This window comes from Magnolia sinica, chromosome 12, assembly GCF_029962835.1.
Source record: "Magnolia sinica isolate HGM2019 chromosome 12, MsV1, whole genome shotgun sequence".
Taxonomy (NCBI): domain Eukaryota; kingdom Viridiplantae; phylum Streptophyta; class Magnoliopsida; order Magnoliales; family Magnoliaceae; genus Magnolia; species Magnolia sinica.
The window spans coordinates 19,291,586-19,363,674 of record NC_080584.1 but is presented as its reverse complement, the minus strand read 5'-3'; the positions used below and the strand labels follow the sequence as shown (position 1 = coordinate 19,363,674).

Here is a 72,089-nt window from a genome sequence, read left to right as displayed (position 1 = left end):
GTTCCTAATCCTGAGATTTTGACATATTTCTCGGTACTGCTTGTTGTCGAACAGTTTTCCGTTGTTGGAGACAATAGTCCGAGGCCTCCCGAACCGACAGACGATGTTTTTTCAAACAACGTATGTGATCTTCTACTTGGTTATCTTGGCCAGGGGCTCGGCTTCGACCCACTTTATGAAATTATCGATGGCGACGATGACGAACTTAGTCTGACCCTTTCCTAAAGGGAATGGTCTGATAATGTCGATTCTCCATTAGGCAAAAGGCCAAGGTCCAGCCATTGGCGTCAGCTCCTTAGGCGGCTGTCGAGGGATGGTGGCAAACCTTTGACATTTATCACAACCCTGGATGAGTTTTTGGGTGTCTTACTGAATGGTCGGCCAATAATACCCTTGCCGAATAACCTTGTGGGCTAGGGATCGGTCGCCCGAGTGATTGCTGCAGATGCCTTCGTGAATCTCATGCAGAACGTAGTCGGCCTCACTCAGTTTCAGGCATCGCAGGAGGGGTGCGTAATATCCTTTCATATACAACACTCCGTTAAGCATGGTGTAACGGGCAGTGTGATTCTTTAGTCGTCGAGCCTCGACATGACCGTCGGGGAGTTTACTGGTCTCAATGTATTTGACAATTGGGTCGACCCAAGATGGTTCGAAATTGATGGAGAGCAGGGCCGAAGGCTCAGTTCCCCCAACACTTGGCTTGACCACGAATTCAATAAGAACAAACCTGGGGATATAATCTTCGTTAGTTAAAGCGAGCTTCGCTAGGAGGTTAGTTTTGGCATTCTTGACCCTCGGGATCTGGGTAATAAAACATTGGTGGAACCCGGCGATCAACTCTCTGGCGTTCGTAAGATAAGCTTTTAGCCCATCCTTCCTAGCCTAATATATATCCGCTATCTGGTTGACGACCAATTAGGAGTCACTATACACGTTTAGATGAGTGACCCCTAAGCTGGCTGCTAGCCGGAGACCTAGGAGCAGGGCTTCATATTCTGCCCTATTATTAGAAGCTTGAAATTCAAGTCTCAAGGCATATTGAATGACCGTGTGATCGAGAGTCTCCAAAACTACCCCTGCCCTACTTGCCTTAGAGTTGGATGAGCCATCCACATAAAGAGACCAAACAGGTTGGGAGGGAGGGGAGTGATCGGATGATGCCTCCGGGTCAGTGGAAGAGATTTCGGTTTGTACTGTGACTTCAACGATAAAGTCTGCCACGGTTTGTCCCTTAATCGCTACCCGGGGCTTTTAATGGATGTTGAATTCGATGAGCTCGATCACCCATTTCGTGAGTCGCCCTGAAGCCTCTGGTTTTTTTAGTATCTGGTGTAAAGGTTGGTCGGTCATGACGATGATTGAGTGAGCTTGGAAGTATGGTCGTAAGCATCGAGATGATATAACCAGTGCCAAGGCCACTTTTCTAAGGTCGGATACCTTGTCTCCACCGAGATGAGAGCTTTGCTGATGTAGTAGACAGGGAGTTGTTTGCCTTCATGTGTTGAGGGTCCAATACTGCATATCAGACCCAGTTGTTGCATAGATTTACACGCATGATACCGCTTAATGGCCTGATTAATCGTGTTTGTAATGCAGAGTGTATGTACGAGCCTGGACCGAAAAGGGTGCTTAAAGCATGGACTTAACGCTCTAATGACATCAAAGCATGGGACGGACTCTAAAGACCCAAGATCGACAGAATTACACATCAGGGACCCGGAAAAATCGAGAAACCGAAACTCAAACGGCCTGAAAGTCAGCCAGAATGCAAGATCATAGGGTTCCCACGATCTGATCTGTTCGAAACTCCATACGTGGCCAGAAGACCATAAATGAACCGTACACGTAAAATTTCATCCATTGGATCGCTGTGGAAGTAGCCCAACGGACAAATCAGCCCATAAATTATCAATCTGGGGCCCGCCTGATATCTTGAAATACTTCAATTTTGGTGTCAACCATTTAAATCATATGGCAACCAGGTTGGACGGAGCTGATCTCTCATATACATCAGCATGGGACCCACATGTGCATCGCACATGTACAGCGTGGGTGCACCAGGCGTGCACGGAAACTCCAGGACGGTCAAACCGTCCTGGACTCGAACTCTCTCTCACAAACAGCCGCAGCGCGTCCCTCTGTTACGCAGACGGTCGGACTGCGGAAGTTGGTGGGCCACCACCGTGCATCAAATGATCAATCCGGACCGTCCATCAGAAGCCCTTGCCCCCTATCATCCTCGCCTAGATGGCAGAATTTCAAGAAAGATCGGAGGCCGGCTGTTGATCGTCAAAACTAAAGGCGGACGGCTGAATGAAATCATCCCTGGACCGCACCGATTTTTATCCAAAAACATTGAGTCCCACCTATTTTTTCGAGCTGATACGAATAGACGGAGTGGATCTTTCAAAAAACCAGTGAAGTGGGCCCCACCACGCGTCAGCGCGTGCCCTGTACGGGCGTTCGTGAAAGCCGGACGCCGTCCGACTTTCGCGGCGGGTTGTACGCCCTTGGGGGCTGTCGGACGGCTGATCTGAACCGTTCATCATGTAGGTGGGCCAAAAATCTCCCAGGGGACGCTGTCCTTTTGGAAAAAAGGCAAAGAATAAGAAGAAGGGAGACGGGGAACTCCGGACTGCGTAAGGTATTCCGCAGCAGAGGACGTGCATTCCTGGTTGCGGAAGGACTGTTTCCGCAAGCTATTGATGGTGGGACTCCACAGCACCAGGGGGGAGCTTGCCATCTTTAAAAAGGAAAAGAAAAGAACAAGAAGGAAAGAGAGAAAAAACCACCAAGAAAATGCTGATTAGGTCATCTAATCTCCCACCCCCAACCTAAAATCTACATTGTCCTCAATGTAAAAGAAATAAGCATGCGATGCACATGGGACAAAATGAGTAAATGAGAAGTGATGGAAAGATAATACCTGGATGAAAGAATCAAGAGGTTTTCCAAAGATATTTACGTAAGAGCGGGTCAGCGCAAGAGAGAAACCAACAGAAGTAAAATAAAATAACAAAAATAAAATCCTACCTATACCACTTTCGTAGGTGCTCTCGATTGCATTTAGCGTATGCAACAAGCCTTTAAACCCCTAGGTTACCCCTAGTGGACGAGTTGTAGTCTCGTGAGGGTTTGCAGTAATGTTACCCACAAACATTAAACTAACTAATGATAAAAACAAAATGAAATGAAGAACTGGGTTGCCTCCCAGGAGCGCTAAGTTTACCGTCTTCAGCCAGACAATTAAAGCAGCTACCCTAGTCCTACGAAAGCGATAAACTTACCTGTACCTCCATCAGACTAGGAGATCAATCTTGGTAAACAGGATCAGTCAGAAGCATGGACATATCCTCTGAATCAAATTTCTCGATAAATGGTTTCAATCGATGTCCATTGACTTTAAACTCCTTGCCATTGTCGGGATCTCTTATCTCAACGGCCCCATGCGAAAAAACAGTGACAACATTGTAAGGGCCGGTCCAACGAGATCGAAGCTTACCCGGAAAGAGATGTAATCGAGAATTGTACAAAAGGACCTTCTGACCAGGCGTGAATGATTTTCGCAAAATGTGTTGGTCATGAAATGCTTTCATCTTGTCCTTGTAAATTCTTGAATTATCGTACGCATCATTCCGGATTTCCTCCAGTTCATTCAATTGAAGTTTGCGTAGCGAGCCAGCGTTGTCCAGGTTGAAATTAAGATTTTTGATCGCCCAGTACGCTTTATGTTCCAGCTCCACAGGCAAGTGACAAGCTTTCCCATAGACAAATCTAAAGGGAGACATTCCAATAGGGGTTTTAAAGGCAGTACGGTATGCCCATAAGGCATCGGTCAATCGGATTGACCAATCCTTACGATCTGGGTTAACCGTTTTCTCCAAAATGTGTTTGATCTCCCTATTGGAAATCTCAGCTTGTCCACTTGTCTGTGGATGGTATGGGGTGCTCACCTTATGAGAGATACCGTATTTCTTCATTAAGCTCTCGAATGGTCTATTACAAATGTGTGAGCCCCCATCACTAATGATGGCTCGAGGCGTTCCGAATCGAGAAAGGATGTTTTCTTTTAGGAATTTAATGACCGTGCGATGGTCATTCTTTCGACACGGAATCGCTTCGACCCATTTAGTGACATAATCCACGGCGAGCAAAATATACAGATTTCCAAACGATTGGGGGAATGGTCCCATGAAATCGATGCCCCAGCAATCAAATGCTTCAATGATAAGGATGTGATTCAAAGGCATCATATTTCGACGGGACAATGCTCCCAATTTCTGACAACACTCACAAGCTTTGCAAAACTCATGAGTGTCCCTAAACATAGTGGGCTAGTAAAAGCCACACTGCAGAATCTTGGCCGTGGTCTTTTTAGCAGAAAAGTGACCACCACAGGCCTGTGAGTGACAGAAGGAGATGACGCTCTGATGCTCATCGTCTGGTACACATCTCCTTAGGATTTGGTCTGGGCAATATTTAAATAAATAAGGATCATCCCAAAAAAAGTTACGCACCTCGGTGAAGAATTTCTTCTTATCTTGCGTAGTCCATTGTGTCGGTATGGCACCTGTAGCAAGATAATTAGCAATATCAGCGAACCAAGGTGAATGGGAGACTCGGAACAGTTGTTCATCAGGGAACATGTCGTTGATATGAGTCGTCTCAAGGGACTCAGAGGTATTAAGGCGAGAAAGGTGATCAGCCACTACGTTCTCTACTCCCTTTTTATCTTTAATTTCCAAATCGAATTCTTGGAGTAGGAGGATCCATCGTATTAGGCGGGGCTTAGAATCATTCTTAAAAAGAAGATACTTAAGTACCGCATGATCTGTGTAGATAATGATCTTGGATCCGATCAAGTAGGACCTAAATTTGTCCAAGGCGAACACTACAACTAAGAGTTCCTTTTCCGTAGTCGAGTAGTTCACCTGGGCAGAATTTAAAGTTCTACTTGCGTAATGAATGACGTAGGGCCTCTTATCTTTTCTCTGGCCTAGGACTGCCCCAAGAGCATAATCAGAAGCGTCGCACATAAGCTCAAAAGGAAGGCTCCAGTCGGGTGGCTGCATGATAGGTGCAGTGGTTAACGTGCCCTTAAGCTTGGTGAAAGCTTCCTGGCATTGCTCAGTCCACTCGTACGGAGCATCCTTTTGAAAAAGAGTGCATAAAGGACGAGAGAGGAGACTAAAGTCCTTTATAAATCGCCTGTAAAATCCTGCGTGTCCTAAGAAGGATCGCACGACTCTGATGTTCTTGGGTGGAGGTAGGTTAGAGATAAGATTGATTTTTGCCTTATTTACCTCGATTCCTTTGGACGAGATGATATGCCCAAGGACAATTCCCTTCTGAACCATGAAATGACACTTCTCCCAATTAAGTACCAAATTCTTTTCTTCACATCGTTTCAGCACACATTTAAGACTTTCCAAGCATTTGCTGAAAGATGGACCATAAACAGAGAAGTCGTCCATGAAGACCTCTAGATATTGTCCCACCATGTCAGAAAAAATACTAAGCATACATCTCTGAAAAGTGGCAGGGGCATTACATAGTCCGAATGGCATCCTTCGATAGGCAAAGGTGTCGTAGGTCTTTTCCTGGTCTTCAGGGGCTATCTCTATCTGGTTGTAGCCCGAATACCCGTCAAGGAAACTATAATAGGAATGACCAGCTAACCTTTCCAGAATCTGATCAATGAATGGTAAAGGAAAGTGGTCTTTCCTCGTGACGGTATTCAACTTCCTGTAGTCAATGCACATTCTCCAACCAGTAGTGACTCTAGTTGGCACGAGTTCATTATTAGCATTGGCTACGATGGTGATTCCGGACTTCTTAGGGATCACTTGAGTTGGACTCACCCATTGACTATCAGATATAGGGTATATAATACCCACATCCAATAGTTTGAGAACCTCGGCTTTAACCACTTCTTTCATGTTTGGATTTAGTCTACGTTGTGGTTGCCGAGCGGTTTTTGCATTATCCTCAAGATATATGCGGTGAGTAGAAATCGAGGGATCGATTCCCTTAAGGTCCGCTATCGTCCATCCCAGGGTTCCTTTATGCTCAATGAGAGTAGATATGAGCATACTCTCCTGTTCTTTCTCCAGGTGGGCAGAGATCACCACCGGGTATGTCTCATCTTGACCTAAATAGGCATATTTCAAATCAGAGGGCAAAGGTTTTAGGTCAAGCTTCGGCGGCTTGAGGTTAGACGGTAGAGGCACTACATCGGTTTGTGGTAATTCTTCAAATTGTGGCCTCCACCGGTTAACTTCAAGTACCGGTGCAGTATCAAGCAAGGCGCACGTCTCCCTAATCATGTCATCATCAAAATCATGGGAGTGGGTCAGGCACGTCTTCAAATGGTCGGAGGATAAGGTCAGCGATGTCGTATCTTCCACGAAAGAGTCAATCATGTTAATGTCATGGAAATCGTCATCATCCTCTGAGTTGCTGCTGTTATTGAAAAAAATATTTGACTCCAATGTCAAATTTCTAAAAGACATAATCATGACACCATTCCTGCAATTGATAATTGCATTTGACGTGGCAAGGAATGGGCGACCAAGAATGACGGGAATCTGAGTGCTCATGTTATTGATGGGTTCGGTGTCCAGGATGATAAAATCTACAGGGTAGTAAAATCTATCAACTTGGACCAACACATCCTCAATTATCCCTCTTGGTACACGAACAGAGCGATCAGCAAGTTGTAGTGTGGTTAGGGTGGGTTTTAATTCACCCAAACCTAACTGTTTGTATACCGAGTAGGGAATCAGATTGACGCTCGCTCTTAAGTCAAGAAGTGCGTGATCAATTCGATGGTTCCCGATTACACATGATATGGTTGGGCTACCGGGATCCTTGAATTTCTGTGGCACGTCTTGCTTCAGGATGGCACTCACTTTCTCAGTCAAGAAGATTTTCTTTTGAATAATTTTTCGTCTTTTGGTCGTGCATAAGTCTTTCAGGAATTTGGCATATGAAGGTATCTGTTTAACGACATCAAGTAGAGGAATGTTGACTTTCACCTGTTTCAACACCTCTAAGATATCCTGAGAGTTAGAGAGAGGTTTTGGTGAAACCAACCGTTGGGGGAATGGAGCAACTGGCTTCTCTAGAAGTTCCGGTTCTACTTTTTGTGGGGCATCACTTGATCCATCATTGTTGTCCTCTTCTGGTTCTTGAGGCTTTTCGGGCCCAACCGGAAGAGTTTTATCAATGATCTTCCCACTCCTAAGAGTGGTGATGGATTTAACATGCCCCATCTGATTTGAAGAGCTGGGATCATTATTCTCGTACTGTGGTTTAGGATTGGGGAGAGGTTGTGCAGGAAGCATCCCCTTTTTTATAACCGTCATACGAGAATCTATCGTTTGCATAAAATCTGTAATTCCCCGCATTGCCTGGGCCAGCTCTTGTATGGGATTTTGAGCCGGTTCCTCTTGATGTTTCACTTGATTTAAATTTTGATTGAAGAAACCTGGAGAAGTCGCCGTTTGTCCATTCCTCCAACTAAAGTTTGGATGATTTTTCCAGCCAGGATTGTATGTGTTGGAGTTAGGTCCAGTAAAAGGTCATTGATAATTATTTACGGCATTGGCTTGTTCATTCAACACTCCTCGAAAGGCAGGTATTGTAGGACAGTTTTCAGTTGTGTGAATGTTGCAATCACAGATGCCGCAAACAATTTCATTGACCTTATCCTTCTTTCCTTCCATGGCCTCAACTTTCCTTATGAGCGTAGTCACTTTACACTTGAGATCATCCTCTTCTTTCAAGAGATATAATCCACCTTTCTCCTTTAATTGAGTCGGCCTAGACGTGGTGTTCGACTTTAGGTAATAGTCCCAAGATTGTGTTTTTTCAGCCAGACTGTCGAGGTAGTCCCATATCTCGTCGACATCTTTATTAATGAACTCTCCATTACACATTATCTCGACCATTTGGCGCATGGAAGATGTCAGTCCATCGTAGAAAAAATTTGTAATGCGCCACGTTTCAAATCCGTGTTGTGGGCATGAACTGACCAAATCTTTGAACCTTTCCCAACATTAGAAGAATGTTTCATCTTCCTTTTGGGCGAAGTTCATGATCGCTTTTCTGAGGGTAATCGTTTTATGATGTGGGAAGAATTTTTTTATGAATTCCCTCTGCATGTCGTTCCACGTGCCAATGGATCTAGGACGCAGTGAATGTAACCACGTCTTAGCTTTCTCTTTTAAGGAAAAAGGAAAGAGTTTCAGTCTAATTGTATCCTCAGATACATTAGGAAAACATAATGTAGCTATAATCCCATCGAACTCTTTCAAATGTAAATATGGACTCTCTGATTCAAGTCCATGGAATTTGGGAAGGAGTTGGATAACTCCTGGCTTGATGTCCATTTGTCCTGTGTTTTCAGGAAAAATCATGCATGAGCACGTACTCACTCCCGCCGGTTGTAGATAATCTCGTAAAGTACGAGGCGGGGGTGCCTGTTGCACCTCATTTTCATCTTGGGTATCCTCCACCCTGGTTGGAAGTAGAGGAGGTTGGTCTTCAGCCATAACTTCACTTAACTCAGGGGATTTCGAGTGGTGTCTAGTCCTGCGATGGATAGTCAACCCCTCAACCAATCCTCCTTCAGTCAAGAGACATCGAGTGTTGTCACGGGCCCACTTGGGCGTGAAACACTCACAGCCCTCAACTAAATTCAAAGCCTAATCCTAAGAAAGGAAAAGAAAATCTAAAAAGAAAGAGAGGGAGAGTTGGAAAGGAATTACCAAATTGAAGCTCCTAAGTTAAGGACCTGCAAAATAAAACAAAATAAGTTAGATTCTAAAAGAAGAGGAACAATCCTTTAAAATAAAGGTAGTAGTAAACTAATTTCTAAAAGAAAGTGGAAACTTCTAAAATAAATTAGGAAAGTCCTAAACTAGAAAGTAAATTACTAAAAGAGAACTGAAAAATAGAAAGTAGAGAAGGAGTGTACCGAATTAGAGATTTCTATCTTAAAGGCCTACACAATAGGAAAGTTAGTTTCTAAACAAAAATTCTAAAAATAAATTAGGAAACAAATTAGATTTTAAGAGAGTTAGAATTGGAAAGTTACTAAAATAAAACTAGAAAGTTAATTTCTAAAAAGGGAAAGAAATAACCTAATTTCTAAAAATAAACTATTTCCTAAAGAAGGGAGGATACTAGAATTAGAAAATTTCTAAAATTTAAACAAAAATTCTAAAAATAGGAAAAAGTAGAGAGATTAGGAAGGAATTACCAATTGAGAAACTTATGTCAAGATCCTATAAAACAGGAAACAAGTTAGTTTTGAACTCAAATAAAAATAAATAAAAAACTAAGGTTAGTAAAATCCTAATCTTAAACTAATCCTAAAACCAATTAATTTCAGAGAATCGTAACTGTCAGTCCCCGGCAACGGCGCCAAAAACTTGTTCACTCCCCAAGTATAGGGTTGTGATGTAGTAATAAACTCGGTAAGACCGAGGTCGAATCCACAGGGACTGATACCTGTACGTTATCTGAAACCAAGTAGAACTAGAACTAGACTAAGATATGATCTAAACCAAATAGAATTTAAGAAATAATTGTGAAATAATTATCTAAAACTTTAAGGAATTCAGAGGAAGGAAACTAGGGATTCAGAGGATCCACTTGTAGAGATCAGGGAGAAATTATGCCTGCTTCAGAAATCATGGAAATCAAACTGAACCTACTTGATCTAGTCTTCACAAGATGAAAGGTGTATGAATTAGAATGGATTCCATCATCCAACCATGCCCAGGAGACAAAGCAAACAACAGGATTATACTAATTACCAACCAATCAAAAGTACATGAAAGTTAGGAAGGGTACGATCATCCAACCATGCCCAGGAGACGATGGTGAATAACAGGGCCTCCTGACGTCATAAACATCAAAAGAGAAAAAGAGATATTCAAAGCCATTGCAAACCCATTGTAATTTCAGTCACAACAGACCATTAAAGACTGAGAAAATATTCTTTTAATAATCAACTTAAAACCAAGTTCAGTTCAGAAATTCAAATTAAATGCATGAAATAATATCTCCCATCTCGCCACAAGCTTCACCTCTTAGCCCTAGCTAAGAGGATTAGCTACACATGAATGGGCTGATTAAAACAACAAAATAAAAATAAAAAGGAAAAGAAAAGAACAAGAAGGAAAGAGAGAAAAACCCCGCTTCACGTTTCCTCCTTTCTTCCTTCAATCACACGCTGCCAATCCCCCACGGCTGCACTCTCTTCTCGGCTGCACTCGTCCAGCCAAGTCCACCTTTTGCTCACGTCTCCTTCTCCCTTCCTTCCTCTCTCCCTGACGTCCCAGCAGCAACCAAAACCGAGCTTTCTGTACTCTCTGTCTCCTCCCAGCCACTAGCAGCGTCCCTCCTTCAATCTCGTCCAGCAGAAAAACCACCACCTGCACTCCCTTCTTTTCTTCCTTTTTAAAGATGGCAAGCTCCCCCCTAGTGCTGTGGAGTCCCACCATCAATAGCTTGCAGAAACAGTCCTTCCGCAACCAGGAATGCACGTCCTCTGCTGCGGAATACCTTACGCAGTCCGGAGTTCCCCGTCTCCCTTCTTCTTATTCTTTGCCTTTTTTCCAAAAGGACAGCGTCCCCTGGGAGATTTTTGGCCCACCTACATGATGAACGATTCAGATCAGCCGTTCGACCGCCCCCAAGGGCGTACAACCCGCCGCGAAAGTCGGACGGCGTCCGGCTTTCACGAACGCCCGTACAGGGCACGCGCTGACGCGTGGTGGGGCCCACTTCACTGGTTTTTTGAAAGATCCACTCCGTCTATTCGTATCAGCTCGAAAAAATAGGTGGGACTCAATGTTTTTGGATAAAAATCGGTGCGGTCCACGGATGATTTCATTCAGCCGTCCGCCTTTAGTTTTGACGATCAACAGCCGGCCTCCGATCTTTCTTGAAATTCTGCCATCTAGGCGAGGATGATAGGGGGCAAGGGCTTCTGATGGACGGTCCGGATTGATCATTTGATGCACGGTGGTGGCCCACCAACTTCCGCAGTCCGACCGTCTGCGTAACCGAGGGATGCGCTGCGGCTGTTTGTGAGAGAGAGGTCGAGTCCAGGACGGTTTGACCGTCCTGGAGTTTCCGTGCACGCCTGGTGCACCCACGCTGTACATGTGCGATGCACATGTGGGTCTCATGCTGATGTATATGAGAGATCAGCTCCGTCCAACCTGGTTGCTATATGATTTAAATGGTTGACACCAAAATTGAAGTATTTCAAGATATCAGGCGGGCCCCAGATTGATAATTTGTGGGCTGATCTGTCCGTTGGGCCACTTCCACAGCGATCCAATGGATGAAATTTTACGTGTACGGTTCATTTATGGTCCTCAGGCCACGTATGGAGTTTCGAACTGATCAGATGGTGGGAACCCTATGATCTTGCATTCTGGCTGACTTTCAGGCCGTTTGAGTTTCGGTTTCTCGATTTTTCCGGGTCCCTGATGTGTAATTCTGTCGATCTTGGGTCTCTGGAGTCCACCTAATCAGTATTTTCTTGGTCTTGAACAAAAGTTGTGAAAATTTTAAAAAATTTTCTAGAATTTCGTATGAATTCGAAGCGATTTTTGACGGCCATCTTGAATTTAGAATTACAAGATAAGTGATGTTGGAATTGATGACTCTTGAATTCAACTATTTGTTAGATTTCACAGTTAAGTTAGAACTATTAATCCATGATTAGAAGTTTTAAACACTGATTGAATCCTAATTTTACATGTCACATCTCGCTTACACATGAAGGTTTCATTCGATATCAAAGGATTACTTTGGTAATCACTAAACATGAAAGGAACCAACGTGGAAAATTGAATGGATTGGGCGAACAGTCTTTACCATAGGTTTGCTCCCTATAGGTGAAGGTTCAATTTCCCAAAATAGCCAGTCAGAAAGGGATAGGCAATGGTCTTCACCATAGGTTTGCTCCCTGTAAGTGAGGATTTGATTCCCCTTCTTGGCGTCACTTTTAATGGAAAAATCAAAAGCTGGAGGAATGAAAAGATGATTTGTGAGGAAAGTTTTGGTTATCATGAATTATCTTATTGGTGACCAATGATATCCTGAAATTGAGAAGTGAGTTTCATGTTAATAAGCCGAGATTATGCTATACACCCATGGAACTTAATGTTTAGAATTGTTCTGATGGATGGATTAATACTTTGAACTCGATTATGAAATTATCGTATGCTCGAGTTCAGCAGATAGTAATGGCCAACATTCATGAATCATAGAATTCTAGGATCTGGATTGTTTTTCAAAAATCATTCGATTTTATAGAAATTGTTCTGTAATTCTCAACTTATTTTTCGCATACTTTGAGCGGGACTAGCAAAATGCTGGTTGGGGGTTGTGTTGAGGGTCAAATATTGCATATCAGACCCAGTTGTTGCATAGATTTACACGCATGATACCGCTTAATGGCCTGATTAATCGTGTTTGTAATGCAGAGTGTATGTACGAGCCTGGACCGAAAAGGGTGCTTAAAGTATGGACTTAACGCTCTAATGACATCAAAGCATGAGACGGACTCTAGAGACCCAAGATCGACAGAATTACACATCAGGGACCTGAAAAAATCGAGAAACCGAAACTCAAACGGCCTGAAAGTCAGCCAGAATGCAAGATCATAGGGTTCCCACCATCTGATCAGTTCGAAACTCCATACGTGGCCTGAGGACCATAAATGAACCGTACACGTAAAATTTCATCCATTGGATAGCTGTGGAAGTGGCCCAACGGACAGATCAGCCCATAAATTATCAATCTGGGGCTCGCCTAATATCTTGAAATACTTCAATTTTGGTGTCAACCATTTAAATCATATAGCAACCAGGTTGGACGGAGCTGATCTCTCATATACATCAGCATGGGACCCACATGTGCATCGCACATGTACAGCGTGGGTGCACCAGGCGTGCACGGAAACTCCAGGACGGTCAAACCGTCCTGGACTCGACCTCTCCCTCTCAAACAGATGCAGCGCGTCCCGCTGTTACGCAGATGATCGGACCGCGGAAGTTGGTGGGCCACCACCGTGCATTAGATGATCAATCCGGACCGTCCATCAGAAGCCCTGGCCCCCCATCCGCCTCGCCTAGATGGCAGAATTTCAAGAAAGATCGGAGGCCGGCTGTTGATCGTCAAAACTAAAGGCGGACGGTTGAATGAAATCATCCGTGGACCGCACCAATTTTTATCCAAAAACATTGAGTCCCACCTGTTTTTTCGAGCTGATACGAATAGACGGAGTGGATCTTTCAAAAAACCAGTGAAGTGGGCCCCACTGCGTGTCAGTGCGTGCCCTGTTACACGCGTTCGTGAAAGCCGGACGTTGTCCGACTTTCGCGGCGGGTTGTACGCCCTTGGGGGCGGTCGGACGGCTGATCTGAACCGTTCATCATGTAGGTGGGCCAAAAATCTCCCAGGGGACGCTGTCCTTTTGGAAAAAAGGCAAAGAATAAGAAGAAGGGAGACGGGGAACTCCGGACTACGTAAGGTATTCCACAGCAGAGGACGTGCATTCCTGGTTGCGGAAGGACTGTTTCCGCAAGCTATTGATGGTGGGACTCCACAGCACCAGGGGGGAGCTTGCCATCTTTAAAAAGGAAGAAAAGAAGGGAGTGCAGGTGGTGGTTTTTCTGCTGGACGAGATTGAAGGAGGGACGCTGCTAGTGGCTGGGAGGAGACAGAGAGTACAGGAAGCTCGGTTTTGGTTGCTGCTGGGACGTCAGGGAGAGAGGAAGGAAGGGAAAAGGAGACGTGAGCAAAAGGTGGACTTGGCTGGACGAGTGCAGCCGAGAAGAGAGTGCAGCCGTGGGGGATTGGCAGCGTGTGATTGAAGGAAGAAAGGAGGAAACGTGAAGCGGGTTTTTTCTCTCTTTCCTTCTTGTTCTTTTCTTTTCCTTTTTATTTTTATTTTGTTGTTTTAATCAGCCCATTCATGTGTAGCTAATCCTCTTAGCTAGGGCTAAGAGGTGAAGCCTGTAGCGAGATGGGAGACACTGTTTCATGCATTTAATTTGAATTTCTGAACTGAACTTGGTTTTAAGTTGATTATTAAAAGAATATTTTCTCAGTCTTTAATGGTCTGTTGTGACTGAAATTACAATGGGTTTGCAATGGCTTTGAATATCTCTTTTTCTCTTTTGATGTTTATGACGTCAGGAGGCCCTGTTGTTCACCATCGTCTCCTGGGCATGGTTGGATGATCGTACCCTTCCTAACTTTCATGTACTTTTGATTGGTTGGTAATTAGTATAATCCTGTTGTTTGCTTTGTCTCCTGGGCATGGTTGGATGATGGAATTCATTCTAATTCATACACCTTTCATCTTGTGAAGACTAGATCAAGTAGGTTCAGTTTGATTTCCATGATTTCTGAAGCAGGCATAATTTCTCCCTGATCTCTACAAGTGGATCCTCTGAATCCCTAGTTTCCTTCCTCTGAATTCCTTAAAGTTTTAGATAATTATTTCACAATTATTTCTTAAATTCTATTTGGTTTAGATCACATCTTAGTCTAGTTCTAGTTCTACTTGGTTTCAGATAACGTACAGGTATCAGTCCCTGTGGATTCGACCTCGGTCTTACCGAGTTTATTACTACATCACAACCCTATACTTGGGGAGTGAACATCATGCTTCCGGATTAAGGCCGAGCTTACAGCCGTGTCAGATACTACTAGATAAATTAGTAGAGGCTCGCCTAGCTCAGGCTTAGAAAGTAGTGGTGGCAATCCTAAATATTCTTTGAGTTGTTGGAGGGCGCCCTTGCATTCCTCTGTCCAATCGACAATTTGCCGACCCTTCAACTTTTTAAAGAAAAGGAGACATCTATCGGTAGCTCAGGACACGAAGCGATTTAGGGCTGCTATCCTTCCAATCAACCATTGAATATCTTTGATTGTCTTATGGGACTCTATGTTGAGCAAAGCCTTAATTTTTTCGGATTAGCTTCAATTCCCCGTTGGCTGATCAAGAATTCGAGGAATTTGCCCGAGCCCACGCCAAATGCGCATTTGCTCAAATTAAGCTTCACTTTCGTAGGATGAGGAACATTTCCTCTAGATCGTTTATATGGTCGATTTCTTTAATGCTCTTAACGAGCATGTCGTTGATGTAAACCTTCATTGTTCGTCCTATGAGTTGGGTGAACATTTTGTTGACCAATCTTTGATAGGTCGCTCCAGTGTTTTTCAATCCGAACGGCATTACTCGGTAACAATAAAGACCTTTGTCAGTGACAAAGGTGGTTTTTAATTTATCAGAATAATGCATTACAATTTGGTTATAAGCTGAGTAAGCGTCCATAAAGCTAAGTAATTCATGCCCTGTAGTACTGTCAACCAGTTGATCAATCCGAGGAAGGGAAAAACTATCTTTAGGGCAGGCTTTGTTTAAATCGGTATAATCTATACAGACTCGCTACTTCCCATTAGCCTTCTTAACCAACACAACAATGGCTACCCACTCGAGGTAATATATTTCTTCAATGAAGTTGGCTTTTAGGAGTTTCTAACCTATTCATCATTACGGCGTATCTCTCAGGGCCGAGTGCACGGCATTTTTTACGGATCGGCTTGTAAGTTGGGTGGATATTGAGGCGGTGAGTCATGACTGAAGGGTCAATGCCCGACATGTCTTCATGGGTCCACACAAAAACGTCGGCGTATCGGCAGAGAAGGGCTACCAACTTCTCCTTTAATGGCGTTACCAGGGACGAGCCAATTCAGACGGTCTTTGAGAGGTCCAACTCATTCAATGGCACTTGGATGAGGTGTTCCACGGGCTGGCCATGGCTGGGAGATTTGTCGCATGGATCCAGGGTCTCGATCGTCGTAATCTCAGCGGGTAATCGTAGAGCGGTAGCATAACATCGCCAAGCATCGTGCTGGTCTCCTTTTACCACCTCGATGCCACTCTTAGTTGGAAACTTCATGGACAGGTGATAAGTTGAGATGATGGCTTGGAGTTGACAGAGAGAAGGTTGACCGAGGATAACATTATAAATCAAAGACTGATTGATTACTAGAAAGTCGACCATAATAGTAGTTTGATTTGGCGCATCTCTGGCAATGAGCGGGAGCCGAATTGCTCCATCGAGAAGAATTTGTCCGCCTGAGAATCTGATCTACGGAGTCCTTACGGGCCTCAAGGTTGATCGTTCAACGCCTATCTTGTCGAACACTTACGTAAAAAGCACATCCGCAAATGAACATATGTCGACGAGGACTCTGAAGACTCGGCGATTGGCGATAGTGACAGTGATGACTAGATCGTCATCATGCGAGTGATGAATGCCCTTTGCATCTTCCTCGGTGAATGCTACATTGTACTTCTCGAGCTTTCTTTCCTTCGTAGGCCGAGCCATAACCATAATTTTGGACTCAGGTCAACCAACATTTCTCGCATGGTTCTTTCGAGAGTTATTTGAGTCACCTCCACCCAAATGACCACCGATAATAGTTCGGATATCTTCAGTGGGCCGGTTATCGTTTGGGCGTTCTTCCGTGGTTCTGGCTCCTGGGTCAACGTGTTTGCTAAGATGGCCCTCTCGGATGAGCCTCTCAATCTCCTGCTTTAGATTATAATAGTCACTCGTGTTATGTCAATAATCGCGATGGAAATGGTAGTACTTACTCTTATTCCGTCGGTTCGGATTGCTCTGAAGTCTATCTGGCCAGTTGACGAATCCTTCGCCCTTGATTTCCATCAAAACCTTCTCTTGTGGCTTGTTGAGTGGAGTGTACGTCGAGAATTTGTGGTCAGGCTACCTACCCAACTTACGTTCATCGCAGGACCGATCATCCTTACGCTTCTTACCACTGGCCTAGTCAACTTCCCTTTTTGCTGACTCTTTGGCTAGAGTTTTTGTGTTTTGACCGGCCTCTTGCAGGATTTGGGTTTCTTTGGCATCTGCTTATTTATCTGACAGAGCCATGAATTCAGTCAGAGAAGTAGGCGGGTTTTTGTTCAGGGATGCAAGAAATGGCCTGTCTCTAACACCTTGCATGATGGAATTGAGGGTTGTCTCATTCTAATGCTTCTAGACTTGGAGCGACTCAAAATTGAAGTGTTTAATATAATCCTTAAGCAGCTCTCCCTCTTTTTGACTTATATTATTCAAATGTGCAGATGACTTTAATTTTTTCTTCCCACTAATGAAATTGGCGAGGAAAGCGTCGCTAAGCTTGGTAAATGAGATAATGGACTTTGGTTTCAACTGTTTGAACCAAAGCCGAGTTACATCGGCCAAAGTGAGAGAAAAGGCCCAACACATCACGACATCCGAGGCATCATGCAATTTTATACAGGTCCGAAAGGACTCAATGTGCTCGGTCGGATCGAATTTGCCGATGAAGGGCGTGATCTGAGGAAGGCGGAATCGCTCCGATAACTGAGCTTGCATGATCTCGTCTGTAAACAGGGACATCTTCACCTTGAGTCCCATTTGATTGGCATAGCGGTTTTGCTTCATATCTGCGATCTCCTCCCGCATTTCCTTTCGTAGGTCCTACAGCTCAGCCTTACAGGGTTTGTCGCTATCAGCTGTTCCCTCAACTAGGGGCCTGCTGTGTCTCCTCCGATCTATTTCGTGTCATAGATCGGTAGTAGGCAGCGGGGAGGTCACGGAGATATAGGACGGTGTCGGCTCAACCGGACCTTGATGCTGGCTTTGCAGAGGGACAGTTCGTGGTGCAACGGGCTGAGGATCGACGAATTGTCATGGGGCATTCGCCGACCATCGTCCTGTTGGCGATGGATTTGTTCCAGCATTTGCTTTATATAGTTCATATCGGTCCTGAGTTCTTGGACCTCCTTATCCAACCGTCCATTTTCTCGATTCCGTTGAATGTGCCTGGTCGAAATGGAGGTTGCCTGACGGGCCACAGGACCTTGTCAATTATCAGGTTGGTTCTAGGCCCCTTGGGCTCCATTCGTACCGGGCGGGCTTTCTGTCGCCGGTGGTCCAGTGACAGGGACCTCACTGGGCTCGTTCTGGACAGTTCTCCTTGTTCTTGCCATTGGAGATTACTCAGTATTTGGAGAAAATGACTTTTTGTATCGTTTCCCACAGACGACGCCAAACTGTTGATGCTGTTTTTGGCTCGCTCCCGTAATGACCCTTGGACCTGCACAGGAAGAAGGAAAAAGGTGACCGGCCCTGGCTTTGCCAAGGGACCCTCCGATGCTTAAGTCAGAACCTGGGTCTTTAGATAGAGGTTTTTAAGGCGAGAGTTTGTACCTACCATTCGCTATGAAGGCGTTGCTATTTATAATGGTGCCGTGCCCCATGGGACTTCCGTAATTAGAATTGATCTCAATTTCTTAGGATCCGTACTCCTTGATGTTCCTGGATTTTCAGGGATTTTAGTTTATCCTCTGAAAATCTCGAATGGAAATCCAGTGTTTTACTAGGTAACTTCCGGATATAGATCGATATAGCTCGACCGACTCTTTCTCTTTAGCACGGTCGTGCCAAGTTAGGTTTTAGGGCTAATCTCTGCCCACTCTATTGGCCGACCCAATTTATGGGTCGGACTAAAGCTCGGGTAGCTCTAGGGTCGACTAATCTTAAGTCGGTTTGGGCTTTCCTCTGTGAGGCTTTTGATTGAGCCTCGGGGTGCACTTCCTCTCTTAGAGGTTTCACTTTCTAGATCAGGACATTCAAGCTATAGTCAGGCTAGGCGCCTCACGATCCGAGTTACGTCTCTCCATTCAGCGTTTGGGGGTTTTGGGCTTTATTCGGACTCGGCGCCTAACAAGTCCGAGCCATTGCTTCATTGACTCTTCTAACCGTCAAGCCGACTCAAGGACTTGCCATATTTTTCCCCCAACAGTTATTATAATAGGGTAGTTGTAATATTTAAAAATGACATTAATTACCCTTAAAAAGGTTTTTTATTTGAATGATTCATTGAAGAGTTTTTCTTTTTCTTTTTCTTTTTCTATTGAAACATGATTTTACCGAACCAACTTATTTAAAACAAGAGTTAGAACACATAGCTTATTAGAATAACTCCATTTGAAAAGCTCTTATTAGATTAGAGTAGAGATGCCAAACAATCCTTCAGTAAAATCTAGTTGAATTGAGCCAACTCATGCAAGTTTATTCGGAGTTGACTCAATTGACCCGAGTCAAGTGGAGTTTTCAAGCTATGGTTTCTCCATGCAATGGAAAATACACTTCAAATTCCAAGTACAGTTTATTAAGTTACTATCGAAAATTAATCCATACAAATAAGCTAGCACTCATCTCTACCATCCAAAGTGTGTGTGCACCTACAATTCCTATGTCCCCATCATGGTCATCTCTGATTACATCAGGCCTTCTGTTTGTGTTCTGGGCTGTGACTTGATTCGAAATCGACATGTACAAAGGCCCGCTCGACTTCGGGAAGTTGTTCGATCTTCTCTTGGAGGGTCTCGCCGATGTTATGCGCCTCGCTCAGGGGCATGTCGCCATGTAAGACTATGTCCACCTCTACGAAGTACTGCGAACCGAAAGCATACGCTTTAACGGTGTCGATGTGCTTGATCTGTTCATGGTGGTTCCAAATGAGGTATGTCACCTTGGTCAAGAAATCCGGCGGTGCTGATCTCCCGATCAGTGACCATACGTTTTCAACGACGGTCTTGGCCCATGTGCCCATTGTGTATAGAGCTATCTGCATCAGCATTCCATCAGAGCATCCTTAGTTTTACATTTTAGTTGGATGAATCATGGTTAATAAAACCTAGTTCAACTTGGAAGATGTGATATGGATACAAGACTCGGCAACTCAGATAAACTCATCTGGTCTCGAGTCAGATCTGGACTCGGCGGAGTCGACAGTGAGTCGTCCATGTGGTAACAGACCAGATCTGTTCAGACCAAGTCCGAGTAAACTCGGACGAGTTGCATGGGATTTCTTCAAGTCTTAAAACAATATCAGCCCTAGCCCAAATCGTTGATATGTTGATCCCGACCGTTGTTCCCAAAAATAGGCCTGAGAGGCCCACGACAACGATAATGGGCCAAGATAATGGGTTGGGCCAGACTTCATCAGGAAATGTTATGGAACCAAGTCCTTGTACCCATCCCTTTATCTTTTGGGCCTTTGACCCAATCCATCCCACGTGCGTAAGAGGTCCGCGTCGAGCTGTTTGAATATGCTAGGCTCAAAAGGCTAATGGGCCCACTTTGGCGATCAACTGCCATTACCATGGTTTGAACCACAATGCGCTGGACCACATGAACGAAATGGGGTGAACAATGGGTTGGGTCGGGCAAGGTCGGTGCCAGACCGGGCTGGCACTCTGCTAATGAACTAAGAATTTAGGCATGAACCCATGACCTAATGGCCCACTCGACCCACTTAAGAGTAAAAGTCACTGATCCCAACCTGCGGGATCCGTCAATTGTATTCAGGCCAGCTGAACTGACTCCCTGTGGCTCAAACCGAGTAACTCGTTGAGCCGGATAGGGTCAGGTCAGGTATGGTTCAACCACAGCCCAACCTGTTTGACTTAGCCTGAACCTGGTTTAGAAACCGGGTTTAGCCAAGTGACCCTTGGGGCTGAGCCAATCCAAGAGGCAGTCCATGAACTGGACGGTCCATTCTTAGTTGGGCTGTTGAAATGTTCCAACACATGGGTTGTAGATTATATACTAGATATTCCACTTACCAAATTGGCTGTTTTTCTCTTTTATTGAATGGCAAAATCCCTTAATCTGATTAATTCATAAAGGCCCATTAAGTGGACGGTCCACCATGCTTTTGCCCTCATGACCCAAAACTCAGAATGATATTCTCACTATGTGGGCCATACATCTGTGAAATAAATACTCAGTTTCAGTTCACTGCCCGATGGTCGACATTGTGTGTATGACCCACCTGATGTGTGGACCAATTGATTTTTGGGTCAGGAAATGTTCATGGTGGACCCCACACTACAAGAACTATGGATCTTAAGCTTGTGTGAACTACTTACCAGTATGGCCCCAGCAGGATCCATCCACCAATAGTATCTGACTGCAAGGACCGTCGTGGCCAGACCAATTGAATTGGTGACAACGTCGAACATGTGATCCAGAGCGTAGGCTCTTACGATCTCATTTTTGAACTGTCGACAATAAATCATGAGCGCAAACTTCACTATTGTGACGGATACCATGATCCCCATCGTCCATTTTTCCTTCCCAGGATCCATTGAAGGGTGAGTCTGCGATAAATAAAAATGTTATTATAATGAAAAAAGGGAAAAAAAATTAAAAAATTGCAACTTGAATCATCTCTAACCGTCAACCGTATAGATTCCTTATCTATAAGATCAAACGAAGAGTCTATAAACTATACATATATGGCTAGGATTTTATAACATGACTTTCATTCAATAGTAAACATAATTCTAAAAACGTTCCATGCATTTTTATACAAAGCCTCATTAGAATTTTATAGATACTCACAGACTATAAACTATACATATATGGCTAGGATTTTATAACATGACTTTCATTCAATAGTAAACATAATTCTAAAAACGTTCCATGCATTTTTATACAAAGCCTCATTAGAATTTTATAGATACTCACAGAGATCTTTACACAACTTCATATCATTCTAGTCTCTTCTTTTATATAGGCTTCGGACTAGTGGAAGACAATACAGGAAATTGTTGAGTAAAAGATATCTGATAAAAATCAGCATCATGGTGACCTTCTTCATAGAACCTTTATCATTTTGTACCACCCACTTAACTATCATCATCACTTGTAAAATGGATGGTTGAGATTGATTCTAACAAAAAGACTTTAGTTGTATTAAAAATGCAGTCTATATGATGGACCATACCTTGGATTGGTTATGCCTGCAAAGAAGCATGATTAACAGAGTCAGAGACTTTAGTCATCTTGTTCTTTCACAAGTTGAGCCAGTATGCACTTGATATTGGGTGAATCACCTGACTCTCACGGAGGGCTTAGATGTTGCATTTGTCAGCTACACATGCATATGGGCTCAGCAAATCTCTTAATTTATTAAATACCGAGTCAAATCAAGTGAAGGGTCGATCGAGTCTTCTGAGTCGACCCAACACAGCTGGAGATCGATTCATGTCGAGGTTTAGCATTTTGAAGTATGATAAGATGTATATTTGTCAAAATTATAGAAAACTAAATTTTTACTTAATTAAGAAAAAACAAACAAACAAACAAACAAACAAATCTACTTACCACTGAAATGAGTTCTCGAACAGACTCGAGCAGTATTTGGAATCCGAGAGTTGCCATTACTGAAGCAAAAACAGTGATGCCCTGCAGATTAAGTCACAATAATTTCAATTTACTTGCCAATGGACGGACTGGATTAACCCAATTTATTAACACTAAAATCCCTTTAGAGAAAAAAAAGAATAAAAAAGGTCTAATAATATGAACATTTTATCAATGTACAATTTTAGGAGATGGCCCATCCAAGAGGTGACCGATCAATTGAACGGATCGGATCTTATATGAGCACTGATCAGAAAGTAGAGATGGCCCATTGATCCAGTCTCAATGTATTGTTTACAAAAATAAGATGAACTTTTCATCCTATATGAAGTTTGTAAAAGGCTTGTACGGTGTACATAGACTATCTCCACCATATTCCAATGCTGCACATGACCATCAATCTGAATCGTCCAATTGATGGTTGAGATCATGAATGGGCCACTACCCAATATATTTACTGAAGTCCAAAAGCAAACTATCAACCCCATATAGTTACTTGATGGAAAATTCATAAGTAGGTCCATCAATAGCATGGTTTAGATCAACTGGCCTGCAGGCTGATAGGATAATAGCTTACACACTAGATCATTCACTCAGTAGGATCGACTCAGATCATGAGACTGAGAGAATTACATCCAGATTTGGTGTATAAACTATCTCCAACATCTAATCAGACATACTTCCATTGATCCCAAACAATCCCTCCTTGATATCAACATCTTGAACAGCTCATCATTACCCACACTGATAATTCAAAATTAATCTGTCAATCCCACAATTTAGAAAATTCTGTCCATAATTCAATTAGGCTATTATGGCCAAACCAAGAGATGGCCCACCAATTTCATGTTTTGGATTACTCAATTATTAGGTGCGCATGGTTTTAAGAGTTGTCCAAGTCTGGTGAGACTTCAACGAGTCAACCCAGACTCGCTGAAACCCGATTCAGTTCGACACCCCAAGTCACCCCTGACTCAGGCAAGTCTGGCCGATTTGGGTGAGTCTCAAATCGACTCAGGGCTGAATGAGTCAATCCAAATCATCGAGTCTTTTAATCATGTAGGTACATTAGATAAGACATAGGGAACTGATTAAACGCTGAGTTTCAGTGTATATTCTAAACGCGACATTATTCAAATGTGTTAGTGACTCACCACTGGCTGCATTCGCTTCTTCCCAACTGGATACCGATACTGGTTCGGCTTTTTCATGGCATGTGAAGTAAACCATAGAATAAAACCTGATAAAAGATCCAATAGAGAGTCCAGCGTCGATGCGATTACAGCCAAAGATCTGCTCTCCAAAGAAGCATAGACTTTAGCAGCAAAAAGGATTAGGTTAGCTGCGTTAGAGATGCGAATCGCCAGTGTTTCGCTCTTTGCAAGCTTCTTCGAGTCGTCCTATACAAAGCAAAAAATAAAATAAAAAAAGAAGATGAGAAATATATCTCTTAATTAAGTGAAAATATCAGTTATTATTTTATTATGACTAGGAATCTAATTCATTTATACAAAGGGAGGCATCCACTTATAGAAAGATTCAACCAAAAAAGGAATTAAAGGGAAAGCACATGATCCTTGACCATAGTTCTAAAACTCACTGAGTCCACTTAAAACTCGGCTGAGTTAACTTGAATCAGAGAGAGTTCTTGCTGAGTTACTAGAGATAAGAGAGATTTCAATCTGTTATTATTGTTATTATTTAATTATTATTATTAAAATTAAAGAGGAGTAGAGGAGAATCGAACTAGGCCACATCTCAGTGGTGAGAAGATGCTCTTAACTTGCAAACTGTACAATACTAGAATGTTTTGGTATTTTATAGTATTTATACCAAACTTAACTATTTTAAATAATCTTTAATATTTCGTATTATTTTTAATTTTGTGATTGTTAACTACCGAGTCAAGTCAGGTCGAGCCTTGAAGTAGCCCATAATTGAATGTTCAAATAAAGTTGTAAATGTGTTTTGTTAGTATATCTTAACTACAAATAACTACACTAAAGCAGTCTTTCCATAGCTACTAATCAAATTCATTGAAATTTACAAAGAAATTGACCCACCCATGAAAATTGAAACAAAACAAAAGAAACCCATTTCTTAATTCAATGGAACTATCAGTTTTTCTTTGGCTTTAAGCAATCAATTCATCCAAAAAGTAAAAAAGAAAAAGAGATAAGATAAGGAATACAACCCATGAAAAAAGAAAAAAAGAAAAAAGAGTAGAAGCAAAGAAACCTCAGTAGGAGCTCCAGGCAAGCAACCCAACTCAGTAAAGGTTTCCATTTCGTTGAATCCTTCTAGAAGTTTCTCCTGCTTCTTGTAATACTGTGCAACCTTTCCTTTTCTTCCTGATAACCAAAAAACAAAAAAAAAGTGGCATTCCTAGCTTTGAGAAATCAGCTTTCTGTCTAACATTAAGATCAGAGAGAAAGAGAGAGAGAACGGACTTAGAGTTCTCAAAATGAAAGGAGGTTCTTTAGGCCTCTCGGGTAGCTGAAAACCATCGAAATTGAGACGCCATGATGGGTCATCAGACGTGAACATGGTGTGTCCATCTGGGTTTTCAGAGGGAAGCGCTGCTCTATAATCAGATAAATCTGTCCGTAGATCCATCACCGCCTCACCACACTTCCGAGCACTTGTTTTCAACCATCAATAGCTCTCGTCTCCTCTTTGTAATAAATAAAGTTATTCTTCATTTCAAGTGGATCTGCTATGGTAGATATATCTGATATGGTAGATATAGTAGCAATTAATGTAGTACAGCCATCTTTCAATAGCACATTTGGCAGGCCGAATTTTCAATCAGAACCGTCCATGTAGTTTTTATCGCTGTAGATGGAAAGTGATTTATTGGGAAACATCTATCAATTGATTCCTTAGTTACTAACCAGTATCCTTCAACTGGACGGTGTCAAACAAAAATAGTTAATGGTTTACATGAATTACAGCTAAGATTTCTCTAATGTCTGTTATTTTTAAAAATAATTCTACTAATAATGGGTCCCACTAGGTGGACGGCTAAGATTGACGCATGATGATGCCATGTGTATTGTAGAGAGGTAGCTCTATCATAGCTTGTTTCTCTGGGCCGACAGTATTATCTCCCTTCCATGTTTACATGTACGTGCGTGTTGCTTACGCTGCAACCTTTTATTTGTTCCCAAAATAGGACGGTTATATTGACGTTGATACTTCACCAGATATTTCACTGCCATTTATTATATCCATCGGCAATGGGAAACGGATTGGCTACTCCCCTGACACCAGCCCGGTGGCTGATGGTCGGTGCTCTGTGGGCCCCACCATGATGTATGTGTTTCATCCATGCCGTTCATCCATTTTTAAAGATCATTTTAGAACTTGAATCCAAAAATGAGAGGAATATAAATCTCAGGTGGACCACACCACAGGAAAACAACAGTGATTGGATATCCACTATTAAAATCCTCCTAAGGCTCACCGTACTGTTTGTTTGATATCCAATCTATTGTTTAGGTCATACAGACATAGATGAAGGGAAAAACAAAGATCATCTTGATCCAAAACTTTTTTGGCCCCAAAAAGTTTTTAATGGTCAGAAATTCATTCACCACTGTTTCTGTAATGTGATCCATTTGAGATTGGGATATAGCTCATTTTTAGTTTTATAGACTAAAATGTTCAATAAAAACAGATGGACGGCATGGATGAAACACGTACATCATGGTGGGGCCCAAAGAGCACCGACCACCAGCCATTGGCTGGTGGCAGGGGGAGTAGCCAATCCGTTCCGTCGGCCATGGGCCATAAAACAATAGTACTGTTTGGACAATCCTTACCCTTGAATTGAATATCAGTGGCTCACATTCATAGAGAGGTTCCAATCCTAGAAAGTTTTGGTCAGTGAAAATCACCTAATTCATGGTTTGGATCATCATGAACATAAGCATCATGGGATTTTTGTTTTGTTTGTACACATGGGTAATGGGTAAACGGTTATCAAGCATTTGGTCGATTGGTAGACTCTTGCTCCGGTAGTAGACTCACAGGAGTTTAAGTAACCAGGTCAAGGTAGGTGTCAAGGGTTCCAGTGAAATCCTACTGTGGCGCTAGTGTGTGGGTGTGTGTGGATGTGCTGAGTTTTGCCCACCAACCAACACATGTAAAAATGGTGGGCTAGGATTAGGCCTCACCATGATCATTAGGTGTATGATAGAAATTTAAAAGTATGTCCTTGAAGTAGGTAGATTCGTGATTCATATGGGTCATGCCAAGTAAAACCGTTTGGATAGTGGGCATCCTCTACACTGTTTTTATTTTTGTGGCCCACCAACATTATAAATGTGTATGATCTTTTATCCTCATGATTAAATTATTGTCACACACCCTATGAGTGGAGCGAATTTCAAATAAACAACAAGGTTAACCAACCCCTAACCGACTCAATAGTAGTTGGGATGCCTCGAAGGAATGCATGCAATAGTAGAAGATGTCCATCCATTTTTCTAACTCAATTTTTGGCATGATCCCGAAAATGCATAAGATCCAAATTTAAAGTGGACCACACCACATGAAAATAGTGGTGATTAAATGGATTAAACGCCCATCATTAAAAATTCTTAGGTACCTATCATCAGAGACTTGGATGAAGGGAAAACACAAATATTAGCTTGATCCAAAACTAATGGTGGCCCAAAGAATTTTTTAATGGTGGGCTTTCCAGCAATATTTCTTGTGGCATGGTCCACTTGATATTAGGATCTGACTCATTTTTTGGATCATGCCATACATTCAGCTAGAAAAATAGATGGCCGGCTTGGATTAATTAAACACATACATCATTGTTGGGCCGACTAGCACCAACCAGCTGTTAGGTGGCTGATAGCCATCACATCACAGCGCATGTAATCCACAGTCTATGACTACGTCCCAACCAATACTGGGTTAACTAAGGTGGGTCCACCTTAATATGTACGTAAAATCCACTCCAACCATAAAAGGTCAAGATAATAATTTAGGGGTATTGCTCCAACATCAGTCACATCTATAATTCTAGTGGGTCACATGAGTGGAAACCGTGTAAGGAACACCCACTATCAAAATCACTTCACTTGGTGTGATCCACATACATCAGGTATGGGTCTAATGTTTGGTCTTCATGCATTAACCTCAACAAGGCAATTAATGGATGGAATGGACTTCACATAGACATTATGGTGGGCCCTGTAAAAATTCAAAGGTAGGCTTCTCCTCTTCCATTGTTTTCTATTTTGTGGCCCAGTAAATCACAAATAAGCCATATTTTTTGTACCCCACGGTTCAATTGATATCACAAACTGAATTATCAAAATGGATCACAGGAACACATCATGGTGAGGCTCACTTACAATACACCTGTTTAAGTTGGCGTGCGGTGGTAATTTGGTCGCAAAAGGTCTCCTTATGTGCGCAGGAGACTATTACTCTCTCTATATATGTGAGTGTGTGAGCTATAAGGTCAACCTTACGGGAACTTCTCATGAAGTTGATCAACATTGTGCATTTGATGGGTCCTCTTTAGGTTATGGGATATCCCAAAAATCATCCATATACAAAACTCAGGTGGGCCATACCATCTAAAACCATGTGAGGACATGTCTAAAACATATAAAAAATTGGTGAGGCCGACGTGAGTTTTGGATGCGGGTGAAACTTGGTCTGAACCCTCATCCAAGTAGGACACCCATAATGGATGGGCTGGATTTGTGAACCACATCTCCGTGTTCCCAATAAATGATTATGAATGTTTTAATGGGAGGGTAACCCCTCTCAATTATTGTATGTGGTGTGACCCACCCAAGTCATGGATTGACTTGATTTTTAAGCCTGTGGCTCACCATGGAATGATGCATTTGACTGATGGGGTAGATATTAGACACACATCACAGTGAGACCCATATATATATATATATATATATATATATATATATATATATATATATATATATATATATATATATATATATATATATATATATTGACTGTACTAGCTTCATGCTATGGCCTAATTCCTCGGAAGGAAAGTAAGTTTCAAATATTATGAAGGTCCCTCGATGCCATCGAGTGGTCTTCAATGCCATCAAAAAAATTCAAGATTTAATCTTGAGCTTGCTGGACAATTTGCTCTACCTGCTTGATGCTATCGAGCGGTCTTCGATGCATCAAAACTCCCTTCTGAATTTCTTTTTAAATAGTCTTTTTCACATGACCATTTACTTAGATTATATTGGATTGATTTTTCCAATTGGGTTTAGGCTAGTTGGAAGCTCGAGTATATGGGGTTTTTTTTTCTTTGTTAGTACACCCACTGTTAGTTCACACTTCACTGTTAGCCACCCCCTCTAATGAATCGATACCAAGACCTCAACGTTGAAACGAGGTATCTTTCACTCGGTCTACCACTTGAGCTATGGATCTGGGTGTAAGTATATGAGTTAAGTATGAGTTTTGAAGAGGTCATGACACTTCATCTTTTTTTTTTTCCTTTTTAATTTTCCAATACTTGGATGCCTATGATCTTCGAGTCTTCAGTCTTCAGCCTTTCATAGAGATCTTTGGACTCGATGAATTACAACTCATGCTAATTATTGACAAACTAGAGCATTTATAATCTCTCCCTTTGTCAATTACATAACAAGACCTATACAAATTAACAAGATTGTAACTTTACATGACCTTACATATTTCATAAGATATAAAAATTTAGCTTGACATAAAACATTTACACAACATATACATCTTCGTAAGCACTGTTCATTGCTCCCCCTAAATCTATGCACCAAAAGTGTTTTAAAAAAGATACAACACAACACATTTTGGTGGAAGTCTGTTTCTTCTCCTTTTTTCAATGATTGGCAAAGGATTCATACATAAACAAACGTCAAAACATATATCATCAGTTTAAGCTTGAAAATATGTCAAATCATAAAGCATAAAAGGAGAGAGACAATGGGCAATTAAATACGCAAGGTGGAAACCATGAAAGTGATGTATAATATCATAACAAGATAACCATCCAAAATGTATATGTAACACAAAAACTGTTCATCCATCTTTGGTCAATCAAACAAGAATCACATGACCTAAATTGTCAGACATCAAAAGACTTGAAATGACTAATAGGGCAAGACTCTCCCTAACTAGACGACCCTGATCTTGATAGGGAAATATCGTCGTGGCAGCATGTTAGGAAGGTCATAATCTCTTGCACAGTCTGCTACAATGTATGCATCATCTGCTCATCCAGGTAAGTCACTCACCCTGCCTCACCTACTCCGTGCATATCTCACTATCTAACGAAGCATCTCGTTGTAGCTGCATCAGGAGTGGCCTGTAGGGAGGGCTCCTGAGTCTGAGTAGCGCCAGTGCTCGTTTGCACATGATCTACTCTTCGGGTACGTTCATGCCAGTGTCAAGAGCTTGCGTTGGAGTTTGATTCTAAAACTATAAATCCTAGGTTTGATATCACTGGATTGTAAATTCGTTTTTATCATCAATCAATGCAGTTTTCAACTTATTAGAATTTTTTTTTCTATTTTTCTATTTTTCCTCATGGATTCGAGGAATATGTGTGAGCAGTCCAAAGAAGCTTCGTGTATTCAGAGTAATTATCCCTTGAGGAAGACAGTGATCCACCTCATCATGTCCATCCTGCATCAGCATATCTTTCAATGCAATGTATATATGGGGCTCATCTTGGATCGTGAATGACATCCAATCCATCCATTACATATATCCACCGGAATTTGCGTTGGCCAGTAAATTTCGGTCCAATCCAAAAATCAGGTGGGCTACGCCAGAGGATGAAAATTTTCCAATACACATCAGTTATTACAAGGGCACTTCTATCATTTTAAAAATATTGAAGAGTCTATAAACTATACATGTATGGCTAGGATTTTATCACATATATAATTTTCATCCATTGGAAAAAAAATAAAAAAATAAAAAATAAAAAATAAAATAAAATCTAAATATATCTAAAATGTCCATGCTTTTTTAAACAAAGCCTCATTAGAATTTTATAGATACTTATAGAGATCCTTACACAACCTTATATCATTTTGCACAACTTTAGATCTTTCTATAAAACTTTAGAACCTTACACAATTCTCTATAATTTTTTATACACTTCTACTCAATTTTAAAATTAGCATAATTGATTTTTGGTTCCCGGAAAATCAACTGTCTAAATCAGGAGAAAGTTAACATATCAGCAAAAGATTGACAACAGCTCCTAACGTGGACTCTCTTCTTTTAGATAGGCTTGGGGCTGGTGAAAGACAATATAGGAGATTGTTGAGTTAAAGATGTCCGATAAAAATCAGCGCCATGGTGACATTCTTCAAAGAACCTTTACCAATTTGTACCACCCACCTAACTATTATCATCACTTGCAAAATATTGGATGGTTGAGATTCATTCTAACAAAAAGACTTTAGTTGTAAAAATGCAGTCCATGTGATGGACCACACCTTTGATTGGTTATGCCTACCAAGAACATGGTTAATTAACAGATTCAGAGACTTTAGTCATCTTGTTCTTTCAGAAGTTAAGCCAGTATGCACTTGATATTGGGTGAATCACTTGACTCTCGCGGAGGGCTTAGATGTTGCATTTGGATCAGCTACACACGCATATGGCCTCAGCAAATCTCTTAATTTATTAAATACTGAGTCAAATCAAGTGAAGGGTCGATCGAGTCTTCTGAGTCGACCCAATGCAGCTGGAGATCGATTCATGCCGAGGTTTAGCATTTTGAAGTATGATAAGATGTATACTTGTCAAAATTATAGAAAAATAAATTTTTACTTAATTAATAAAAAGTGAAAAATAAAATAATTAAATAAACAAATCTACTTACCATTGAAATTAGTTCTCGAACCGACTGGAGCAGTATTTGGAATCCGAGAGTTGCCATTACTGAAGCAAAAAAACAATGATGCCCCGCAGATTAAGTCACCATAATTTCAATTTACTTGCTAATTGACGGATTGGATTAACCCAATTTATTAACACTAAAATCCCTTTAGAGAAAAAAAACATAATAAAAAAGGTCCAATAATATGAACATTTTATCAATGCACAATTTTAGGCGATGGCCCATCCAAGAGATGACCGATCAATTGAACAGATCGGATCTTATATGTGCACGGATCAGAAAGTAGAGATGGCCCATTGATCCAGTCTCAATGTATTGTTTACAAAAATAAGATGAAACTTTCATCTCATATGAAGTTTGTAAAAGGCTTGTACGGTGTGCATATACTATCCCTACCATCCAATGCTGCACATGGCCATCAATCTGAATCGTCCAATTGATGGTTGAGATCTTGAATGGGTCACTACCCATTATATTTACTGAAGTCCAAAAGCAAACTATCAACCCCAGTTACTTGATGACAAATCCATAAGTTGGCCCATCAATAGCATGGTTTAGATCAACTGGCCTGCAGGCTATTAGGATAATAGCTTACACACTAGATCATTCATTCACTCATTAGGGTAGACTCAGATCATTAGACTGAGATAATTACATCCAGATTTGGTGTATAAAATATCTCAGCATCCAATCAGACATACTTCCATTGATCCCAAACCATCCCTCCTTTCATATCAACATCTTGAACAGCCCATCATTGCCCACACTGATAATTCAAAATTAACCTGTCAATCCCACGATTTAGAAAATTCTAAGTAATGCAATTAGACTATTATGGCCAAACCAAGAGATGGCCCACCAATTTCATGTTTTGGATAACTCAATTAGTACGCCGGCATGGTTTTAAGACTCGTCCAAGTCTGGTGGTGATGTAGAGTGGGTCGCGGACAGTTACATGGCCAAGATGGATCAGAAAAGGCCCGATCGACGACAGAAGTGATCCAGACCATCGGACCTTAAATTGGGCGTATCTCGCAATCCGGAATGAGTTATCATATGTTAAAGATATGATTTTAGGATAAAACGAGCTACTTTAGCCAACCAACCCTGCTATGCTGGGTTTCCCAAGCCGGACTTGTGAAATACCGCCAGATCGACGGTCGATTCCCTATTTTAATTCCGTTTTTACTATAAATAATAAGTTTTAGTTTGATTATAACTCTTAGTCTATTGGGCTTTAGGAGTTTCGTCCAACATGAAAAGAGCTTAGAAAAATTAGGAGAACATCTTGGTGAAGCCAAATAGGACACTTACTATTTTTGGCCGAAAACCTTGCGTACTAGTAGACATCATGACCATCTATAAATAGTAAGTTTACTATTTATAGTAAGTGGCGAATTCTAGGAGTTTTAGTTGTAGTTTGATTCTGATTTCTTTCTCAGTGCTTGGTACTCCTGTTTAAAGGGTTGTGAACTCGTTTTTATTCACTCATTAATTAATTTTGAATTTATTAGAATTTATTTCTATTTTCTTGCTTTCTTTCCTCGTAGATTCGAGAAGTATCTGTAAGGAGTCCAGAAAAGTTCCGTGGATTCAGAATAGTTATCCTCTTGAGGAAGACGGTGCTCGATCTCACGTCCTTCCTTGCATCAGATGGGACTTCAACGAGTCGACCCAGACTCTTTAGAACCTGATTCGGTTCGATACCACAAGTCATCCACCCCAAGTCACCCCTGACCAAGGCAAGTCTGGCTGATTCATGCCCGATTTCGGGCGAGTCTCAAATTGACTCAAGGCTGAATGAGTCAAATCCAAATCGTCGAGTCTTTTAATCATGTATACATTGGATAAGACATAAGGAACTGATTAAACACTGACTTTCAGTGTATATTCTATATACGACATTGTTCAATCTCATAAGTGACTCATCACTGGCAGCATTCACTTCTTCCCAACTGGATACCAATATTAGTTCCGTTGGGAATTGTGTTACGGAATCACACAGAGATGAATCTAGGATAGCAATTCAATGGCACCAAGCATACACAAGAGAACACAAGATTTAACATGGAAAATCCTTACGGGAAAAAACTACGGTACAAAGCGACAGAAATCTACTATGAAAGCATAAATTATAAAAAGAGGACTTACCCGATTCGAACAACCTTGAATCTCACCATTGCTACACCCATTACAAACCCTAGAACCCTTTCTAGAAACCTTTTGAAATACTTTTGAAAGCCTTAGCATTCACCTAAAATGGTAGGGACTCCCATTTATAGTTTAGGAAACTCCACTTACGCACTTTTTAAAACCGCCTCAAATTTATGTAATCTGCGCACAATCTGTGTAACCTTCGACTGGTCGAAGTAGGGTTTCGACTGGTCAAAGGGCACATTCGATTAGTCGAACCTGTCCTTCAATTGGTCGAAGACCTCAAAAATTTCAGAAACATTTTTGCTGGAATTTGAGTCAAATTATTTTCGACTAGTCGAGGATAACAAGATTTAAGATGTCTTTTTGACAACAGGTTCGGCTTCTGCATTGCATATGAAGTAAACCATAGAATAAAACCTGATAAAAGATCCAATAGAGAGTCCAGCATCGATGTGATCACAGCCAAAGATCTGCTCTCCAAAGAAGCATAGACTTTAGCAGCAAAGAGGATTAGGTTAGCCGCATTAGAGATGCAAATCGTCAGTGTTTCGCTCTTTGCAAGCTTCTTCAAGTCATCCTATACAAAGGAAAATAAAAAACTAAAAAAGAAGATGAGAAATATCTCTTAATTAAGTGAAAATATCAGTTGTTATTTTATTATGACTAGGAATCTACTTCATTTATACAGAGGGAGGCATCCACTTATAGAAAGATCAACCAAACAAGGAATTAAAGAGAAAGCACATGATTCTTGACCGTAGTTCTAAAATTCACTGAGTCCACTTGAATCAGGAAGACTTGCCGAATCAAATCGCTAATTCAGTAGACTTGATGTGATTCGTTGTGACTCTTTTTGATCTGGGTTTTTATTAATATTAAAGGGGCGCAGAGGGGAAACGACGAATTTAATCTTCATGGTTAATCTGTTCCCTGACTCAGGAAGACTCACTGCGTCAACTAGCTAACTTTTGACTCGCAACAACGCTTGTCAATCTGTTTATATATATATATATATATATATATATATATATATATATATATATATATATATATATATATATATATATATATATATATATATATATATATATATATATATAGTATTTATACCAAACTTAACTATTTTAAAAATATTATTTATTATTTTTAAAAGTTTTTTTTCCTACTGTACGCTTCACTTTTAACCCACCCATCTTTATAGTTTCTTCCAAACTTACTACACCAAACTAAGTCCCTGCTGTACGGGCGCACTTTTACCGGACCAAAATGCCCCTGTCATTCCTTTTGGAAGCGGATTGGCTGGTGTGCGAAGACGAGCGCTGAAGCTCCTGGAGCTCCGAGTTGTATGAACGGTTCAAAAGAGATCAAAGTGACATGGGCCCAAAATTATGTATTTATTATATCCCCAACATTCATACGTATTTGGAGATCATTTAAGAGCATTATCTAAGAAAAAAGAATCATATCCAAAGATCAACTGGACCACACCACAAATAGCAGCAGAGATATTGAGTTTCACCGTTAAAAATTTTATAGGGCCACCATAATGTTTATTTTCCATTTAATCTATTCATAAGGTCACAAAGACCTGGATGAAGAGGAAAAACAAATTTTATACTGATCCAAAACTTATGTGACCCCTAAAAGCGTTTCAATGGTAAACGTTCAATCCCCCACTGCTTTTTACAGTGTGGTCCACTTGATAGTTAGATCTGTCATATTTTTCGTCTCAAGCCTTAATACGAGCTTGCCAAATGGATGGATGGTTTGGATATAACACATACATCATGATAAGACCTATAGAACTTGATGACATCAATACATCAGCTATATAGCTGGTAGACCAGCCAATCTGCTTCCGTTGGCACGGACTGTCCATTGGGTGGCGGTAGTACCGCAGATCCAACAGTAGTGCTGTCGCCGCCTGATGATGTGTCACGTGGCCTCATTAGAGGCTGTCACGCTACATGGGGCTAAGCAATCAAATCATGAATCGTAATGTTTGTGTGGGACCCTCGGGATCATTTGTTATTACTTATCCACCCACATCCTTCCCTACCCACCTATAAAAAAAAAAATATTAAAGTGATAATGTAATCTATATTCATCATCTCAGTTGATTCTTCTTTCTGAATCTTGTCACCGGGTGTGGTGGTGGGATGAGAAACATTCAGATTTTCAAATTGAACAAGTGGGGCCCATGGTGGTTGATCCAGAACGTTAATTAGATGGGAGATACCATTGGGGATCCAAAATGCCCAAAAATCTCCTCTATTAGACCATCCTAATCTTTTTTTTTTTTTCTTTAAAAAAAAAAAAAAAATCTTTGGCCTACAAATAGCTAGTTAATACAGCACTAGTCCATATTCAATTGAAAGAAGGCAAGAGATTGGTGGCTATGATCTTGCAATCTGGAAGATCTTACCAGCATGTTTTATCCATCATAGAGCCCAACAGATCAATGATATGGGTCCCTGGCTAATAGACCCCACTATCCAAACTGAAAACCAATTTCCTCTACGAGCTATTACAACACGGCAGAAATATAAAATAAACATTTATACCATTCATTCCATGTAAATCTCTTGCTGATGTTGTAAGAAATACCGTGAAGTGAGTGAACTTGTCCGCGAAATGAGTCAAATTCACCACGAAGTGAGTGAAATTGACCGCGAGGTGAGTGAAGTGAGTGAAATTTCATTCACTTCGCGGTGAATTTCCTTTACTTCATTCACTTCGCGGTAAATTTCAATCAGTTCGCTGTCAATTTCAATCACTTCGTGGTGAATTTCACTTACTTTGCGGTGAATTTCACTCACTTTACGATAAATTTCATTCACTTCGCGGTCAATTTCACTCACCTCGTGGTCCATTTCATTCACTTCATTCACTTTGCGGGGAATTTCATTCACTTCACGATCAATTTCATTCACTTTATTCACTTCGCGGAGAATTTCAATTACTTTGCGGTGAATTTCACTCACTTCGTAGTCAATTTCATTCACTTCACGGTGAATTTCATTAACTTCGCAGTCAATTTCATTCACTTTGTGGTCAATTTTAATTAGTTAGTGGTAAATTTCATTCACTTTATTAACTTCGCAGTGAATTTCACTCACTTAATTTACTTCGCGGTGAATTTCATTTACTTCGTAGTCAATTTTAATTAGTTCACGGTCAATTTCATTCACTTTATTCACTTCGCAGTGAATTTCATTCACTTTGCGATGAATTACATTCACATCACGGTGAATTTCACTCACTTATGGTAAATTTCACTCACTTCACGGTCAATTTTACTCACTTCGCGGTGAATTTCATTCACTTTACGATGAATTTCACTCACTTCGCGATTAATTTCACTTACTTCGCGGTGAATTTCATTCACTTCTTTCCGAACTTGCATCTAGTTGTTTCTTGCGAAGTGGGGTCATATTCAGGCTTCACTATTGATGTAGCTTAGTACGGTAGCGTGGGAAGATTCATCAATCATACTTGTTCTCCTAACCTTTATATGCAGAATGTCCTTTATGACCACAATGACAAAAGAATTCCGCACATAATGCTCTTTGCTGCCGAGAATATCCCACCCTTGCAAGAATTAATGTATGACTACAACTATGCAATTGGATAAGTTCAGGATTCGGACGGCAATGTAAAGGAGAAGATTTGCTACTGTGGTTCTAATGAATGCAGTGGGAGGCTGTATTGAGAATATTGTACGTGAGCACATGATGCCCATGTAACAATAGAAAATATTTGGGTTTTGGGGAAGAGGGATTCAAATTCAAAAAGAGGGGGAGGAATGAAATATAATAAAACTAACTTTACGGTGAATTTCATTCACATTGCAATGAATTTCCTTCATTTCGTGGTGAATTCCCTTCACTTCTCACTTTTTCGTTCACTTCACGGTGAATTTCATTCACTTCTCACTTTTTCGTTCACTTCGCGGTGATTTTTGTTCACTTCACAGTCAATTTCATTAACTATAAGGATAGATTTGACTCATTTCGCGATTTTAGTTTGTGCAGCCCAACATAGTGTATTGGGACACTAAAGTAGCTCATCCTACCCCCCTTCATATGTGGGACTTGAAGCTGTGGATGAGGGCCTGAGTAACGACAACAATGACATTAGATACCTCAATGACCGTGTAACAGAATGGAGGAGATTGGCTAATAGACAGGTTATTCATGACTTTGTGTAGACATGCAATAGGGACAAACACGATGGTTTGAGTATAGGCTTGCATTTGAGGGGTCTAGACACAAGGATAGTGGTAGTGGTATGGCATGGTGGCAGGAGGGTGATGGAACTTCAAGGGCTTGGACAGCACATGGATGTTGGATTCACCCATGGATCCATCATTGTATAACAACAAGGGTGCAAAGTGATGTAGAGTGGGTCATGGATACTTTCATGACCAAGATGGACCAGAGAAGACCTGATCAAAGGAGGAAGTCATCAAGACCGTTAGAACCTTAAAATAGGCATATCTCACAAACTAGAATGAGTTACTGGACGTACCATATATGATTTTGGGGTAGGAAGAGCTACTTTAGCCAACTAACTCGGCCATATGCCGAATTTGCGAGATTCCATCATATCAACGGTCAAATTTCATGTTTAGTTCCATTTTTACTATAAATAGTAAGTTTTAGTTTGATTATAACTCTTCATCCGTTGGGCTTTAGGAGTTGTGTCCAACATAAAAAATTCTTAGAATAATTAGGAGAATAACGTGGTTAAGCCACATAGGAAACTTTCTATAAAAATTACATTTACTATTTATAGTAAGTTACAAATTTCTAGGAGTTTTAGTTTTAATTTGCTTCTGATTTCTCTCATATTGCTTGGTATCCCTATTTAAAGGGTTGTGAACTCGTTTATTTCATTCATCAATTAAATTTCGAATTTATTAGAATTTATTTCTATTTTCTTGCTTTCTTTCCTCGTGGATTCGAGAAGTCTCTATGAGGAGTCTAGAGAAGCTCCGTGGATTCGAAGTAGTTATCCTTGAGGAAGACGATGATCGACCTTATCACATTCATCTCTACATCAATTGGTATCAGAGCAAGGACTCCCCTCGGGCCGATGGTAAATAACAGAGGTATAAACCACAATCCTGTGGATGGTGATCAAGGGATCTATTATCTTTCAGAAAAAATAGAAGTTTTCCACTAAGAGAATCAGTTGACCATGTAAAGGCTGCAGGCAACCCTCAATTGTATTGCTAATGCGCTAATTCCGCCCCGAGCTCAAAGCAATGCTCAACTGCCCGTGGTTGTTGTACGGCACAACCCCGATTTTCGTAGAGAACTACCAGTGGTGAATCACAGGGCTATACCAGATAATGCGAGTTCTAGCGACAAGGACCTCGATGACGGCTTTGCCCGATAACCAATCCATAGAGGAGATCGTTTAGATCATGTTGAAAAAAACTATCAAGGTAAGGTCGAGCTTTCTAGTTTTAATGGATTATTATGTATAGAAGATTTCCTCGACTGGCTTGCTGAAGTAGAACGATATTTCGATTACATGGATGTGCCAGAGCATAAAAAGGTCAAATTGGTAGCCTTTAAATTAAAATATGGGGCTTCTACATGGTGGGATCAATTACAAATCTTACGTGCCCGACAGAACAAGGCACCAATCTTATCATAGTCATGGATGGCATGCCTTCCTCGATCACGATTCCTCCCTAGTGATTATGAGAAGGTATTGTTCCAGCGATACCAAAATTACTAACAGGGGAATCGAACCGTCACGGATTACACTGAAGAATTCTAGCGGTTGACAACATGAACAATCTGTCAGAAATAAAATTACAGAAGGTAATACAATTTATAGGTGAGTTACGATCGGCGATTCAAGACCAAGTTCAGATACACCCAGTCAGGACCATGGATGAAGTAGTTCAGTTGGCAGGTAGTGCAAAAATACAACTTGTAAGATTTTCTATTCAGCCTTACCCTTCAACTCGGCCCCCATGATGGGTCCCACTCAGGGTTCAAAACTAACACGAGAAAAAGAACTAGTAGCAGGACATCATCAACCTTCTGTAACCAGTGGGAGCAGCCCATTTAAGCTCCAATGCCCCGTAACCCACTTGATCATTAACAAAAGGGGCACTAAAGGTGTCGCTGCAGAAGAAGACCCTGACTTTGATAAAGATGAACAAGTCACTGAGGAAAGAGCAGATAGTGATTAATGGATGGGTGAGGATCGTGGTGAATCTCTAGTAGTGAGGTAATTACTGTATACCCCATGGAAGGAATTACATCCATAACGACACAATATATTCCGTACGCGGTACATTGTCAACGGCAAAGTTTATGATGTAATTATAGACAGTGGCAGTTTCGAGAACATCATCTCAAGAGTGATGGTGGACAAGTTGCAGCTACCAACGACAAAACATCCTTCCCCATAGTCAATTGGCTGGATAAAAAAGGTGAACGAGACCAAGGTAACTAAACGATGCACTATCTTGCTTTTAATTAGTAAAAATTATAAGGATTAAATACTTTGTGACATGGTCAACATGGAAGCATGCCATATGTTACTCGGTCGACCATGACAGTTGGACCGTGATGCGACCTACCGAGGACAAGACAATGTTTCACGTCTTCGTGAATGATAATAAAAAAATAATCATTGCCCTTATGGTACCACAGAAACACCTTGAAGCTTCTAAAGTGAAGGGAAGTTCTCTCCTAACCATTCGAGATTTCATGGAAGAATCTAAAGAAACCAGCGAGGTATGCACCGTAGTGAAAAAGGGTGAGGAATCAAAGCCCTTACACATTCATCCAAGTTTAAGGTCATTCCTGAAGAAATTTAAAGAAGTCTGCCTCGAAGATTTACTCGATAGATTGTCCCCCATGAGAGACATCCAACATCACATAGGCCTAATCGTCCTAACTATCACGTGAGTTAGAAAGAATATCAGATCCTACAACAAAAAATGAAGGAACTAATCAATACTAGTCAAATCAAGGAAATCATGAGTACATGTATTGTGTCAGCTCAAGAGCCTAATACTAAGTACAAGACAATAGCTAATAAACATCAACATCAGAAATTATCTCAGAATTATGAGACAAATTCCTTAAGTAACTCAAGTTTTTTTCCAAGTGAAGGGGTCTGATGTAGTATGTGTCATATATACATTTCTATCATGGTTGGACCAAAAGAAGGTGGACCGTAAATTGATAATAACTTTTGATCCAGGTATTGTTATGGCGCACCAAACTAAGTATCAAGAACCAAAGCAACACGAGAACTCAAGGATGAGTTCTTTTGAAGTGGAGGGGACTGATGTAGAGCGGGTCACGAATACTTTCATGACCAAGATGGACCAGAGAAGACCCGATCAAAGGAAGAAGTCATCAAGACCATCAGAACCTTAAAATAGGCATATCTCACAAACCGGAATGAGTTACTGGACGTACCATGTATGATTTTGGGGTAAGATGAGCTACTTTAGCCAACCAACTTGGCTATATGCCGAAATTGCGAGATTCCATCATATCGGCGGTCAAATTTCATGTTTAGTTCCGTTTTTACTATAAATAGTAAGTTTTAGTTCGATTATAACTCTTCATCCGTTGTAGGAGTTGTGTCTAACATGAAAAATTCTTAGAATAATTAGGAGAATAACGTGGTTAAGCCACATAAGAAACTATAAAAAGTAAATTTACTATTTTTATAGTAAGTACGAATTTCTAGGAGTTTTAGTTTTAATTTGCTTCTGATTTCTCTCCTATTGCTTGGTATCCCTATTTAAAGGGTTGTGAACTCGTTTATTTTATTCATCAATTAAATTTCAAATTTATTAGAATTTATTTCTATTTTCTTGCTTTCTTTCCTCATGGATTCGAGAAGTCTCTCTGAGGAGTCCAGAGAAGCTCCGTGGATTCGAAGTAGTTATCCTGGAAGAAGATGGTGATTGACCTCATCACATTCATCCCTGCGTCACAAAGCAAAAGTGATGAGATCTTTGGGGTGAAGGAAATTTGGCAAAGTGGTTGGGCTTGTTTATTTCAAAGTAATTCACATACAACCATGTGTCAGCCAATGTGGCGTCCATTCCACACTTCGAAAATACAATTGATAAAGTACAATGTGCCAGGCCCAAAGTTAATTAGCCTCCAACACCACACAACATGGTATTACAAGTAGTTGCTTGGAGGATCAAGTAAAGGACTTGAAGAATTACATATAGAGTCAATGAAGCCACCATGGGAGACAAATGGAGTTACATTGATGTGTTATGGATGAAGGACAATTAGATTGTCAATAATCAATTTCATGGTATATTTTAAGGGGAGAATAATTTGAAAGGCAATTGATATGTCAAATAAAATTAAGAAACTAATTACATTTATGGATTAAGGAGACAACGGGAACCCACAGACTGTCCAGCAGGCGGCGACACTACCTCTAGACTAGCGGTAGTACCACCGCCCGCTGGCCAGTCCGGGCGGCACTACCGCCATGAAAGCAATGCATTCTAATAAGGGAGGGGCATTTTGGTCCGGTAAATGTGCATCCATATAGCAGAGGAGTAGTTTGGTAAGGTAAGTTTGGACAGGCATAGCAAGGTAGGTGGCTTAAAAGTGAAGTCTACAGTGGGAAAAAACTCTATTTTTAATTTTGTAATTGTTAACCACCGAGTCAAGTCAAGTCAAGTCTTCAAGTAGCCCATAACTGAATGTTCAAATAAAGTTGTTAGGTTTTAAACTAGGGTTCACATAAGTGAAGCCCATGATTTAGGGGTCCACACCGTTGATTTGATGGAACCCACCATGGATTTTTCCCCCCAAAAAATTTTCCCAAGTTGGCAGATCCACACCCTTTGATTAGAGGTTTGCAAATGTATGATGAAGAACGTAAAGCAATTATCAGCATTCAATAGAGAAAAGCCCAATTGTTGGACCGCTAGGATCTTCTAATTTGGAAAAGTATGATACAACCCCAATCCACAATGTGGGCAATCGTATCAGTCGTTTGGAAAAAATCTTGTCCAAAGGACACCATCTTAATAATTGCACCAAAATTCTTTTCAGTTGAAGGCATGTTGATAGGGTGTCCTACTTCATGAATGACCTGGATCTTTAAGATGGGCCGACTATGGGAGCCCGACACCACATTTAAGTTGTCATGCAAGCCTACATCCTATCAAAATCCAAACTATTAACCCTAAAGGCTTGTAGATAGCCTATTTTGGTCAGGTTTATGCTAGTCTTGGCTAGCTAGGTCATGTTATCCCAGGCTAATTGTTCTCATCTTGTTCCTCGATCACTTGTAATAAGTAAAGATTACGTGGCACATGTAGCGTACATGCACAGTGAAAACTGTCTACATATATATAGTGCATGCATGGCGTTTGAGAATGTATAATAACATATTTGACACATGCAAGCAAAATGCTTAATGATGTAAGATTGTAAACGTCACACATGCGATGCTTGACCATATACAAAGGCACACATGCATCGTATGTACAATTTGAAGATGAATGATGGCAGATCTTTACCATAAGATAATGTCAGGTCTTAATTAGTTTTTTATGAACAAATAAAGCCTTACAATGGGTTTTTTTAAAAAAAAAAAAATAAAATAAAATTAAAAGAAACCTAACCTATTCTTATATCTATTGAGTTCTTTGCATATAAGTAGTTTGCAGAAACATGGTTCAGAAACTCAAAAAAAAAAAAAAAAAACAAACAAACAAACCTCAACTGGCTTTGACGTCTAGCTGGGTCAGGTCAACTCATTATCTTAACCTGGTTTTTGTTTGATTTGACTTGGTATTGTCTTAAACAAATTTAAAGTATTTAAGGACAGAAGATCTTAAATTTCTTAGAAATTTAAGTAGTAATATATCAAAGAGATAACAAAATTGCACTTAGTGGAGTAACTTTCAAATCATGTGGAGTCTTCCCAAATCGAGTCTAGTCAAGTTGACAAGATTTGTCCAGTCACGATCCATTCAGGGACTCCAACGAGTTTCCAAGAAACTTGAATTGAAATCTGGCTGAGTTTTGAGTTGACCCATCCAGTTTTAGAATTTTAATACAAAAACACTTTTGTTACTACTAAACATATCTTAGAAACCATATGATTAATTGATATAGGATTAAACTTTTGTAGACTTTTGTTACTACCAAACGTAACTTAGAAACCATATGCCTGTGACCAGCAATCTCGAATTTATAAATGTGTTTTGTTAGTATATCTTAACTACAATAACTATACTAAATCAGTCTTTCTATAGCTAGCAATCGATTTCATTTAAAATTACAAATAAATTAATCCACCCAAGAAAATTGAAACGAAACAAGAGAAACCCATTTCTTATTTCAATGGAACTATCAGTTTTTCTTTAGCTTTAAGCAATCAATTCATCAAAAACCTAAAAAAGAAAAAGAGATAAGCAATACAACCCATGAAAAAAGAAAAAGAAAAAAGAGTAGAAGCAAAGAAACCTTAGTAGGAGCTTCAAGCAACACTATAAGAAAAACGGGCCTTTATCGGCGGTTTTAACTGCCGGTAAATACGATAAAACCGCTGGCAAATAATTTACCGGCGGTGATGGACCTTTACTAGCGGTTTTTCTGGACGCCCCTATATCGTAAGTTTTATGTATTACCCGAACATGGTCAAATGATACGGATTAAATCCGTAGCTATACCTATTGAAAATATATTTAAATCCGTAGCCAAATAACTTATGGCTTCCGTTAATCAGTGGCCATAGAGCAAATCTTTCTCATCAACAAGTAAAAAATAAAAATTAATAAAAAGAGAAGAAGAAAAAAAAAGGTGATGTGGGCTTCTCAATTTGTCCCCTCTGTTTCAGCCTCTTTAGAATCTCAGAGTGGGCTTCTTGGCTGGTTGGGCAGAGTGGCAGGATGTTTTGAGGCTGGCAACCGGGACGCGAAGCATCGCAGATTTTTCTTTAGGCCAATTTAGTTGCTGTTTTGCTTTCGTAGGCCCCTGCTCTTTCTGTATCACTGTTCCTCTGCTGTTTGAAGCAGCTGTCCCTGTGGTGGGGCTGCTGTGGTTTTTCTTTGTTAGCTGCTGGTTGAATTGGTTGTTGTGGAAGGGAAGTTTGAGCCAGCAGTGTGGTTTCCGGATTGGCTTGTTCGATTTGGGGTCCCCTCATGTTTTCATTAACGAATTGAAGAAGAACCAATCATAACTTTCAGCTGTGAACTTTGAAACTACAGTACATACGAACCAAAAGGAAGTTGAACTTTGAAAAAAATCTGGTCCAATCAAACACAAGAATTAGTTTGGTGAACAACACATCCATTGTGCTAAAACAAAGCCAAATCCAAGTCGGATAGTTCAAATTGATTCCCTAACCAGAGAAAACTATACCACAATCCAATATGAAATAACCTTGAGATATTCAGTGATCATTCTTTTAAAACCTGTAAGAACCAGACAGTCAAGCCAGTTATCGACTGGAACCATCCACTAAAATAGGTCAACTCAGTAGGAACCCAGCTCAACTACGTGGGCAACTGTTTAAAAAGGAAAAAAAAAAAAAAATCATGAGTCAAGGGTCAAACTCATAATCTTATAGTATGAGCAGATCTTTTGTAACCTTCTTAAATTCACATTCAATTTAAAAGAGGATTTTATTTGGCCCACGCATTGCATACAAAAAGAATCATTTGTAATGAGCACTTAGGAGTACTTTTTAATACCTTTAGAAGGAACCATAAACCATTCGGCTGTAAAAGCTAATATGCAATGAGAAAATACTCCAATTTATGGTGATGATAATACATAGCAGCTATCAAAAAAATTTCACAAAAAAAGAAAAAGAAAAGAAATAGTTCAACAGTCCATACTCAAATGTAGACGTGTGGCTCACGGGTGAGTGTGCTGCCCTAATTTTATTTATTATTTATTATTATTATTATTATTATTATTTCAATGGTGTATATGGCATGTCAGATTTGCCCAGATTTGTTTCAGATTTATCAGAACCGATATTATTTATCAGATTTGTTTCAGCTTATCCATAATTGATGTACAGAACTGGTAAAACAAGTGCCTGTAAACTGCTTTGAGTGAAGAATATTGACATATGAAATTGTTGAGATGCATTTTCCAAAGGAACCAATCGAGCATTAAAAGCACCCGGCAAAGATTAAAATTGAGACCTTAACATTCCTAATCTTCAAATCCATAATGAATAAGAGCATAGTAAGTCAAAGGCATATTGCCATATCAAGAACAAAAATTATGCCATATCAGAACTGAAATGAATATGAAAATGGTAAGGTGAAGTAATGAACCTTCAGCTTATTAGATACGTCCTCATAGTAATGAACTTTCATAGAGGAAGACCCTCTCATACTCATGTACATGATACCTTAAGTAGTTATGTACTCTAGTAATGTGCATAAGCTTGTTTGGTTCAGCTTTACCAAGTCTCTCGATGTAGACCGGTCTTCCTTCTTATAAAAAAAATACAGCAAAGTGAATCTGTTCATAGACATTCTACTTATAAAAAAGAACGTTAATTTACGCATCCAACAAGAAACCGTCATGGAAATATAGCATAATAAAACTCATGCAGAAACTTCTTCCATTCTGCTGGTTGCTAGACCTGCCCTTACAGATTCTTGCAAAATCAACACTCCCGTGGAGGATATACATGATCAGATGTTAGCTGATCACAACAAACACTTACTACCATGATTGCAAGGATCAAGTCAATCACTGATGCAACCAAACGCACCTTTGGCCATTTGATGCAACCAAACACTATAACGGAGACTTTTATTATGAAAAAAGAAACTGTAATGAAGCATCAAACACGTGCTAGTGTAAGATGCTGGTTACTGCAATAAGGAGAGTGAGAGGTTACCGTAAAAGAATTAGTCTCATAAGCTTCCCAAAAGAATATAACTGTCATGAGAGCCATATAAGTGCCCATGGAATTGAATAACATAGAATAGAAAGATCAAAAAGGAAGGGCACAATTGACAGCTTAACATGATATGTATGGTGATGGCAGAGCTAATGCACATCAAAGGTCATTGTCTTCAGAAGGCTTGTATGATCTGAATTTTTCTTTCCTGATAGTTCAAGTTTTTCACACCTGAATGAATAATGGAAAACTGAGTAAAAGCATATCCACAACCAACAGTGCTTCCACCCACATGTTAGTGGCAAATGACATGTTATGAAGAAAGTTCCTGCAAACACCAATAAGCGTTAAGTAGATAAGGCATGTTGGGCCCTCAACAAACACAAGAACAAGAACAAGTTCCTACACAAGAACAAGAACAAGAGAAACTTTAAGTAGATAAGGTATGTTGGGCCCTCACAGTCAAAAGGATAAACTGTTTGCAGAAGCTCGGTTTGAAAGCATTAGTGGACCACTAAAACTTGGGGCTTTCCGTGCAACACAGCTTACCTTTCTCATTTGCAGGCTGATTTTCGCCCTCCCACCTAATAACAGTAACAAACAGAAAACCTGATGCATCTCATCTTTGGAGCATATAAAATTGCCTTGACACTTGAACATGACATCAATGAAATGAAAGTAATGATCAAATAACAACAGTTCACAAACAAGAAAAGTCAAGATCATGTGTGTAGAACCTTCTACTGTATTATAACTGAATCAGTAGTGCTTTTGTTTGGCTAGTTACATCAGTCAAGACATAACAAACTTCAGAGTTTCCCAGATATGACATCCAGTTTCAATAGTGAGAAGGTAAGGTAGATGACAAGATGATTCTAGTTTTGTAATTTGCTCAATTCAAAATAAAGAACATAAAATCAATCTGTTATTTCTCACTTTTACAAGGAAAAAGTCACAGTTTTAATAACAAGAAAGAGAATGAGCTGATCCATTGGATCTTTCAGAAAAAAAAAAAAGAGCTGATCCATTGGATCTTTTAGGAAAAAAGAAGAGCTGATCCAATGGAAAATGAACTGCAGAAATTAATTTTCACAAAGAGCAGTCTATACACTGGACGGTCTGGTTACATCAAATGTGCACAAGTTCATAGAGGAGGAGATTAGAAATAAATGGATAATGGAATAGTACAATGAGCAAAAATTCAAAAAAGTTCTTATTTGGATAGCTATCCCATTCAAACTGCAGTGCAAAGAATGATTCAAAAAAAAAATTGTGCATAAGATACTGATACAGTAACAATATTCTGTATTTTACAGCTGGCTTTTGATAAGGAAGCCTTAGCATGGAATGGAGACATTTTATTCCAAATATCAGTTCAATCACTCGATCATTTATATCATTATTATGGACTTTCCTACTGCATAAAGTATCAGATCCACGCTAATGCAAAACAATCAGAAAGGTTCAGCTCCAAACAAAACATCAATGCCAACTGATAGATGCAATGAGAAGGAAAAAGGAATATAACCCTAAAAGATCCCTGGGAATAGTCATCTATTGCTCAAGACTTCCAAAATTCACATTCAGTTACATATCAGATAATGAGAATTTTGTCCAAATTTCATCACTTATTACATACAGAAGTACCAGTGAAGAAGCATGAAAAAAAAAAAAAAACAGAGGAACCAGTAAACCCAGTAAAATCATACCAAAATCCAATTTATTCATACATTTCTCCTCATAAGGCCAATCAAAGTAGCCCAAACCTCACTCTGGTTCCCAAAAAAGCTGTTTATGGGTTTTGTGTGCTAATGTCAGCCTTAGCAAAAATACTATATTAATAATCTGAAAGGACTAACAGGCTAAATTGGGAAAGTCCATCCTAAGTACACTAGTGTAGTTGAAAAAAAAAAAATGGCTAATTTTCGGTAACCCAACATTGTTAATGGGGCCTATATCTGGTGGAGTGTCCAGCCTCATTTTCAGGACGCCACACATATTAAGGCCTTGGATTGCCTGCCAGATCTCACATGAAGTGCCACAGTTGGAATCTAATTCTATTTGCTAAATCTTAGAAACTTAGAACACCAACATTTTTCTTTCTCTGATTACAGCCCCAGCCCATGCCATCTACATTCATCAAGTTATCATAGGCATGTCTCTGTCCTACCTGCATGCAATGCATTTGAAACTGGTCACACACACACACATGGCAGCCACTTGGCAGCTACAATGTACATCAAATTCAATCAAACATGGCCCTTGCTTGGTTAGTGAACAAGGATTAACAACAACAATCTCTCGACCAAAGGCATACTTACAACCAACTAAATATGTCTAAAAAAATATAGAAGAAGAGAATCATGAATTGAAGAGAATCATGACCTGCCATTCCACAAGATTAAAATCTTCACTGGCATTCCATCAAACACCTGTTGAGCAAGATCGATGGACCCCTGATTAGGTCTCATTAGATCCAGGACCTAATGGGATATCCAATCAAACACATGGTCTAAAGTGAATAAACAGAGGGGGAATGCCCTATCCGCACAAACACATGGTCTAGAGTGGTATATGTGTGGGATCACTGCCTCTAATAAGGCGGATCAATGTTGATTGTTCCCCTCCCATATATCAGGCTAGTCCACTCATGGATGGGCCAAAAAAGTATGAAAGAAACAGAGAGATTAATTGCACAACAGTGGTACACGTTATTGGTTGAAGCATTTCTTCAAACAAATAACATGCAGATGTGGGCGGCCATGGACAGCAGCGGATATGGCTGCTGCTGCGATGGCTGCTGCCCAAATTTTGATAATCGAAAGGGGAAGTGAGAGAGACAGAAATGAAGGGAGAGAGAGAGAGAGAGAGAGAGAGAGAGAGAGAGAGAGAGAGAGAGAGAGAGAGTACCTTCGATTTTCCTTTCTTTCTTCTATTTTCTTCGATTGTTGGAGAGAGATCGAAGAAGGAACAGCACGTCGAAGCAAACGAGAGAAAGAGAGATCGAGAGGGGGAGGGAGAGGAAGGGAGAGAGATCGAGAGAGTATGAGGGAGAGAGATCGAGGACGGGAGAGGGAGAGACGAGACGACGGAGATGGAGAGGGAGAGGGAGAGAGATAGTGAGAGGTAAAGAGAGACAGAGAGAGATATGGCTTTCCTTTTTAAGTCGACCGGATGCAGCAGTTGGTGATGGCCGCCGCTAAAAAAAAAAAAAGCGCCGCAGATTCTCCACTTTCTTGTAGTGCAAGCAACCCAACTCGGTAAAGGTTTCCAATTCGTTGAATCCTTCTAGAAGCTTCTCCTGCTTCTTGTAATACTGTGCAACCTTTCCTTTTCTTCCTGATAATCAAAAAACAAAAAAAGTAGCATTCCTAGCATTGAGCAATCAGCTTTCTTCTATCTAACATTAAGATCAGATCGAGAGAGAGAGAAAGACTTCTCAAAATGAAAGGAGGGTAGTTCCCTCGGGTAGCTGAAAACCATTGAAATTGAGACGCCATATGGGTCATCAGACGTGAACATGGTTTGTTCATCTGGTTTTGAGAGGGAAGCGCTGCCCTCTCAAAACCCAGATGAACAGACCATGTTCATCTGATTACAGATCCACACTTCCAAGCACTCGTTTTGAACCATCAGCGGCTCTCCTCTTTCTTTTTAATAGGAGGATCCGGACTCATCTCTAAAGTTATTCATCTTTTTAAGTAGATTTGATATGATAGATATAGTAGCACTTAATGTAGTAGAGTCATCTTTCAATAGCACACGTGGCAGGCTGAATATCAATCAGAACCGTCCATGTATTTTTTCCTACTGTAGATGGAAAGTGGTTTTTTGGAAAACATCAATCGATTGATTACTTAGTTACCAACCAGTGACCTTCAACTGGACGGTGTCAAACAAAAATAGTTAATTGTTTACATGAATTACAGCAAAGATTTCTCTAATGTCTGTTATTTTTTAAAATAATTTTACTAATGATGGGTCCCACTAGGTGGACGGCTAAGATTGATGCATGATGATGGCATGTGTATTGTAGAGAGCTGGCTCTATCATAGCTTGTTTCTCTGGGCCTACAGTACTCCCTTGCATGTTTACATGTACCTTAGGTTGCATCCTTTTACTTGGTCCAAATGACGGTTAGGTTGATACTTCACACGGTTTATGCAAGTGAACCCATGTCTGAGATCGTAGCCATTTATTATATACTTCGGGGATGGGCCATTAAACAAAAGTCATGCTGTTTGGGCGATCCTAACCCTTGAATTGAATATCAAGGGCTCACATTCATAGAGAGGGTCCAATCCTTGGAAGTTTTGGTTACTGAAAATCAAGTACATCTAATTGAGGGTTTAAATGATCATGAACATAGGTATTATAGGTTTTTTGTTTTGTTTGTACAAATGGGTAAACGGTGATCAAGCCTTTGGTCCGTTGCTAGACTCACAAGAGTTTCAATACCAGGTGAACGGTTTGAGGACTCATAGGTGGCTACGTGCATGGGTGTGTGTGCGCGCGTGTGTGGAAAAAAGAAAAAAGAAAGAAACAAAGAAGGAATTTTTTATTTTTATTTTTTAAAAGAAGCCTTTGGTCCGTTGGTTAAATCTAATGGGCCGAGCACACCTCATGCATGGCTTCGTTTATGCAGGGTTTTTTTTTTTTTTTTTTTTCGGTTGGTAGAAATCAATGGGTGGAGTACACCTCATGCATGATTTGGATCTTCATACAGAGGGTGGTTATGGTCGTGTATACTATTTACTATCGTGTGGCCCATTTGAATTAAGTATGAAGCTGAGTTTTGGGCCATGGGCCTAACACAATGTGACGCACATAATGATCCGGGTGGATTTAAGAAAAATCTCAAGGTTGAGCCCACCTAAGACGTGAACCACTTTATATATATATATATATATATATATATATATATATATATATATATATATATATATATATATATATATATATATATAAAGTGGGGGTGGTTGGAGAGGGGGAAGTTTTCTCACCGTGCATTTGACAGGTCCCCTTTAGGTCACCGCATATCCCAAAAATTAGCCGTTTATAAACTCAGGCGTCCCATGCCGTTTAAGCTCATGAGAAATATGCCTAAAACATGTAAAAACACTTGGTTGGGCCTACTTGAGTTTTGGATGCTGCTGAAACTTGGTGAAACCCCTCATCCTAATGGGACACACACACAATTGATGGTCTGGATTTGGGAACCTCATCTTGGTGGGCCCAATAAATGATTATGAATATTTTAATGGGAGGATAACTCATCTCAACTATTGTATCTGGTGTGGCCCACCCAAGTCATGAATTGACTTGATTTCTAAGCCTGTGGCCCACCATGGATTGGTGCATCTGACTCATGGTGTTGATGTTCGACACGCATGACAGTGGGCCCCACACAACTCGACCTCATGGGAAGTTTCCATGAGGTCAACCCCATATTACCATTTCCATATATGTGTGTGTGTGTGTGTGTGTGTGGGAAAAGGTACTATGCGCTCAACCTCACGATAAGCTCCCGTAAGGTCGAGTTGTGTGGGCTCCACCGTGATGCGTGTCGACCATCAACACCGTGCATTTGATAGGTCCCCTCTAAATTATGGGATATCCCAAAAACCAACCATATATGAAACTCAGGTGGGCCATGCCATCTAAAATCATGTGAAGACACCGTTAAAACATATAAAAGCACTTGGTGGGGCCCACCTAAGTTTTGAATGCTGCTGAAACTTGGTCTGAACCCTCATCCAAGTGGGAGACACATAATAGATGGGCTGGATTTGCAAACCACATCTCAGTGGGCCCAAAAAATGATTATGAATGTTTTAATGGTGCACGGCCCCTCCCCACTTCTGTATGTGGTGTGGCCCACACAAGTCATGGATTGACTTGATTTTTGAGACCTAGGCCCACGATGGAATGGTGCATCTGACTAATGGGGTAGATTTTCGAAATGCATCACGGTGGGGCCCACACAGCTCGACCTCATGGGACGGACTTGTGAGGTCGAGCGCATAGTACCTTTTCTCTCAACTGTTGTATGTGGTGTGGCCCACCCAAATCATGGATTAAGTTGATTTTTAAGAATGTGGGCCACCATGGAATGGTGCATTGACTGATGGTGTTAATGTTTGACACACATCAGGAAGTGTGTGTGTGTGTGTGTGTGTGTGTGTAAAAGGGAAGTTCCCATGAGGTCGAACTCTGTGGGCACCACCATGATGTGTGTCAAACACCTACCCCATCATCCAGATGCACTATTCCATGGTAGGCCACGGGCTGAGAAATCAAGTCAATCCATGACTTGGGTGGGCCACACCACATATAACAGTTGAGAGGGGTTACCCTCCCTTTAAAATATTCATAATCATTTATTGGGCCCACTGAGATACGGATCACAAATCCAGCCCATCCATTGTGTGTGTCCAACTTGAATGAGGGGTTAGACCAAGCTTCAGCCACATCCAAAACTCAGGTGGGCCCCACCGAGTGCTTTTATATGATTTAGGTATGTCTTCACATGGTTTTAGATGGTTTGGCCCACATGAGTTCCGTATATGGCTGATTTTTGGCATATCCCATAACTTAAAGGGGTCCCATCAAATGCACAGTGTTGATGTTTGACACACATCATGGTAGGGCCCACACATCTGAACCTCATGGGAAGTTCCATGAGGTTGATCTTATATATATATATATATATATATATATATATATATATATATATATATATATATATATATATATATATATATATATATATATATGAGATTTTGACCCTACTAACCTTATAGTATGGCCTAATTCTCAAAAAAAAGTAAGTTTCTAATAATCTTAGTGAAGCCTATTGAAAGCTTTTTTTAAATTTTCAAACCAAATTGCCTATGTCCTTGGATTAGGTATTGCATAGATTTTGACTTGTCATGTAGTATCAAATCCTGATGAAGTGATGTATACATGATTTATTATTGGGCTAACTGGAACCTAGATCCAATTCGTTTGTTTTCTTTATGTCCTTCTATTTATATGAGAAGATGATAACTTCTTACTAACATAATCTTTATGTGGCTCATAAAACTTGATAACCTATAACGGTGTTCGTTCAATACAAAATATTTTCTTATGATGTGATCTATATGGTGATCATTCTTACAACCATGGCCTTTTATAAAATTTCAAGGTTAATGGATGGAGTTGATTCCACCCATGTGCGATGGTGAGCCCCACAGAAGGTATACAAACACCCATAGAAAGGGCCAAACATTGACTTTTTACAAATTGTGCAGAGAGCCTTCTTCTTTCTTAAGAAATTGGAGATTGTGGGACTCACTACCAACCTCCCTCCAACATTTCTATCTGGCATTCTCCAGCATTCATCCAAAAACTTTTCTTCTTTGAAGTCTGTCTTTTCTCTCTGGTATTTCTCTACTCCAACATTTATCTAGCATTCTTTAGCGTTCATTCCAAAATTCATCTTCGTTGAAGCTTCATCCACTACCTACACCACCACGATCCTACGGTTCTCTAGATCCCTATTATCGTAGTAAACTACAGTTTTAAGTATTTATTAAGGTAAATAAAACATTAAATTTTAATATTGCCAAAATTATTTTTTCAAGGGACTGATTGTGACAACCATGACCCTTCAAGTTGTTTTGACAACCTCGGCCCTTAGTAGATGATAATAATGACCCTTCACATTTGACAACCACGACTCTTTACGTTGTTTTGACAACTTCAATACTTAACAAATGACAACCTCGACCATTCATATTTGACAACCTTGACCCTTCACATTTGAAAATATGTACTTGTTCATTTTTTTATTGCAAGTTAACCCATATTAGAATATTATGATTCATCAGCCCATCCTATACTATTATGATGGAAATGGTGTATATTAAAAAGGAAACTTTCTCTTACATGGATGGAAACTCCGAAGTGGTTGTTGTGAGGGATAATATTACATAACCGGATCTCCTAGATAAAATGTATCAGATTACGAAGATAATACTGGTTGAATTTCATTTGAGAATGAAGGTTGTGTACGGTGAGGTGTATATTTCTTATGAAAGCAAGGAGCACACACTCTATATTACATTCAAACATATGTTCCCCTGATATACAACCTTTAAGCAATGATACATGTCATGATCAACAACTCGATGATTGTGATATACCTGGCCCTTCAAGCAATGTTATATGTCATGATTGACAACTCGAGAATTGTGATATATCATCGTTTCGATTGCTGCATAGAGAGTATGCTACAAAGATATCCGACCCTTCGAGCAATGATCACTATCAGGATGGAAGAATTGAAGGCTGCGATATCCTTATCCCTTCCATCAATCCTATGTGTCTTGACTCCTCGCTTCAGTTCAATTGGCAACCTATAAACTTGAATTAATTTATAATTATCGGTCAATAAATAATATCGAGATATTCGTGGATCATTAACTCAAGCGATATAATCTCCACTGAATACTTTTGTCACTCCGTCTAATATCATTCCACTTAATTTACATATAGCTGATGCAACTTTTATGAATGCAAATCATCAAAAATATCTGGAAATGGCTGATGAATCTAATGAAATATTTGTCGAATAAATGTTCAAGGACAAATGCCGATTACAAAATTTTCTTTGCAAATATGCGATGCACCACAAATTCTACTATAAGGTCCTGAAATCAAACAAGTAGAAATATATGATTATATGCCTTATAAAAAGTTTAAGTTAAAGGATGCATGCATCAATAATGGATGACTTAGGGTCATAATAAAGTCATATAACTCCAAGCACATATGTAGCATATCCTTTGAGGTGATGAGCTACTGTGAAGCAACTATCAATGAGAGCAGATATGATACAATAACTTCGAAGAGAAAGATAAAAGATCATCATTAACCCACCAGTCTGATAAGTAATGAATTCAGCGTTAGTCGCATAAGTTCAGGACTAACTTGCTCATCAATAAATTCAATAACGAATGAATGAGATACACGGGGTTGAAATCAGTTGCAAGAAAGTATATAAAGGTAAGGAGATTGCAACCGAAGAAGTCTTGGGATCTTACCAGGAGTCTTATAATGAGTTTTTGGCATATCTTCATGAGTTGAGAAAGAAAAATTTAAGAACTGTGAAGGATTTTCAGGTGAATAAAGAAACAAACAGTTTCGAAAGATGCTTCTTAACAATAGGACAGTGCATCTGAAGTTTCCAACTGCATATTCGAAAAGTTTTGACAGTAAGGTATAAGGGTATTCTCTTCTTAGTTACGACACTAGATGGAAGAAACTATGTCCTTCCATTAACATACGAGATCAGAGAATCGAAAAGCAATAGTAGTTAGAAGTGGTTCCTTCATAATTTATACAAAGCAATCGAGCTATTTTCAGGACTTGTTATTATGTTATATCATCACAGATGATTAGTTAGTAAAGTCCCTACCATCTTTCTTTATGCAATCTATAGATATTGGTGCACCATATTTTGCGAAACATGCGTTAGGTTTATTCAGATGATTTAGTGAAGGATTACTTTTGGGATGTTGTTAAGACAAGTAGGACATTCACTTTTTGTGATATGATGTGATGCATTCAAATGGCGAACCCCATCGCATATCAATTTCTTAATGGTATATATATAAAAATATGGACAATTGTATTCTTTTCCGCTAAAAGATATAACATCATAACCACCAACATCGTCGAGAGCATGAATGCACTGTTCGTATATGCACAAGAGTACTCAATAACCAAACTTCTTGAAGTAGTAAGGACTAAAATACTATATTTCTTCCTTTGTAGAAGAGATAAGCCGTCGACATGTAAATGAGTTTTGACTTATTAGGCAGAAAAAGATTAGGCAAACTTTATCACTTGAAAGTGCGAAAGATATGATGTACTACAATTTATGAGGATGAGTTCCAAGTGATATTGAGAGGCATTATTAATGTAGTAAAGCTAAGGGAGATGAAGTATACATGTGATGAGTTTCATTGTATGTTTCTACCTTGTGTACATGTGATCGCGGCTTTCGATAAGTATCAGTTCAATATTTATAAATAATGCTCTACATTATGCATGAAAGAATTTGCTAAAGAACATACTAAGCATCAATCTACCTAGTGCTTGACAAGACTCAATGGAACACCTGGATGAAGTGAAAGCATTGTTTGAGAATATGAAACCCTCACAAACGAGAATATCTATCAGAAACCGAAAAAGATTTGAATTATATATCAAGGAGAAAATTAGCTAACAGTTAAATGCTCTAGATGCAAGCGAACAGGTCACAATCAGCACCGACGCACCTTCTTCCTTTTAGGTTAATAGAATTTTTTAAATGTATTTGAGACTTTAGGAAATTTTGGTCATCTTATTATTATTTAAAAATTGCAATGTAAATATAAAAATGATGTGCGATAATTCAATATTATATATGTTCATTTCGTACAATGATAAATGTGGGGTTAGATAATGTTATATATAAAGGTAAGATGGATGGATGATGTACACAGAAGGATTCCTTATTAAGTAGGTTAAGGGTTGTGATTTTCAATTTAAAGATCGTGATCGTGGTTATCATCCAGTAAGGATTGGGGTTGTCATCTATTAAGGGTCGAGGTTGATAGGCAATACACTTAAAGGCCATGGTTATTATCGAGTAATGGTCATAGTTGACATCAAGTGTATATCGAGACTCATTTGCTGTCAACAATGACCCATCGCGGATGACAATGTCGACCCTTACTCAACTACCTGTCAACCTGGCCCCATTGTGGATGAAAATCTTGACCCTTACTGTGAGGCCTGTATCTTAGACCGTACCGTTCCATAGGCTTCCACGGTCCTCCCGGTCAAATTCCGGTGACCTGCGACGCGTAGATAGCATTTGCGCACAACCCTAAGTCGTACCCTGTCAACCCGAGTCTAATCGACCCGAGACTTGTATCCTTGCAACCGCACCGTCGCCACAATTCTGACACCGCATCTCGCGCCCTGAGACGATACCCAGGCCAGGAGACGTGGGCCCGCGTTCAGTTCGAAGAAAACGCCACGCATTGCAAATTCCAAGAGAATATATCACATCAATTAAGTAAACATCACACATTAATGTCAAGTACAACACCATCCCCAAAGTCAACTTTCTCTCTTGCAACCCTTACCTATCAAGTACACCCATCACTTACTCCCCATCACTCCATCACTCACACCCATCCCATCCTCTCTCTCTCTCTCTCATTTCTCCATTTTCAAGCAAGCTCCATAAGAGCAACCGTCCAAGCTATCTCTATGAGAGGTGTGTGGCCCACCTGATGTGTGTGTGTGTGGACCACCATGAATGTATTTTATCCATGTCATCCACCAAGTGGGCCCACCTTGCTGTAATCATAGGGTCTGCCATGCATGGCTATCCGATGGGAATATACAAATATTAGCTTTGACCAAGGCTGGTGGGTCCCACACGTGTGGACCCACCTTGATTTATGTGATGTATCCAGATTGTCCACCCTTAGACCTCTCTAATCATGAGGCTTGGACAGAACCGGCTAGGCAGAAATCTGCCCAGCAACAGGATGGGGCCGTGGGACCCACCTGGAGTATGTATTGCATCCAAGCCGTTTAGGGCCTAGACGACACTGGTATGTATATAATATTATATATTATATATAATATATAGTATTATATATAATATAATATATATTATATTATATTATATATTATATCTGGTGGGCCCCACGTGAGACCCACCTTTAATGCATGTATTTTACATAAGCACCGTCCATCTGGAGGGTGCCATGTAGGCACATTGTTGTGTGTGTGGGCCACGTATGTGGGACCCACATGAGGTATATGTTATATCCCTACCATCCATCTATTGGAGGTGGACCCCACCATGGCAGCGTGTGGGGCCCACCTTGTAATGATATATTCCATCCACACCATCCAATCCATGGGACGGTGGGATGTGGATTGGCTGGGTACCGCACACCCAGCTATTCAGCAAGTTGTGGGGCCTACCATAATGTACGTGGACCACACCTAGATGTATTTATCATGTTCACATTGTCTAGGGGGTGGGGCTCACCCTGGTATATGTGTTTTACCCAAGCCGTCCACCTGTTTTGCCAGCAGAGGACCACCTTGATGTATTTATTTCATCCACACCATCCAGATTGTGCTGGACGGTGCTGGACAATGTTTGGATGGTGCGGACCATCATTAGTGAGCCATGTATCTAATAGAATGATAGTGTAAGTGATATACATATTACACCTGCAACTATTGAAATTATTTTAGGTGTTTGGACAGTGCTGATTTACATGGACCATGTTTGGATAGTGCTAATTTACATGTCCAATGTTTGGATAGTGCTGATTTACATGGACTATGTTTAGATAGTGCTGATTTACATGGACTATGTTTCGACAGTGCTGATCATCATTAGTGAGCCATGTGCCCCATAGAATGATAGTGTACAGTGATACACATATTGCACCTGTAACTATTAAAATAATTTTTGGTGTAATCCAAGCTCTCACTTGAGGCCCATTAGTGTGCCTCATTAATGTGGCCCACTTGTTGTATATGAGGCCCATTGGTGCGGCCCATTAATGCGGCCCACTTGTTGTATATGAGGGCCATTGGTGCGACTATTAATGCGGCCCACTCATTTATATGAGGCCCATTGGTGTGGCCATTGATGCGGCCCACTTGATGTATATTGAGGCCCATGGGTTATGGCCCATTATGATGTATATTGATGTCAGGCCCATATCCAAGTGACCATTCCATTCCGTAGGATCCCGCGGTCCTCCCCGTCGAATTAGGACGACTCGCGACGCATTGATAGCATTTGCGTACGCTCTTGAGTCACATCCTGTAAACCCGAGCCGACTCAATCCGAGACCTGTGTCATTTCGACCGCGTCGTCACTGCGGTTCCGACGCCACGTCTTGTGCATCAATGCGATGCTCAGATTATGAGATCCGGCCCGTGTATCATCCCGGTCATTGATCGCTTGATCGTGGGACCCACCTATCCTTATTATTGTATTTCTCTAGAAAATCATAATTATGATGATGTCACCCTAGGGATGACATCACCCTACCCTACCCCTAGCCATAACTCCTTACAAGCAACCATCCCTTCCCTTTTCCCCATAAGTCAAACTCATTAATTGCCTAGAAACCATCACCTCTCGCTCCTATCTCTCTCCCTCCCTCTTTCTTCTTCACTTTTCCTCTATTGTTGCAAGCTTGGGACGTCCAAGCCACCTAAAATCCAGCCATCTCCCACCCATTCTCCCTACTAATCCAGCCCACCAAACCCCATCGCTACTGTTCAATCAACCTCCTTGGAGCTCTAAGACTTATTGGAGGAAGGAGGTATTCAAGATCTTGAGGTGGGTGCTTCTCTCTCTCTCCTTGTTGATGTGGCCCACCTATTTTGTGCATATATGACTCAGACGGTCCATCCATTGGGCCAGCCCCGCTGCCTGATCTGGATGAAGGGGAATCACAAATATCAGCTTGATTTTAGCTTGGGTGGGCCACCATGTGGGTCCCATCCTGATGTATATGGTGGCCTATATATGCCAGTTTGGTGCATTAACTGGTGGGCCACATGCGTGTGCACCCATCTAGATGAGGATTGGCTAGAGCACCTCACGCCAGCAGTTACCAGCTGTTGTTACTGATGACAGCAAGTTCTGTTGGTCTGGCATGAAGTATGTATTATATCATACCGCCCATCCTTTTGTTTTCTAGTGTGGGGCCACCCCGCACATGTGACACGTGTGGGGATGGGACCCACCTTAACGTATGTGTCTTGAATTCACACCATCCATCTGGACGGTGTGCTGCGTGGAGCCCAACATGATGTATCTGTTTATCCACTGTTCATCCATCCAGACGTGTTAGGAGTGGATTGGTTGGTGTATTGTAATTGACGTCACCAAGCTCTGTGTGTCCCATCTGCCATCCGCACCATCCATTTACATGGACGTTGGCTAGTGGGACTCCACCATGATGTATGATCCTGGCTATCCGTTTGACAGGCCACACCATGATGTATGTGTTTCATTCATGTTGCATAATAGTAGTGTGGTCCACTGCACGTGGGACCACACATGATGCATGTGTCTCGTGTCCACACCATCCAGTCCATTGGACGGTGGTTGCTAGACTACCTAGCAATATAATAATATATAAATATATTATAATATAAAGAGGCAGGATGTTGATATAATTAATATAATAATATTATAATAATATAATATAATATGTATTATATATATATCCAACTGAGGTGGGCCACACGTGTGGAGCCATCTCTAATGGAGGTATTTCACCACTACTGTCCACCGTCCATTGCTGGACGATGGAACAGATGATGTATGTGCCTTAGATCCTGGCCGTCCATCCATGTAGACGAGGCCCATATGGCGCATGTGAATTATCCACATCATCCATCCGAGACAGATTCAAATATCAAGTGGAGCACACCACTCTCCATTACTTGGACGTGGGGTCTACATGGTGTGCGTGTTTCATTCACACCATCCACCACTTGGGACCCACCTTGGTGTATGAATTGTATTTCCACTCTGTCATCTGTCTAGATGGTGTGGCCCTCATTGTAATGTATATGTTCTGTATCCACACCATCCGTCCTTGGACTGTATGCGTGGGACGCACCATGTTGTATGTTTTATAATCCACGTCGTCCATCTGTTGAAAGACCCACCATGTTGTATGTTTTGTAATCCACACCGTCTAGATTGTGCTAGACGATACTGGACAATGTTTGGACGACGTTGATTTACATAGAAAATGTTTGGATGGTGCTGGCTTACCTGGACAATGTTTAGACAGTGCTGATCATCACTGGTGAGCCATGTACTCCATGAAATGATAATGTACAGTGATACACATATTACACCTGCAACTATTGAAAGGATTTTGGCGTGGTCCAAGTCCACTTGAGGCCCATTGATATGGCCCACCATGATGTATATTTGAGGCCCATATGATGGGGCCCACCTGCTTGAATCTGGGCCCATGGGTCGTGACCCATTGTGATGTATCTCTGGCCCATACGATTAGGCCCATTGAGATAGTATGAAGCCCATTGTATTGTGTATAAGGCCTTTGTGAGAGGCCATGGGCCCACTATATGTTTAGCCCTATGTGAGCTACTTCTTGGGAGCGATGTTGGTTAAATGTCCACATTAATGGGCAATGGTGGTTAGATATCCACACTGTGACCTTCCCTCAGGCCCTTCATTAGGCCGATTCCGTTTCATCGAGACCGATTTCGTTTGGTCGAGGCCAATCCCGTTTGGTTGAGATCGATTCCATTTGGTCCAGGCCGATTCCGTATGTCGAGGCCGATTCTGATTATCGAGGCCGATTATCATGACTGATTGCTGATTCTGATTGACGTGACCGATTTGTTAATTCTAATTGTCGATTGATTTTGATTATCGTGACCGATTGCTGATTCCGATTGACGTGACCGTTTTGCCAATTCTGATTATCGATCAATTCCGATTGTCATGACCGATTGCTGATTCCGATTAATGTGATCGATTTTTTGATTTTGATTATCGATTGATTCCGACTGTCATGACTGATTGTTGATTCCGATTGATGTGACCGATCTGCCGATTCTGATTATTGATCGATTCCGATTGTCGTGATCGATTGACATGACCGATTTACCGATTCAGATTGTTGATTATTCTGATTATCATGACTGATTGCTGATTCTGATTAATGTGACTGATTTGTTGATTTTGATTATCGATTAATTCTGATTGTCGTGACTGATTGCTGATTCCGATTGTCGTGACCGATTTGTCGATTTTGATTATCGATCGATTCCGATTGTCATGATCGATTTGTCGATTCTGATTATCATGACCGATTGTCGATTCCGATTGACGTGATCGATTTGCTGATTCTGTTTATTGATTGATTCCGATTGTCGTGACCGATTGCTGATTCCAATTGATGTGACCAATTTGTCGATTCTGATTATCAATCGATTTCAATTATCGTGACCGATTTACCGATTTCGATTGTCGATTGATTTCAATTGTCATGACCGATTGCTGATTCTAATTAACTTGATCAATTTGTCGATTCTGATTATCGATTGATTCCGATTGTCGTGACCGATTTGCCGATTCTGATTATCGATCGATTCCGATTGTCGTGGTCAATTTGCCGATTCCAATTATCATGACCGATTGCCGATTCCGATTTTTCGATTCTGATTATCAATCAATTTCGATTGTCGATTCCGATTATCGAGGCTGACTCCAATTGTCGATTCCAACTCCGATTGTTGAGGCCGATTGAGAAGGGCCAATGTGATATATATGCGGCTCGTATTTGAGGCCCATTGTAATGTGCATTCGGCTCGTGTTTGAGGCCCAATGTGATGTATATGCGGCCTGTATTTGATGCCCGTTGTGATGTGTATTCTACCCGTGTTTAAGGCTTAATGTGATGATATGAAGTCTACGTGATGAGGCCTATTGTGATGTATGTGAGACCCATATGAAAGGCCCATCGTGATGTGTATTAAGCTCTTGAGTGAGGCCCATGGTGTTGTATATTTATCCCTTGTGTGAGGCCATGGGCCCACTATATGTTAGGCTCTATGTGGGCCACTCCTTGGGGGCAATGCTGGTTAAATATCCACATTGTCGAGGCCAATTATCGATGCTGATTATCAAGGTTGATTATCGATACCGATTATGAGTATGTGACAGCATAGCATCATGATACATGCACATATGCATCATCTGCATGTTTGATATGAGATGTGGTTGACCATTGCATGTCATTGGGCAGGTTGTTATGAAACTCCTTGATAGGCGGAGATTGTCTCACATGAGCGTACGATATGCGTAGGATTGATGCAAGACTGGATTGTATGACTCATGCATCTTGCATTGTGTGTTCTAATTACTGCATGCCTTAGCGACATTAGGGCCGTAGCCTCCACATGGCCAGATGGGACACCGAAAATCTGTTACTAGTATCGGGCTGCCATAGACGGCCCTAGGTGAAAATCTTTAAACCATCTTGGTACCAGAGGACGCCCCAACGTCGAGACCGAGTGGATACATAAGCGCCCGAATGTCGAATACCAGGAGGCCGCGTCTCCCACTGTGTCGTGGTCGGTTGGGAGGGGGTGTGGCCTTACCCACCCGAGGGTAGAGGGCATAACTAGGCTGAGTTTGACCAGCTCGTAAATGAGTCCGCTATCGTGCCAGATAGGTATTGACAGACTATTGGCCAGCGGATAGTGAGGTTTCTAACTGTGTCGCTGGGAGAGGGGCAGTGCCACTTAGAGTTTACTAAACCCCGGTGATGATCCCAGAGATGAACTGTACTGATATGTGGACTTATTGATCAGGAGTTGTATACCTATTCATTCATTCACTATCCACTCGGGCTAGTGGTACGCAACTATTTATTACGTGTACCTTCACAATGGCCAGGATTTCGGTTGGGGCGCGTGACTAACTTGAGATCAGGAGTTTACCACATTGAGTCTAACTATCCAAATTTAAGTATGGGACTGGTTTGGATAAAAGTTCCTTGTGATGGACCCTGTAGCCTGTGATACCACATACTATCATCCCGACTTCACACTCCAGCTTGGTCGTTTCATTCGCATCGCATATTGCATTGCATCCTCAGCACATAACACTTGATTTACTGTGCTTTTGTATTGCATGGCCTAGATAAGGCTGTCGGTATTTGTGGACTTGGTATCTGATATTTGGCTTACTATGTCTCTGCATTGCATAGCTGATCTACATTGCTTCCTTAATATATGATATTGGTTTATTATGTTTTTGTATCGCATAGTCTGGATAAGGCTGATGGTATTAATGGACTTACCAGCATGTTTCCGCATTACTCTGATATTGTACGATTTATAGATTGCCAGTATTTTCGCTTACTTTGATATCAATATGCTTGGCACGTGCATTGCACACACTTACACCACCCTCTAAGTTTTCTATAAGCTTATGCATAATAGATGCGTACAGGTGACGTTAGGTTGCAGCAGCATTGAACTTAGAGCGTGCAACGGTCTTCCGGAGCTTTGATTTTCAATATATGTATTTTCCTTTCAGCATTGTATTCAAATGTTTATATTAGTAGATATGTGATGATGATGTTGCCTTTGTGATTTAGGTAAACTTGTGGTTATGCTTATTACGAGTTAAATGTACATTAGAAAATCCTCCTTGTAAGATCCTAGGATCGGAATCTGGCGTATGGATGCTAGGAGCCGAGAATGGGGTACTACGTAGGCTGTCGGCACCGGATTCGGCGATTGAAAATTTTATAAGTCCGGTTTTTAAGTTTGGGGCGTGACACTTACTCAAGTATTTGTTAACCTTGACTTATATTGGACTGCCTGTCAACCTCAACCCATTGTGGATGATAATCTCAAACTGTACTGAATTACCTGTCAACCTTTACATATTGGGGATGATAATCTCGACCCTTACTTGATGATAACAACAACCCTTAAATTGAAAACCACAACTCTTAACTTTCTTGACTAGGAATCCTCCTGTGTGCATTATCCATCCGTCCTACATTCATATTCAATAATTCATCTGCATCATTCATCCATCCTACATTCATACACAACCATTCATCGACATCATCCATCCATCCATCATACACATTCATACACAATTGCCATGTAATATATCTAAAGTCATTAAAGTCTAATTTATAACATCATTAAAGTCATTTTTTGTTTCTTTATTGGAAGATTTCTTCTTGCGGGTCATTTAGCCAATATCGCCTGATAGCTCTGCTTTGATTTCACACTATTTACCTCATCCTCACCTTTATTGACGGAAGAAGTAGGCAGCACTAGATAAGGAGGTCATGCAGGTTCAAAATTCCCTGTGTATTCTAGGCAGTTGTATGCGATGGTCTTTCGAAATTTAAGGATATCATCTTTAAAAAAAAAGAAATGAGATTAAAACAAAACACAAAATATACAATAGTGAATATAGACTTCTCAATTATTTACTTATAAGTGCAAAGTCAATTCTTCTCCTTCTACATAAGAAGTCTATATATTTGAGCATGAAGATGTTAAAATTGCATGGATAGCCTACCAAGGCACGTGGAAGCTCATAGAAGGTAAGGAATGAGTGACTATGACTAGGGGGTGATTAGGACCAAATAAAATTTATGCCTTTTAACACATAATTTCTTACTTAAACTAATATACCAATTTAAATTAAGTAAGGTAATTAACTCTAAGGCTTCCAAACTAATAGAGGGTCCAATCACATAGGATATAATAGATATGCTAACCAAGCAAGTAATCTATAGGAAATAGTGTACATGTGTGTGGAATGTTAACTATTCAAATACTAGCATTCATCTAATCATGCATGTATATAATTCACTAATCAATCACATAAGTATTATTAGAAAAGTACTTAAATGACAATCCCAAATACAAGCATGTATAGTGGTTCAATTTCCTTACTCCAATCCCGGAAATGCGCTCTCCCTGAGTGTACTGGTATTAACTATCAAAGGTTTTAAATCAGGTTCAACTCTAACTTTTATAGCCTTATAGAAAGATCCAGCATTCACTCCCACTAGAGGCTCCCACAAGAGACTTTAATTGGTTTTCTATCGGCTAATAAATAATCTTAGTCCTAGTACAAGGACCTATGTTTACTCTTAACGAATGCTCTTATGGAGACTAACACACGTGTTCGGTGAATTCGACCCTATACAAGAACCTATTAAGTTTGAGTTACAAACTTTTACGCTCAATCTTATACAAGGAAAAAGAGTATGAACTCATACATGACACTTGTTGAATTAAGCCTTGTTGATGCGTCATTATTGAGTCACTTAAGCTTTCCCATGCTTGAATCTGCTCTTGAAATGCTCACCCATTCATTGATGTTGATGCTTACAAGTGGTTCATCTCCAATATCAAACACATTTCATGCAATGCTCCATTGAGGAGACCAAGTTGATGGGAGGTTTAGTGAATCTCTTACAACGCATGAGAAAGTTGTAATTTGTAGGGGATTCACCTAGATGTGTATTCTAGAGGATTTAGATAAGAATTTTACTATGATTTAAAATCTAATCTCTGGAACAAGGTAGAGATTGAGTTCATATACTTCATTGAGGTTAGAATCATATTTCAAGTGATGTATCATAAGGAATATGACTTAGATCTCATGGATTTAGAGGATAGGAATTTAGGATTTGAGTAAAGAATCTCCTAAACTTCTATTGTAACAAAAACCCATCCAAGTGCCCAAGGACTGAATACCCTATATAAAGGAACCGAATTCCAATGGTAAAAAATGTGTAAAAAAATGGCTCTCTCAAATTCTCCTTCGAAGGAATAAAGGGTCCTTCGATGGATCGAGAAAATCTATCATTTGGGTTATTTATTGCCAGACATTCATAGTGATCCTTAATCGATCGAGCCCAATCGAGGATTACTAGATGGAATCGAACTTTGCTCGAAAACTGTTGTTTTGGACTAAATTGTTTACAACAACTTTGTACCACTTTTAGCTTTACTTATCATGTTCTAATTGTGCTTCTAAGGCTAAGAGATGATCATCAATTGTTTACCTATTAAGTTTAGGATCATCTAGATGTATAGGTTATTGTGGGTGAAGAGTTAGGGTTACCAATGTACCTCATATACCCATTATTCTCTCTGTGATGCTCTATGTCTTATTGTGTCTTCGGTCTTTAACTTTTAAGGGATCAACTAACTACATAACATACGAAATCACGTGATTGACAAGTAAGGTGCACACATCAGTATACTAACAGATGCCATAGTCATCTCCATTCACTTGTCCCTGTCTAACATTTATCATCTTCACTTTCCATCGACTCTCCTAAAAAGCATTCTCACTATCAAGAATATGGAATAACCACCTCATCCCTTCTGTCAACTGTGCCACATACAAATCGTTCTTGCCCTTCCAATCATGGTGCGTGTTGTCAATGAAAGCGACATCTCTCTTTCTTGGGTAAATGACACCTAAAATCCAATTCTATTGTCTTACATTCAAAGGGACGTAAAGTTATCAACCACAACAAATAAAATAATAATTAATACATACATTTCTCAAAAGAATAATATTATTTAATTAAAGTATATATGCATATAAGGGCTTACCGTTTCATATCTCCACCAAGTCTTTCTTTGACTAGCAACTTTAGCCATAGACATAAGGTTATCATTGACTTTTTTCGAATTTCATAATATATTTATCATTGTAGTTACTAGTGCCATAATTACACAATTGTAGCCGAGACTCCATACTTTGTTATTATAATACTATATTATTATTAGAAGCACCAATAAGTAAAGATTGCTAAAAAAAATAAACTACAAATTGAAATTTCACAATGCTGTAAAAAAGGTTAGCATGAATGCGCAATCCAGGGGATAAGCATGGGAAAATTGAAGTTGACGCTTAGTTAGGTAATATAAGTATAGATTCACATTCTACATATTGAGAAATTTTTTTCATAAAACATGTACATGGTCCCATATCAATTAAACAAAAAGAAGGACATGCACTTACTTAAGAATGAACACAGGAATTTAAGTCATACATGTGATTTAGTTTTAAATCATTGTATTCCTCATTTGTGAGGAATCTATGCGGATCCAAGTATCCGTCAAGACGATCAATGGCAGAAGAAGAACGTGGAGCCATGTAAGAGGAGGATACCCATTTCAATTGGGGTGCATTGTATTGGGGACTCTGGACAGCCACAATCGGAATAACACATAAGTCGGTCACAACCTGACCACCTGTCTCATCAACATTCATATGCTAATTACTCTCAGTTATGTCGGTTGGTTGCCCCCCTGCATCATCCATAACTATAGGTTGGGCAGTAGCCTCGTTCATAATTGTAGGTTGCCGACCCACCACATTCATATCTAAAGGTTGTCCAACAGCCTCATCCAGTAGTACGAGGTGAACAATACCCTTATCTAGTACTACAAGGTGAACAATAGATTCATCCACAATAGCTCCACTCACAGCCATAGGGTGCCATCCCTCATCCTCCATAATAGGCTAACCAACAATCTCTTTAATATCTATAAGATAACTAGCAACCTCATCCATATTTGTAGGTTGAGCAGTCGCCTCATCCATATTTATAAGCTGACCAATAGCCTCATCCGGGTCGCGTCAATGTGCTGATATTTTATATTGGAATCACATATTAGATATGTAATTCATAATATGTTATTTAAAATTAAACCAAATACAATTTCACTTACCTTAATGGAATGAAACTCCTCCCTCAAGAGCTTCATCTTTGCATATAATAAAGCATTCTCTTCCTTGAGACACTTCATTTTTTTCTCCCAATGTGTCGATGTGCTTCATGTCCTCTCTTATTTTCTACACATCTTTCATAACGTTCTCATGTCTATGGTCAAAATTTCTTATAGCGAAACTTTTTTTCTTATTGTAACACCCTGAAAATCGGGGGTTGAGCACAAACTCGACTCCCGAGTTCCAACGCATCACTTATGCAACATAGATAATGATGATTAAATGTTGTCCATATTAGTGTATTAAACATGAATGAGATTATACCAAAATAGCATATTATACTCCAGAGACAAGTAAATTTTACAAGCGGAAGACTATATTAGATGTATAAGATATATAAACTGTAGTAAGTTTTCAAAGTATGATTAGGTTATTAGGTTAAACATGTACATGTATACTCCCAATATGTACAAAAAGAATATACATGTGTTCCAAAAGTGCAAAATAACAAGTGTAATGGTATCTAATCAGCATCCCTGTAACCCCGTCGATTAGAACATGGTCTACATAGACCCACCTGATAGCTGCATATAGGAGAAACCCTCCTCATCATCATAAAAGTCCCGCTCCGCCTCATATGTATTGCCATCATCTGAAACTAAAATAGGGTCTGGTGGGCGTTTAAAACACCGCCCCATAACGTGGGAGTGAGTGATCAACTCAGTGGAACAATAAAGCAAAGGTTAACATGTTATCAATTCAGTCAAGCAGTAATGATAACGCAATACAAGCAAACATCCCTAAGTACTGTGATTAATGTAAGAATGATATGAATAATGATGCATGCCCTCGCCTATGCTCCCTCAGCGACTTCATCTTACAATCGCGCATGCAACACTGCCACAATGCTTGACCTGCTACGCTAAACGCACACGTAATACGGTGCATGAGCATGATTACCAAGTTCTTATTAGTCCTTTTCATACAGCATGATTGGGAAGCTAAGGTACCTCTCTTATATCAATTTTCAAACAATGATCCATTCTAGGGTCGTCAATCCTAGTAAATCTCATAAGATGATACGGTTCTAGGTCGCTGCAAAGGGCTCGTCGCTTTATCAGTGTAGGCTAGTATACTCTTGTTGCTACGTAAGGGCTCGTCGCGTCTACGCAGTCTTAGTGTACACTCGAGGTCACTACAAAGGGCTCGTCACCAATCAATGTAGGCCAACAGCATGAATATAGTGTCTCATACCACCATAATCGGTTTACGAGTCTGGATTGCTCACTGGTCACTACGGGGAGGCTCGTCACCCTAGCGTAGGCCGACAGCTCGACCACGGTGTCCCATACGACCATGCCCGGCTCATGAGTCTTAGCGGATCAAGGTACCAAGGTTAAAGGGATTTTCACCGGTGAGTTTGGTACCTTAGATTCAAGCAGTAGCGTCCATGCATGGTGAACATACAATAGGGCCAATCGGGTTACTTGACGAGCTCGATTAGTACGAGCACATGTTGAGTTAATCGACATGAAGTGCGTAAGCACTCCGTGTGGCCTAACCACTGCCGACAACCAAAGTACGATCGTGTTTATCGAACACGTCCTATGTGGTGAGACAGCCTCAGCCACCATATCAGAACCTATTACCGATTGCCTGGACTATTCCATAGTCCCAAACACATTCAATGATAACAAATAATCATATAAGCTAATTAGAACAGTAATGGATCAACAATTCCAATCATACAAGTATGTGAGCATTTGATGGATTTCAACTTAAACATGAATTCACACATAAGCAGTGTCTATGTAAAACAGTCAAAGAATGTAAGTTACATGGAAGAAATCATACACATCGTTAAGGTAGTTGAGAATCTCTTCTCAACGCCCATATAAAGTACAATATATTACGCACTTGTTTATTCAGACATTTCTACAAACACTTAGACTACATATTCCAACATACATGATGTATGTTGGTGATAACACATATTAGGACAAATCCTTTTGCCAATGAGTTGTTACACATATAACTAGCACAAACACATGACAATTAATCATGGCAAACACATGTTTAAATTTCATACGTATACGATACTTTCTACATATACATGGAATACACTAAACTCAATATAGTTCATATATATCAGAAACGTGATACAAACATCGCATTTTGCATGTGAAATTGCACCCACATAAGTACTAAACCATTAACCGACACTGAAAGCCTTGAAAACCATAACCTATACGTTTATAGTCTGCACCTTTCGCCAGTAGACTCGTAATGAACTTAGTTTTAAAGCTAAGTCTTTGTCTACGACAGATTGACAACCTATAGCATAAATTAGGTTAGCTAATTCATAACTTACACTCTCTGAAACCCTAAAACAGATTAGGGTTAGGTTTTCTTACCTAAGAACGGGATTGGTATCGCCCGTATAGCGACACAGGAGTGGTGGCTAAGCAAGTGGAGCGTCAGGGAAAGATCTCAACATTTATCTATCACTCTCTCTCTCTCTCTTCCTCACTTTCTTCTTCTCTTTTCTCTCTTCTTTCCCTTAGGGTTTGCAATATTCGTATGGCATATGAGAGGGAGGGTTTAAGGTCCTTATATAGGCCCAGGTTTGATGGGAATGGCCCCAAGGCCAAGGTATACTTAGGTTATATCCAAATACGGACTGTTCCGGTCCAACGGAGCACTTCTGGTGGCCCCTTTTCCACGTGCGGTCGGACTTAAGCTCCCTAACCATGGATCTAGGTCAGGCTGAGTTTTCATTCCGATCGAATTTAAAGATCAGCCGTGGCGGACTAGTTTCAGTTCAGCGGTCACGGTCACTCGATCAGGGCCACAAGTACATCAACATGTGTGGGACATTTCTCCTGATTTGAGGGTGTATTTGGGTCAGATTGTGATGGTCTGAATCATTATATTTGGTCCGCAAGGGACACGACTCAGATTACTTAAATTTGAATTTTATTTTTAAATATTTTCACGTTTCTCACACTCTTCGCTTCGGGCTCAAGTTGTGCATTTATAGACATAGTTAAGACTTGATTTTTGAGGGGATTGTCAAGTCCAGTAATGCGGTCATAACTGTATAGTTTTGGGGTAATCGGACTTTCGACGTGCGGTCCAGGTCCGATACGGAGTTTCAATGTGCTCCCGAGAGCAACTGGGTTTTGAGATGGATTCTAGATTTTAACGTCAATGATTTTACACATTTTAGGTCTTGCAGATCATATTTAAAGTGATTAGTGCTAATTTCATAAGCACTCTTGTTTAGCACTTGCTAATATTAACCTAATTTTTTAAAAGTTTTGGTCCTAGGTAATTCCTGCCTGAGGTGGTACTCGGGTCTTTGTAGTTTGTATAGAGAGGGATCCAAGCTATTAATACTTAACTCAATTACGCCCTAATTACAATAGAATAAGGT

General features: G+C 40.4%; 1 protein-coding gene, 2 long non-coding RNA genes and 1 other non-coding gene across 6 annotated transcripts; 2 read left to right on the top strand and 2 right to left on the bottom strand.

Annotated features, from left to right (window-relative positions):
* The first annotated feature begins 8,013 nt into the window (after positions 1-8,013).
* Positions 8,014-8,120, top strand: LOC131222230 (small nucleolar RNA R71). Its single transcript, XR_009159938.1, has one exon. It is a non-coding gene; the product is annotated as a small nucleolar RNA R71 (small nucleolar RNA).
* An 11,120-nt stretch (positions 8,121-19,240) lies between these two features.
* LOC131221059 (metal tolerance protein 10-like) lies at positions 19,241-25,017 on the bottom strand. The gene is made up of 6 exons (XM_058216147.1): positions 24,770-25,017; positions 24,558-24,670; positions 23,474-23,719; positions 22,281-22,361; positions 21,041-21,271; positions 19,241-19,734 (listed from the first exon to the last, which is right to left on the bottom strand). Exons 1-6 carry the CDS (start codon positions 24,933-24,935, stop codon positions 19,390-19,392), a joined length of 1,182 nt encoding a protein of 393 aa, XP_058072130.1. The 5' UTR covers positions 24,936-25,017; the 3' UTR covers positions 19,241-19,389.
* Positions 25,018-45,333: 20,316 nt separating this feature from the next.
* Positions 45,334-49,526, bottom strand: LOC131221057 (uncharacterized). 3 transcript variants are annotated; one of them, XR_009158957.1, is made up of 4 exons: positions 49,192-49,526; positions 48,667-48,713; positions 46,742-46,865; positions 45,334-46,609 (listed from the first exon to the last, which is right to left on the bottom strand). It is a non-coding gene; the product is annotated as an uncharacterized LOC131221057 (long non-coding RNA). The 3 variants fall into 3 exon arrangements; XR_009158958.1 differs by lacking the exon at positions 48,667-48,713 and having other exon boundaries at positions 45,334-45,664; positions 45,781-46,609; positions 49,192-49,518; XR_009158956.1 differs by lacking the exon at positions 48,667-48,713 and having other exon boundaries at positions 49,192-49,517.
* LOC131221058 (uncharacterized) lies at positions 46,991-47,331 on the top strand. Its single transcript, XR_009158959.1, has 2 exons — positions 46,991-47,133; positions 47,227-47,331. It is a non-coding gene; the product is annotated as an uncharacterized LOC131221058 (long non-coding RNA).
* Positions 49,527-72,089: the final 22,563 nt, after the last annotated feature.

Excerpts from the sequence above, each read along its gene's own strand:
- LOC131221059 (XM_058216147.1), bottom strand. The coding sequence starts at position 24,935 with ATGGATCTACGGACAGATTTATCTGATTATAGAGCAGCGCTTCCCTCT. Across the intron at positions 23,720-24,557 it reads TGCCTGGAGCTCCTACTGAG|GACGACTCGAAGAAGCTTGC; the intron begins GTTTCTTTGCTT and ends TGCTTTGTATAG. Across the intron at positions 19,735-21,040 it reads ATCCTGCTGGGGCCATACTG|ATAGCTCTATACACAATGGG; the intron begins GTAAGTAGTTCA and ends ATGCTGATGCAG.